The sequence below is a fragment of the Nicotiana tomentosiformis genome, chromosome 3 (genome assembly GCF_000390325.3).
Source record: "Nicotiana tomentosiformis chromosome 3, ASM39032v3, whole genome shotgun sequence".
Lineage (NCBI taxonomy): Eukaryota > Viridiplantae > Streptophyta > Magnoliopsida > Solanales > Solanaceae > Nicotiana > Nicotiana tomentosiformis.
The window spans coordinates 117,174,226-117,246,314 of NC_090814.1; the positions used below are offsets into that span (position 1 = coordinate 117,174,226).

Sequence of the window (72,089 nt, forward strand, 5' to 3'; positions counted from 1 at the left end):
ATGCACTTGTGACACCGAGTTTTGGGGTTTCCTTCAAGTTATTCATTATTGAGGTTCGTGTAATTATTTTTATTCACTCTGTAAATTCTATTTTATACCGTTAAATTAAGGAAAATTATGATTTTCAAAATACTAAAATAAATAATTAAATCTGTGAATCACCGTTGGCTTGCCTGACGGCGGTGTTTGGCACCATCACAACGTTTAGCGGATTTTGGGTCGTGACATCTTGGTATCAGAGCATTAGGTTCACTTGGGTCTTACGAGTCATGATCAAGTTTAGTAGAGTCTTGCGGATCGGTACGGAGACGTCTGTACGTATCTTTGAGAGGCTGCAGGGCTGTTATGAGCACTTCCCTTCTTGATTTCCTCATCGTGCGGTTTGATTCCATTGAGTCTTGCGCCTTTATTTTCTTCCTACTCAATCTTATGTGACGTGAAGAGCTTGTCATTAATTGGACGTCCAGGAGTTGTATTGGTACTGCAGACGTGGTGCAGGATATTTATCCTTGCATGTTCGCGTAGGCTATTATTGTCGCTTTGCGGAAGGGTGTTCTATTGCTTCAATTCAATATCTGTATTTCCTATGGTTTTGAGGCTATGCATAGGTTGATGTGATGTTCATGAGTTGTTACCGCACCGTGTTGGGGTAATGGTAGAGTGCTTATTTATGGATCACGGCAATGAATGACTTGATAGGAGGATTTCTCAGTGCATGATTTAGACGTACAACATTTAATTTGAGCAGAGGAAAGGCAATCAGACTATGGGTGTTCGGGATTTGGTTGATGGAGTAACGAGGCTTGAGATGTTCGAGCGTGGTGGAATTTTTCATTGTGATGCGGTGTCATCGTCCTTTTTTGAACGCATTACAGTTTGCCAGTGTTATGGTCTCCTTTGATTTTGCCTTCGGGTAGGGTGTTGTGAAATGGTGCCTGAGGGACGGTTGTCAGAGATAGTGGTGTGCAGCAGTTCAGAATCGAATTGGTATTTCTAATGTTGATGGATTGAGAAGGACGATCTTCAAAGAGGCTTAGAGTCGGTAACATTTTATTGGTTCAGGTGCTACTGAAATGCATTTTGAATGGATGCAACATTTGGACAACAAAGTATGAGGGAAGACATGGCGGGAAGTGTTTCGCGGTGGTTGACGTACTAGCAGGTCAAGTATGAGAAGCAGAGGTTGAGAAGTTGCTTAAAGGAGATGGTTTAACCGAAGTAAGCGTAGCAGATTAGCATATGGATTCTGTGGTAGGATAGTCGCGTGCCTTGAGAAAGTGTAAAACGGTTTAGGAATCGTGAGGGGAAGGTGATTTGGCCTACGAATTTTATTTGAATTGACGGTTAATGTACGAAGAAAGATTGAATCTGGTAGAAATGAGTTGTTTGAAATGAAGAGGGGTGTAAAGATCTGATTATCGTTTCAGGTGCAATATGACTTAAGTTCGGAAGGTATTGTTGAATTTTTGGTTGATGTCGATAGGGAATGAGCAAAATTATACCTTTGGTGTGCGAGCATGAGCTTAGGAGAATTTACTGATTTCATGGTAGTTGTAACCAGTGCAGCGTCATTGGAAGATGTTGGTAAGGAATTCCACAGGTGGGCTATCTCCTGTGAGCAGATTAGCGGTGGCGTGATGTTGATTAAGTTTTTGCGAGGAATATTACTTGCTACCCGGTAAGAGGTTGAGTGTGTGACTGTGACTGGTGATTCAAGATGTTCATGAAAAGCTTAACAAAAGACTTCGAGAAGTCTAGTGGGTTAACGGTGCGAGATCATGGTAATTGAGAAGGAAGAATCATTGTGGGATTTGCATTATGTGATGGTAACTTAAAGCTAAGTGGGGGAGCCCCACCGTCTATGATTGGATCACGTGGTTATCTGCTTGTGCGGTTTCTGGTTATCGACGCGTTGGTGGATTATTTATGACTAAGAAAAGAAAATATCATGAGTAATTCGAGCAAGGAACTTCATGAATATGTACTATACTTTGCCATATCAATTCAGGTGCAAGATTTGGGAAGACTCGGAGTTTATGCTTCTTGTGGGTGGAATGTACAAGGAAAAGAAATCAGTCAGTGCATTCTTTAAGAGGGTGTTCATATGCTAGCATAGCATCGAAGTTTAGTTATATTTGGGATCAGGTCAGAGCGGGTGACTCTATACAACGGTCCTAGTGGGTTCAAGAATTAAAGTACAGTGCCTAAGAATTTCGGGTCCGTTGAGTCGTTATGGATCGAGTTTTCACAGTGGTTTACGAACGGGACTTGGAATGTTCTATGTTATCATCGGGTATGCGGTGCAGTATTGGAGGAAAGGAAGAAATAGCTTTGGATTTGCGGAAGGTCTTGCAAAATGGGTGGACCAGTTGGAGATGTTATGGTGCGCGTAAGGAGAATATGAGATGATTCATAGGTATTGAGAGGATGTGGTCTAGCGATTTGGGTCACTCGGGATGAGTGCGGATCGGGTTCATTATGTTTTGAATAGAGCCATTATTATTTCTAAGGCAAGTCCAGAGTAAATTCAAAGAAGTTGGGTCGGTTAGTAATGGTTGAATCAGCATGATTGTGGCAATGATCATTTCCTTCGGCGTGTGAAGCTATACATGTGGTTTGTGGTTGTACGTGCGGGCTTGACATCCACCATAACTTGATTGATTTGGGAGGTATTTGATTTGAATGGCCTTGTTGTGTAAATGGATTCTGGAAAAGCCATGGCGGTTTGGATCACAACTTGAGGTTTGTATTTTCTGCGGCCTGGGAATTCAGTTGTGTGTTGCATGGGCTCTTCAGAAATGAGCTAAGTGAAAGGTTTCTAGCCGATGAAGTATTATTCTATTGGTAGTTCAGGGGTTATGATAAATTCGTGTATTCTCACGTAGCGGCATGATAGATTCAGTGAGCAGCATGGGAATTTGAAAGTTGAGGACCAAGGTTGCAGTTCGGTGTTGACAAGAATGTCACGAGCTCGGATGAGCCGGGAAGAATTAGATGTTCAGAGTAAGCTAACATTATCCTAGTGTTGCTTGGGAATGGTGTTCTGTGGTAGGAGCACTGTGTATTGATTTGCGGATTCTTGATCTGCTTTACAGAATTAGTACGGTTGGTGGTATGGATGTGCGCACTTGGCTACCTGGGCGGAAGGTCGTTAGAGCGTACCCCACGGGGAAATTGTATGAGTCTGACATGCTAGTCACTTGATAGTTAAAGATTGAAACCAAGTACGAAGATTTTTGGTGCTATCGTTAGTGTGAGAGTTTATGCCTGGAAGGCGTTATATTCCTTGGGTTGTGGACTGTGGGAGTTTGTTCCGGATTGAGACGGCTTGATTATTCGCACGTGTGTTGAGGTCTCGTGTAGATTGTGGTGTCATATGAGCAGGATGGCTCTCGAGATCCAGGTCACTTATCGCACCTTAGTCGTTCTTGGGTTTTGTGGCGTATTGCGCTCCTAGACCATCTTGGCCAATTCCGCATCTTCGGCCTATCCTCCGCATCTGTGACCTCGCAGGTATGGAATATTCCTAGCACCTGCGCTCTCAGGCCATCTTGGCCAATTCCGTATCTGCGGCCCATCCTCTGCATCTGCGTGACTGCACTTGCAGTCGCTCCCTCTACAAGTGCGATGACACCAGATTTTAGCAGCAACAACAACTCTCCAAGTCCAAGTTCCAAATTCGTTTTCAATCCAATAACCCGAGGCCACGGGGACCCCATCCAACCATACCAACAAGTCCTAAAGCATGATACGAACTAAGTCGATGCCTCAAACCTTGTCAAATAACACCAAAACTATGAATCGACGATCAAAACCTCTCATTCAACTTTCAAACATTCAAACATTGCCGAACGCGTTCGAATTACATTTAAACTACTCTGAATGACACCAAAATTTGCGTACAAGTCATAAATCACTATATGGACCTATTCCCAGGAAACGAATCCCAAAAAAACCTTAACAATACCAAATTCTACTCCAAACCAAATTTAAAGATCTAGAAACCTTCCATGAACCAACTTTCCACATTAAGCACCGAAATGCTCTCAAATCACCCGAAACCCGATCCGTTCACACGCCTAAGTCCAAAATCATCATACGAACCAAACGGAACCTTCAAATCCTAGTTCCTAGGTTGTTTACTAGCAATGTTGACTCAAGTAAAACTTGGCCACCTTAGGCCACTATTAAGGAACTAAGTGTTTTGATTTCAACCCGAACCCTTCCAAACCTAAACCAACCATCCCCGCAAGTCATATAACATAAAAGCACATACAGGGAGTCTTAATTAGGGGAACATGGATCTAGAAAGCAAAATGACTGGTCGGGTCATTACATTCTCTACCTCTTAAACAAAAGTTCGTCCTCGAACGGGTCTAGAATCATACCTAGAGTGCTGAATAAGTATGGATATCTGCTCCTCATGTCCTCCTCGACCTACCAAGTCGCTTCCTTGACTGGTTGACCCCTCTACTAGACCTTTACCATTGAAATCTTCTTGGACCCCAACTGGCGAACCTGCCTGTCAACAATGGCAATTAGCTCCTCCTCATAACCCAGACTCTCATCTAGCTACACTGTGTTGTAATCTAATGCGTGCGACCTGTCGACATGGTACCTCTAGAGCATAGACACATGGAAGACCGGATGAACTCCCGATAGGCTGGGAGGCAAAGCAAGCTCATAAGCAACCTCCCCAACTCACTTCAGCACCAAAAATGGGCCAATAAACCTTGGGCTCAGCTTGCCCCTCTTCCCGAACCTCATGATACCCTTCATCAGTGAGACTTTCAAGAGAACCATCTCGCCCACCATAAATGATAAATCATGCGCTTTCTGATCCGCGTAACTCTTCTGTCTGGACTGTGCTGTGCAAAACTGTTCCTGAATCAACTTTACCTTCTCCAAGGCATCCTTCACTAAATCAGTGCCATATAACTTATCCTCGCCGGGCTCAACCATCCGATGGGCGAACAACATTGCCGATAATATAAAGCCTCAAATGGGGCCATCTCGATGTTGGACTGATAACTATTGTTGTAAGCAAACTCGGCCAAGGGCAAGAATCTATCCCACTGCCCTCCGAAGTCAATGATACATGCTCTGAGCATATCCTCTAGGAGTTGTCCGCTCTGATTGTCCGTCGGTCTGCAGATGAAAGGTTGTGATAAGCTCTAATAGGGTCCCCAACTCGCTATGTACTTCTCTCCAAAAATGCAAAGTGAACTGAGGACCTCTATCTGATATGATGGAAATAGGCACACCATACAACCTTACAATATCCTGAATGTAAATCAGGGCCAACCTCTCTTATGAGTAAGTAATCACCACCAGAATGAAGTGTGCCGACTTGGTCAGCCTATCGATAATGACCCAAGCGGCATCAAACTTCCTCAACTTCTACGGAAACCCAACTACGAAGACCTTAGTGATGCACTCCCACTTCCACTTCGGTATAACCATCTGCTGGAGTGGGCCACCTGGCCTCTGGTGCTCATACTTGACTTGTTGGAAATTCAAAAATCTCACTACATACTCAACTATGTCCCTCTTCATCTGCCGCCACCAATAATGTTGTCTCAGATCGCGATACATCTTCATCGCATCTGGATGAATAGAATACCGAGAACTGTGCACCTCCTCTAGAATTTTCTAGCTCAAGCCATCAACTTTAGGAACACATAGGCGACCCTGGAGTCGCAGAACACCATCCTCACCAATAGTAACCTCCTTGACACCACCCTATAGTACCGTCTCTCTGAGAACCAACAAGTGCGGATCATCATACTGACAAGCTTTGATTCGCTTAAGTAATAAAGACTGAGCCACAACACATGCAAGAACTCGATTAGGCTCTGAAATATCCAACCTCACAAGTTTATTAGCTAGGGACTGAATGTCCAAAGCCAAGGGTCTCTCTTTTGCCGAAATGAATGCCAAACTACCCATACTCTCGGCCTTTCTACTCAAGGCATCCGCAACCACATTCGCCTTGCCCAGATGGTAAAGGATGGTAATATCATAGTCTTTCAGTAACTCAAGCCACTTGTGGTGCCTCAAATTAAGTTCCCTATGCTTAAACAAATATTTCCAGCTGCGATGATCGATGTAAACCTCATAGGACATCCCGTAGAGATAATGCCTCCAAATTTTGAGAGCATAACTATCTCGGCCAACTCCAAATCATGCACGGGGTAATTCTTCTCGTGGGGTCTCAGTTGACGTGAAACATATGCAATAACTTGCCCCTCCTGCATCAATACACAACCCGAGCCAACGCGCGAAGTGTCACAATACACGTTATACATCCCTGAACCGGAGAGCAATACTAACACGGGTGTTATAGTTAAAGCGGTCTTGAGCTTCTAAAAGCTCGCCTCGAAATCATCGGACCATCTAAACGGAGCACCCTTCCGGGTCAATCTAGTCAAAGGCGCTGCAATAGACGAGAAGCCCTCTACGAACCGACGATAATACCCTGCTAACCCCAAGAAACTCCTGATCTCGGTCGCTGTGGTAGGACGAGGCCAATACTGGACTACCTCAATCTTCCTGGGATCCACCTTAATACCCTCACCTGATACGACATGCCCCAAGAAAGCCACAAAATCCAACCAGAACTCGCATTTGGAGAACTTAGCATAAAGTTTCTACTCCCACAAGGTTTGAAGCACTAACCTCAAATATTGCTCGTGCTCCTCCATACTACGCGAATAGTTTAATATGTCATCAATAAGGCCAATGACGAATGCGTGAAGATACTGCCTGAACACCCGATTCATCAAACCAATAAACGTCGTCGCGGTGTTAGTCAAGCCAAAGAACATCACTAAGAACTCATAGTGGCCATATCTAGTCCGGAAAGCCATCTTCGGAATATCTAAAGCACAAATCTTTAACTGATGATACCCAGATTTCAAGTCATCTTGGAAAACACCCTGACACCTAGAAACTGGTCAAACAAATCATCAATGTGCGGCAACGGGTACTTATTCTTGATGGTGACTTTGTTCAACTGCTATAATCAATGAACATCCGCATACTCCCATCCTTTTTCTTCACAAACAACACTGGTGCGCCCCAAGGCGACACACTGGGTCTAATGAACCCCTCCTTAAGAAATTCCTAAAACTGCTCATTTAACTCTTTCAGCTCCTTAGGAACCATACGATAAGGCGAAGTAAAAATAGGTTGGGTGCCTGGCACCAAATCAATGCCGAAATCGATATCCCGATCCAGCGGTATGCCTGGTAGATCAACAGGAAATACATCAGAAAACTCTCGTACCACCGGCACTGAATGTAATGCGGGAGTCTCTGCAGTAGTATCCCGAACAAAGGCCAAGTAGGCCAAACAATACTTCTTGACCATATGTCGAGCCTTCAAGAAAGAAATAACCCATCTAGAAGTACCGTAGATGAACCCCTCTACTCTAATCTGGGCAGCTCAGGCATCGCCAAGGTAACAGTCTAGCATGACAATCAAGGATGGCATGATACGGGGACAACCAGTCCATGACCAAGATAACCTCAAAGTCAACCATATCAAGCAATAGAAGATTTGCTTTGGTCTTATATCCACAGAAGGACTCCACACAGGATTGGTAGACCCGATCCACAATAACAGAATCACCCACTAATGTGGACACATATACAAGAACACCCAAGGACTCGCGAGGTACATCCAGGTAAGGAGAAAATAGAGAAGAAACATAGGAGTAAGTAGACCTTGGATCAAATAATACTGAGGCATCCCTACGGAAAAATGAAATAGTACATGTGATCACTACATCGAAGATGATTGCCTCTGGCTTGGCGGGGATAACATAGAATCTAGATGAAGTGCCACCTGACTGGCCTCCACCTCTAGGGCGACCCCTACCCACCTGCCCTCCTCCTCTATCCGGGCAGGCAGGCGGTGTGGTAGATGGTGCGGTAATCATAGGTCGATGGTCATGCTGCTCGGCCTTTCCCCAAAGTCTGGGACAAAAGCTCTTCACGTTGCCAAACTCCCCACACTTGAAACAACCCCTTGGAGCAGTGGACTGTTGACTTGAAGCCTGACCCTGATGTGCTGAATACCCAATGGAAGAACCCTAAATAGCTGGCGGGTGGTAAGTACTCTGTGGCACTGAAGTAGGGTCGTGCTGGAGCACTTTGAGCAGGTGGTGGTGCTGACTACATGGGCGTGCTAGACTGACCCCTCATGAACTGACCTCTGCCCATAGGTGGGGTTCCACTGAATCCTCTAAACTATTGGGGCCGCTTATCCCTCGGTGCAAACTCTCCATTGCGGCTGTAAATACGCTCGATCCTCCGAGCTATATCTACAACCCGATGAAAGGGAGTCCCTATCTATGCCTCACGGGCCATACATACCTGAATCTCAGGGAGCAAACCTGCAATGAACCTCCGCACCCTCTCTACGTCTGTGGGGAGTATAATAGCTGTATAGTGAGACAAGTCAGTAAATCCTGCCTCATAGTCTGTCATATGGCCCTGTCGAAGTCGCTCAAACTGACCTCGAAACTCCTCTCTCTCCGAAGGTGGTATGTACTTCTCCAAGAACAGGTGTGTAAACTGATCCCAAGTCAATGGAGGTGAACCTGTTGGCCTGCTAAGAAGGTAAGACTGGCACCATCTGCGGGCCTTGCCCTCAAACTAAAAGGTGGTGAAGTCCACCCCGTTGGACTCCAATATCCCCATTTTTCGTAGCCTATCCTTGCACCGACCAATGAAGTTTCGGGGTCCTCTAAACGCTCACCCCCAAAGTTAGGGCAGCGAAGTCTAGTCCATCTGTCCAGCCACTTCTATTGATCAATGGTCACGACTAGTACAAGCCCTGACACAGTTGCTACAACTAGTACTGAGGTCTAATAAATGGCAGCGATGTGACCTAGAGCCTGAGCGGTAGGGGTCTGTACTCCCCTACTGCGATGTAGCTAGGTCCGCTAGAAATAAACCAGCTTGCATCATAGAGTCCATGAACCGCAGTATACGGCCCATGACCTCCTGGAATCTCGGTGCAGTCATGAAATCTTGCTAGGGCTGGCTCAGCTGCAAGCGCCTCATCCTACTCCTCAATAATAGGATCCTTCACTGGATCCACTGGTGGTACAACAGGAACAACTCTAGGATGTTCGAGTCCTCTGACAGGAGCTGGAGCCCTCCCTCGGCCTCAATAAATGGGGAAGCAACTCTTATATCGCCTAGTACACCCATCGCGCACGTCCTCACCATCTGTGAGAGATCAATAGAAATATAATTAGCACAATATCAACTGCACGATAGGATATGAAGAAAGAGAAGTTTCCTAATACCCTATAGCCTCTCAAAGATAACTACGGATATCTCTGCACCGATCCACAAGACTCTACTAGGGATGTTCATGACTTGTGAGACCTATGTGAAGCTAATGCTCTGATACCAAGTTGTCACGACCCAAAATCTATAATAGGTCGTGATGGCACCTAACGCCGCCGTTAGGCAAAGCCCCCAAGTGAGACTATGGTTTAATTACCCCTTTTTAACAGTTAAAACACAAGTTACTTTTTAGAAGAATGAGATAAGTAAGAACTCATGCAACCTTACATACACTTTTCTCAACAAATTACTAGTGTGATAAGTACATCTACTATAATGACAGTAATAATAAGTACAATTGCACGTATCTGCTAAAAGCCCCCAAAACCCGATACCACAAGACATGAGCAATCTACAGAATATACAAAACTAATACAACTATTGTCTGAAAGGTAATAGACAAAAATAATAAACAAGGTAGAGGGAGACTCCGGTGCTACGGATCATAGCAAGGCCAGCAGCTCACCACTAAGTCGTCGTAGAAGATCAACTACATGCTCGCGTGACCACTGGTAGTACCTGTCTCAGTACCTACTGATAAGTAGGAATTTGACTACTTATTAGAGCCCTTTAGCTTTCGTTTTAGTCCAAAAGCATTTAATTGTGTTCCCGAAAACTGATGAAATATGCTTAATTGCTGGAATATTGGAAGATCAGCTCCCAAGATGAAATCTAACTCAAGAAGGAGTAATCTAAACTCAAGTACAAAAACATGCACAAAAAGCTGAGAAGTGTGGACCACAGAATATCATTTGTGGCCCCAGGTTGTGAAGAAAAATCCATCAGAGATTGGTGCAAAGTGCGGTCCGCACATGAATTGTGCGGCCGCAGAAGCTGGTTCAGAGCAAAAGTTCAGAGAACCTGCATCTCAAAGTGCGGACCGCATAATTATTCTGTGGCCACAGAAGAAGAGCCACGCGCCTGCACTCACATTTGTACGGACCGCAGAAGAGCAAGGTGCGGCCGCACTCAAAATTGTGCGGACCGTAGAAAGAAATCAGTGCGGCCGCAGATCTGAATTATGCGGCCGCAGATTTCCACTCCTGTCAAGTTGAAAAAAAGTGCGGACCGCACATGGAATTGTGCCATCGCAAAACCTACGAAAGGGCATTTTTGTCCGAAAATTCCAGCTTTGTATAAATAGAAGAGTTTCACTTTTTAGGTTAACTTTTGACATCAGATGCTATAGTAGACGGTTTCTTTAACTGTTTTTAGTAGTTTTTGCTATTTTGAGCTTTTTGAATATTGATATCATCATTTTAATTATCAATATGGATTTAATTATTATTTCTTCTTCTTTTTCTTCCAATTTAAGCATGAGTAGCTAGATTTTCACTAGGTTTGTGACCCAACCCTAATGTGTAAACTTAATGGGTGTTTGATTTATTAATTGTTTATGGTTGGGTGTTTATTATTTAGCCTTATTCTTGCTTTTATTTGTAGAATTAATGGTTGCAAACATTAGTTCATGCCTATTTGACTTGGTCTCTACTTGAGAAAGAGAGACTTAGTCTAGGAAAACTTGGCTAATAAGAAATTGGGTCAATCGAGAGATTGATAAGCCCAATTAAAGGGTTGAACCTAGAGATAGTAAAACCCAACTTGAGCTTTATATCAACCATTTTGTTCAATACCCATTTGAACTTCAGAAAGTCAAATTGGGCAAAATCACTCGCTGACTGAGAGGTATTGAGTGGTTAACTGAGTGTTGATAACTATAATATACCCCGACCAATAAAACAAGCTTTAAAGATTACAACCCATTAGGCAAACACCTAGGTGAAGGTCATAGCCCTGGGCCTTTTATATCATTTGAAAAACAACAAACACAACTTCCTAGTTTCCTTCTTTGAATCGCAATAGTAGTTTAATTTAGATTTTCAAACAAAACCAAATATTGCGGAAGTGCAAATTTAGATTTTCAAATTCACATACTACGATATATACTACTAACTCCCATACATATAGCTCCCTGTGAAATTCGACCCCGACTCTTATTAGGTACTATTATTGCATCGACCATTTTTATAACCTCGAATTAAGGAGTAAAATTGGACGAGATCAATTTTTTGTGCCATTGTCGGGGACCTAAAAACGGTGTTAGCTACATATTTAGGTGTGTTTTTGGGATATCTTCTTTCCCTTTCTTGTTACTAACGTGTGAGAAATTATAGGTGCAACATCATAGCAAACAATGATCTCGGAAATATAGCTTTGGGGGATGTGGACGTTGAGGACGATCAAATGGATGAGGTCACTCTTGAATCTTAAACCAATAGACGAGGTCGAATGCCTTAAGATAATGTTCCCGCTCCAACCCCACCTCCACCATGAGCGGCTCCACATCGGGTGTTGCCGAATGAAGGGTATGCAAGTGCTATAGTCCCTCCCCATATTAGGGTGGGCAACTTCCAAATAACCAACGTGATGCTCACTTTGCTCATGCAACGAGGGTTCTTCATCGGTGCACCGGGTCAAAATGCATATAAACACTTGAAGGGGTTCGTAGATACGTGTTGGGGGAGTAAACAAACTAATGACTCCAAGGATGCTTTTAAGCTAAGGCTTTTTCCTTTCTCTCTATGGGGGAAAGTTTTAGATTGGTTGGAACAGTTGCCAAATCATTACATTCATACTTGGGATGAACTAGCGGAGAAATTTATCTCTAAGTACTTCTCTCCCGAGCACATGGCTATTCTTAGGGATGAAATTATAGCATTCAAGAAAGATCCCAATGAACCACTACACGAGATATGGGAAAGATATAGAACAATGGTGAAAGAGTGCCCCAACAATGATATGACGAAGAACATGATTCAACAAACTTTCTATCGGGGGATCAATACGACCAACCAATGTGTAGTGAATCAACTTGCTGGTGGGAACTTCATGACTGCCTTATGTGGAGGCATGTGATATTTTGGATGAGATGACGGATACTTCATCAGCGTGGCAATCTAGAGCCAATGTTACACAAGGTGACCCCAATGTGATTCATCTTAATAAAGAGTTACATGATCATGGACAAGCCATAGCCGAGTTGACTACCAACATGAACCAATTGGCAAAGGTTCAACTTCAACAAGTGCAAAACCCGAGGCAAGTTAATTCTATGGATGGAGTCAATATTATGGTGAACAAGCAAAGAACAAGAAGTCCACAAGTGCAATAAAGAGTGGACAATTTTGTGCAAGATGATAGTGGATTTGATCAAGGTGATTCTTACTATGATCAAGAATAAGAGGTCCAATATGTAAACAATTTTCAAGGGCAAAGAAACAACTTCCAAGTCCCCAGTCAACAACAATGGAGACCTTCAAACAATCAAGGCAATTGGAATTCTCAAAATCAAGGTAATTGGAGTGGAAGCAACAACCAAGGGAATTGGCATAACAATAATAACCAAGTTAATTGGGGAGGCAACAACCAAGGCGGATGGAACAACAATCAAGGAAATTGGGGGTCGGGTTTTCAAAGGCCCCCGATGTTTTAACAACCGAGCAACCCACCCTCTTATCCTTCTCATGCTCCCAGTTCATCTAACAATTAAAAATGGGCCGTATTGAGAACATGTTCAAACAAATGATGGACAAGAATGCTGATTCTGATGCCCAACTTGCTTCACACAACACATCGTTCCGCAATCTAGAGGTGCAAATGGGTCAAATCTCTCAAGCATTAAATTCTCATCCTAAGGGGGCACTACCAATTGATACGGCGGTGAACTCAAAGGGTGGGAATAATACGGGTCATGCCATGGCCGTTACTACAAGAAGTGGAAGAGGTGGAATGCACCTACCTCATGTCACATGAAACTTGTAGATGATGAGCAAGTGGTGGAAGAAGAGGAGATCCCGAACAATGTTATGCAAGCAAATGATGAAGTGCAGTTGATATTGATGACACGGTGTAAGAGATGCAAGAGGAAGTGAACCCGTCTAGGGAGCATGTGATTAACATACCGGAACCGGTAGGGCAAAAGGCTAAGGAACCATTGTATATTCCACCTCCTCCCTATCCTCAAAGTCTTGCCAAGAAAAATGGCAAGAATCAATTCAAAAAGTTCATTGATATGATAAAAAGTCTCTTGATAAACGTGTTGTTAGCTGAAGCCTTAGAGTAAATGCCCGGTTATGCCAAGTTTATGAAAGACTTGGTGACAAAGAAGCAATCGATGAATTTTGAAACTATCAAAGTCACTCACCAAGTGAGTGCAATTGTGCATTTGATGGCTCCTAAGTTGGAAGATCCCGATGCTTTCACAATCCCTTGCACCATTGGAAGTACCGAGTTTGCCAAAGTTGTTTGTGATCTTAGGGCGAGTATCAATTTGATGCCCTGTTTGGTTTTCAAGACCTTGGGAATTGGTAAACCAACATCTATGAGATTATATATGGCCGATCGTACAATGAAGAGGTAGTTGGGGGTGATTGAAGATGTATTGGTTCGTGTCGATAAGTTCATTCTCCCGACGGATTTTATTATTCTTGATTGTGAAGTGGACTATGAGGTGCCTATCATTCTTGGAAGACCATTCCTTGCTACGGGGAAGGATCTTGTTAATGTGGAAGCCGGAGAACTCACTTTCCGGGTGGGTGATGAAAAGGTAGTGTTCCACATGTGCAAATCTATGAGGCAACCGAATAGCAATGAAGTTTGTTCTTTCGTGGACTTGGTGACCGATGTGATTACTGATGATACAAGTGCCACGATTAATGTGGGTGATATGTTGTAGACCTTCTTGCTCAATTTTGATGATGATGAGATAGATGGCTTCATGGAATGTGTTAATTCTTTGCAAGGAATGGGGTCGTACAACTATGCACCCCGAAAACTTTCCTTGGATCTTGAGAATAGGAAAACTCCTCCTACAAAGCCTTCAATTGAAGAGCCTCCTATCTTGGTGTTAAAGCCATTGCCTCCACATCTCAGGTATGAATTCCTTGGCCCTTGTTATACTTTACCGATTATTCTTTCCTCTTGTTTGACTAACGTGCAAGTTGACTCTACATTGGCGGTGCTCCACAAGAGGAAGAAAGTTATTGGGTGGACTTTGGCAGATATTCGGGGAATAAGCCCCGCATTTTTCATGCACAAGATTAACTTGGAGGAAGAGGCCAAGACCTCTATTGAACATCAAAGGAGACTCAATGAAGCCATGCAAGACATGGTCAAAAAGGAGATCATAAAGTGGTTAGATGTTGGGGTTGTCTATCCCATTTTCGACAGTTCGTGGACTTCTTCTGTGCAATGTGTTCCGAAGAAGGGAGGCCTAACTGTGGTCACCAATGACAAGAACGAGTTGATTCACACAAGAACGGTGACGGGGTGGAGAGTGTGTATGGACTATCGAAAGTTAAACAAAGTCATAAGGAAAGACCATTTTCCACTCCCCTTCCTTGACCAAAACTTTGTTAGGTTAGCCGGTTGTGCTTTCTACTGCTTTCTAGATGGATATTCGGGATACAACTAAATCCTTATTGCCCCGAAAGATCAAGAGAAAATAACTTTCACTTGTCCCTATGGAACTTTCTCTTTCAAGCGGATGCCATTTGGCTTATGCAATGCAGCGGCAACTTTTCAACGGTGTATGATGGAGATCTTTACGGAAATGGTAGAAGACTACCTTGAAGTCTTCATGGATGACTTTTCGGTAGTAGGGGATTCTTTTGATGATTGCTTGGCTAATTTGGATAAAGTATTGGCAAGGTGTGAAGAAACAAACTTGGTGTTGAATTGGGAGAAATGCCATTTCATGGTCGAGGAGGGCATTGTCCTTAGCCACAAAACTTCAAATAAGGGCATTGAGGTCGACAAGGCAAAGATAGAGGTGATTCCTAAACTTCTACCTTCAATATCAATGAAGGGCGTGAGAAGTTTCTTGGGTCATACGGGGTTCTACTGGCACTTCATAAATGATTTTTTCAAAGTGGTGAACCCCTTGTGCAAGATTTTAGAGAAAGATGCTAAATTTCACTTCAATGATGATTGCATGAGAGCCTTTGAATTGCTAAAGTTCAAGTTGACAACTACTCATATTATCACCGCTCCTAATTGGAGTATTCCTTTTGAGCTCATGTGTGACGCTAGTGATTTAGCGGTTGGAGAAGTTTTGGGGCAATGTATCAACAAGATTTTTCATCCAGTCTACTATGCTAGTAAGACCCTGAATGATGCCCAAGTCAATTACACTGTTACCGAAAAAAAGCTCCTTGCCATTGTGTTTTCTATTGAGAAGTTCTGCCCGTACTTGATGGGTGCAAAGGTTATTGTTCATACGAATCATGAGGCACTTCATTATCTTATGAGCAAGAAATATTCAAAAGCTAGGTTGATGAGATGGGTGCTATTGTTGCAAGAGTTTGATATTGACATTCAAGATCGGAAAGGGAGTCAAAATCAAGTGGCGGACCACTTGTCTCGTTTGGAGGAGAAGGGGAGGCCGCATGATGGCCTTGAAATTAATGACTCCTACCCCGATGAGTAAATCTTGGCTATTTCAATGAAGGAAGTGCAATGGTTCGCCGATCTAGCAAACTTCCTTGTGTGTGGAATCATCCCGGATGAGTTCTCTTCAAATCAAAAGAAGAAGCTCAAACGGGATTGTCAAGATTATTATTGGGATGAGCCTTACCTCTTCCGGATTTGCACGGATGGGGTAATTAGACAATGTGTACTAGATGAAGAGCAAAATGTTATTCTTGAGGCTTGCCATTCTTCGCCTTATGGTGATCACCATGGTGAAGCAAGAACGGCGGCTAAAGTGCTAAGTTGTGGTTTATATTGGCTCACTCTCTACAAAGATGCAAGTGATATGGTGAAAAGATGTGACGAATGCCAACGGGCCGGTGGAATCTCAAAGAAGAATGAAATGCCTCTCACTACCATTTTGGAGATCGATATCGTTGATGTGTGGGGTATTGACTTCATGGGTCCTTTTGTGAGTTCTTGTGGAAACACCTACATCTTGGTTGCGGTTGATTATGTGTCTAAATGGGTTGAGGACGTTTCTCTACCCAACAATGAAGGGACGAGTGTGGTGACATTCTTGAAAAAGATTATTTTCACACGATTTGGTACACTGCGGGCTATCATAAGCGATGGGGGGTCGTATTTTTGCAACAAGGATTTTGACACATTGCTTAGCAAGTATGGTGTCACTCATAAATTTACGACTCTCTATCATTTGCAAGCTAGCGGTCAAGTGGAAGTCTCCAACCGGGAGATAAAGAGTATCTTGTCCAAAACAGTGAATGCTAACCGGACAGATTGGTCAAAGAAGGTTGATGATGCACTATGGGCTTATCGGACTGCTTTCAAAACTCCTATCGGGATGTCTCCATAACGGTTGGTGTTTGGCAAAGCTTGTCATCTTCCGGTGGAACTTGAGCACAAAGCCATGTGGGTTTAAAGAAGTTGAATCTTGATTGGGATGCAGCCGCCAACTTGCGGGTTGCACATTTGAATGAATTGGATAAGTTCTGGTACCATGCATATGCAAGTTCGTCCTTGTACAAAGAGAGAATGAAGTACCTTCATGAAAAATACATCTAAAATAAGCAGTTCAAGGTGGGCGGTCTTGTTTTGTTATTCAACTCACGATTGAAGATGTTTCCCGGAAAGCTGAAATCCAAATGGAGTGGTCCCTTTGAAATTGTGGGTGTGACACCTTTTGGTGTATTGGACTTGAAGAACAAAAATGATGAGGTATTCCGAGCCAATGGTCACCGGGTGAAACATTATTTGGGACAAGATGATGATGGCCACGTGGTGGTAGTTATTCATTTAAAGTGATGGTAATCTACATCGTGCCGCGACGTTAAATCAGGCGCTTCTTGGGAGACAACCCATGTTTTTCTTTTCTTTTTCTTTTCTTATTTTATAGATCGGTGTTATTTTATGCTAACTGGATTTGAAGTGTTTTGCCCGAATGAGTGTGCTTTACAGGAACTGTGCTCAGAAAAATTGGCTAAGTGTGGAAAAAGTTCGGACCGCACAATTTTGAATGCTACAGTATAAGGCAACTGCGGCCACACAATTCTTGTGCGGACCGCACAAATTAAGATGGGAAATTGCAAACTATCTGAAGTTTGGTCTGTCAGAGAAATGGCCAATCTGTGGCCGCACATCGAATTATATGGTCCACAGTCCAAATCTGATGTAGCACCAAAAATTATGCGGACCGCAGATCAACATAGGCTACTGAGCCTTCTGGTAATAGAGTGCGGACTGCAGAAGGAATTTTGCGGCCACACTCCTTCTTTGTTTTTCAAAGTTTGCCTGCTAGTATAAACAGTAGCCTTGGGCTACTGTACAAGGTTTTCCCTCTATGAGCACTCTAAACTCTAACACTTTGAAATCATTTGTTCAATCATCTGCCACACTCCACCCATATCTGTGATCATTTAGTTGCACTCCTTCATATCTGGTATGTTTAATTTCTCATAGAATTTTTCAATTTTCTTAGTTTAATTTACAATTTTTTCTTCCAAGTAGTCTTAGGCCATTTGTCAATAGATTTCAATTTCAATACCATGTGAGGGTTAATCTGTAATGGTTCAACTCCTAATTACTTTATGGTGACTGGATAAATTTATTTACATGCTTAATTATTAATACCATGTTGAATCTATGCAAAACTTGAAAACCCTAGAAGCCTAATCATTTTGATTTTGAAATCTGTGGGCGCACAAGAAATTGTGCGGTCCGCAGAAGTTGTAATCTAGGGTCTTTGGTTAATTAAATTCTGCGGCCGCACTTGAAATTGTGCGGACCGTAGAAATTCCATCGCGGTCGCAGAAAAGCGTGTGTGGCCGCAGATCAGGCCAATCTCTATCATCAGAGAGTTGGCACTTTTGGAAAGTCTAATGTGCGGTCGCACTCAGAAATGTGCGGACCGCACTTCAAATCTACGGTCGCACTCAAAATTGTGTGGACCGCAGTTCCATCTCTGCGGTCACACTTCCACATTATGTGGTCCGCACAACCCAGTCTGCGGCCGCACTTCCCCACACGACACTCATGTTCTGAAATGTGATATACTGTCTGTGTATAATTGAATTACAACTGACTTCTGTTGTTGCTTGTTACAGAAAATGGTTAGATCTCGTGGCCGTGGTGACATATCAAAGGGAAGGGGTAAACCTTCCAGAGGTAGAAGTAAAAGAACTTTACCCCTTGCCCTCCAAAGGATAATCAGCAAGAAAGCTATAGCAGGCCGAGGAAGACAACCCGAGCCCTTCGAATCTAGTTCATATTCCCCATCTCGGGAAACATCGAAGGGCGACTCAGTGCAAGAGCAGCCTGCTATTCAATCACAACCACAACAGCCACAGGGAAGGAACCAACTTATAGACGAACCTTACTCCTGACATAGCACATGCGAGGGTTCGGAGAGTGTAGGTCAGGCTTCAAAGCCCTCTGCTACACCTGTCCCTGAGGAACCAGCAGCTGCTGTTGATGATATTCCAGACGATGGTTGAAGGGGTGATGCTACGGTTTTCGTCCTTGAGAGGTCGAAGAAGAAAGAGATCTGGGAGGACCGTTTTATGAGCCTAAATGCCTTCACGAGCTTTCGTGAGTGGTGGCCGGTGAGATCGCTCACTCTTGAGTGATAATTCCAAATCAAAGATCTTGACAAGTACAATCTAGAAGTGTTGAGGCCATTTCGATAGAGAAAAGGATGGATGTGGTTCACCCAGTCAGTTGTGGATGCCAAAGAGTATTTGGTACAGGAGTTCTATGCCAATGTGGCACACATAAAGAAAGGGACCAAACTTACAAAAGTGAGAAATCTGAAGGTGCGGTTCGACCAGCACACACTAAACTCCTACTTGGAGTTTGAGGATGTTGAGCCAGCACAGTATTTGGAGAAGCTGGCGATGGATGATGCAGCTCGCCCATGGCTAGCTGAGCTTCTTGAAGCCCCGGGGCCACCACCACCATGGATCACTGCAAGGGTTCCTATTCAGTGGAACACCTTAAATTTTGAGGCTAAAGGATGGCAGACCTTCGTATGCAACGGACTAGACCCGTGCCAGAATGAGACAAGCTTACCTATTCCACAGGCAGTTCTAGTCGCCTCTATTATGGCTGGGTACCCGATCAATATGGGTGTCATGATATCGGCCAACATGTCAGTGGTCACCAGGCAGGCTGATACTTCCTACCCATATCCCAACACCATCACTGAGTACCTTACGGATGCACGGGTAGAGCCCATGGATTATGACACGAAGGTTCGGGCGAAGAAGCCCTTCTCTTGGTATTCTCTGATGGATGTACACAACCCGAAGAGAATGGGTCAACCGACTACCACTGTAGGCCAGTCTGATGAGCCATCAGTGGTAGGTATAGAGACAGCTAATATGCCATCTACTTCAGCCGAGATTTCTACCAGTGCAGCTACTATGCCTCCACCTTCAGCCTCAGTGCCTTCCAGCTCGACTTTAAAGCCGGTACCTATGCCCTCTACTCCACTTACTATGCTGCGAGGCTCCCAGACACTGGGGAACCTCAAACACTGGATGCAAACAGCTACTGCAAAGTTGACTGACATATCCAGTCATGTTGCAGCACATTTATCCTCTCCAGTACCACAGATTTCCCCCACAGTTGATGACACTTTGAAGAAACTCTTGGAAAATCAAAACACGGTCATGAATACTTTAGTGCAGCATGGGGCTGTGATTGAAGAGTTGGGCAAAGAGGTAAATAAAATGAGAAAGCGGCAGGTATTTAAGAAGTCAGTGGACGAGCTTCGGAGCCAGGTTACAAAGCTTGCAACAGCCGGAGACATTCCATTTGACATGTTAATAGACCTGCACCACCCAAGCCCAACTCTTACAGCACCAGTTGGCCAGTCTGAGGAGCCAGACACTGCTGGTGACACTACTGAGGCAGTACGTCAGATGTTCACCAACCCAACCGCTCCCGGACTTGAGGATGATGAGATCCAATTGGATGAGGTTGTGGTCGGTGCCACTGCTGGGGACACAGAGATGGGCACAGGGCCGTAGGGAGTTTTCTTCACTCTCACCCTTCGTTGACTCTTATTTTGTAAAGCATTAGGGAAAATTTATTCGGGGGGTGGAGTTTCTTTGACATTTTGATGATTTTTATTCTGTATTTTAATAACTATGACACATTTGGCTTGTAATTAACTTATTACTATTTTCTTATTCTTTACCATTATGTATATATTCTCTTTATTCCCTTATTAGGTATATTCGTTTAGCTTTCAATAGTTTTTTTTATAGCTTCTTTATCTTTTTGTTTGAATTCCTTTTGACTTAGTAGCTTCTTTTGGATTTGCTTTTTGAATTAGTATCTTCTTTTTGATTTAATAGATTCTTTTTATGTTTTAGTGGATAATAAGCCTTTGGTTTTCTTCATTCCACGGTTCTTTCCAAAGGTGTTTTGTCTGAATCGGGTAACTCTTCCCAACGATGGATGGCATAACAACCTTCTTAAGGTATTGAGTCTGTTTTTGGTGTTTAGGTAAGAATAGTAGTAATAATGAATAAAAAGACCTAATTGAGTCATGCTCGAAGAGTCAAACATGCTTCACTTGGTACCAACACACTTAACTACATGCTTATGGTTAAAAATAAGGTTTTTGGAAAGAAATAGCTCTAGTTAATGACCTTTTGACTCTTGTGTTGACTTAGGCAATCATCGAGTGGTTTAGTCGAACCATAATGATTTTTAATCTTGAATATGGTCATTATGGGACCTCGCTTCTATCCTCTTTAACAATTTAGCTACATGAGAGGTGAGATGTTGTTGTTGCAAGTCCAAGTACCCGTGCGAATGGTCTAGAACTTGCCCCGAATGTGTTTCTAGGCGAAAGTTTAAGTTTTTCTTGGCTTGAGAAGTGATTGTAGGCTCTACTTGACCCGCTTGAAATTTTCCATTCCCCACCAATGTTGTTATTCCTAGTCAACCCATTTGAGCCTAAAACCTTTCTCATTTTATAATCATGTTACAAGCCTTTACCCGTTTTGTCGCGACCCTCTCTTGGCATCCAAGCTTTCCTTAACACTCTTGTGAAACAATTGGCTAAAAATGTAAGTTTGGGGGAGAGACGAGGAGTTTTAAAATAAAGGTATCAAGGCACAAAAGAGAAAAGAAATGAAGAGAAGGAAGAGCAAGAAAAAGAAAAATGCAAAAAGAAAGTAAATAAGTTGAAAAGTTGAAGGGATTCAAAGAAAAGTAATGATGCAAAGCATGGAGAAAGCAAAGAAGGAGAAAATGAATATCACGACCAAGGAAGAGTGATGTTAAGTCTCTCTAGTTCCCCTAAGGAAAAGAAAATGCCTCAAAGAGTTGGCAAAGCATGAGCCGATAAAAGAAAATGGAGTGCTTGAGGAAAGATGAACCCATTCTATCATAGCATATCCAACCTTAGTCCAAAAGCCTTCATTGAATTTCGAAAAAGGCCTACGTGATTTCAAGCCGAGTGAGCTTACATTAGTGGTGATTTACACGAGGGGCAAGCCTATGGTATTTAGAGCCGTACTTGCAACATTCCTTTGAGAGAGATGAGTGAACCTTTCGCAAATCTTTGGATTGAATGCTATATTCTTAAGTGAGATAGGCAACCAGAGAGTAGAGAAGGAGGAGTTTGGGATCCACAATAACCTACATGAAAGAGTGGGCTTCTTTGGTGAATAAAGTCAACTCTTGATGCTTCAGTGTCATACTAGAACTATTTGTGCTTAAAAATTTAACTTGTTGCCTTGTTGATAATTTATAAGTGGTGTAGGTAATTGTTGGTCCCAATTGATGTGTGAATGACTCACCTTTTATTAGCCGGAATAACTCTTAACTTGTAGAGGTGGGAATTACTTTATTTGCTTGAAGACAAGCAAAAGCTTAAGTTTGGGGGAGTTGATAAGCAGGGATTTTGACTACTTATTAACGCCCTTTAGCTTTCGTTTTAGTCCAAAAGCATTTAATTGTGTTCCTGAAAACTAATAAAATGTACTTAATTGCAGGAATATTGGAAGATGAGCTCCCAAGATAAAAATCCAACTCAATAAGGAGTAATCTGAACTCAAGAAAAAACAAGCAAAAAAGCTCAAAAGTGCGGACCGCAGAATATCATTTGTGACCGCAGGTTATGAAGAAAAATCCATCAGAGATTGGTGCAAAGTGCAGTCCGCCCATGAATTATGCGGCCACAGAAGATGGGTTGGAGCAAAAGTTCAGAGAACGTGCATCTCAAAGTGCGGACCGCACAATTATTGTGCGGTCGCAGAAGAAGAGCAAGGTGCGGCCGCACTCAGAATTGTGCGAACCGCAGAAAGAAAGCAGTGTGGCTGCAGATCAGAATTATGCGGTCGTAGATTTCCACTCCTGTCAAGCTGAAGAAAAGTGCGGACCGCACATGGAATTGTGCGGACGCAGAACCTCCGAAAGGGTATTTTTGTCCGAAAATTCAAGCTCTGTATAAATAGAAGAGTTTCACGTTTTAAGGTTAACTTTTGACATCACATACGCTACAGTAGACGGTTTCTTTTACTCTTTTTAGTGGTTTTTGCTATTTTGAACTTTTTGAATATTGATTTCATCATTTTAATTATCAATATGGATTTAATTATTATTTCTTCTTCTTTTTCTTCCAATTTAATCATAAGTAGCTAGATTTTCACTAGGTTTGTGACCCAGCCCTAATGTGTAAACTTAATGGGTGTTTGATTTATTACTTATTTATGGTTAGGTATTTATTATTTTTAGCCTTGTTCTTGATTTTATTTGTAGAATTAATGGTGCAAATATTAGTTCATGCCTATTTGACTTGGTCTCTACTTGAGAAAGAGAGACTTAGTCTAGAAAAACTTGGCTAACAAGAAATTGGGTCAATCGAGAGGTTGATAAATCCAATTAAAGGGTTGAACCTAGAGATAGTAAAAACCAACTTGATATTTGTATCAACCGTTTTGTTCAATACTCATTTGGACTTGAGAAAGCCAAATTGGGCAAAATCACTACCTGACCGAGAGGTATTAAGTGGGTAACCGAGTGTTGATAGCTATAATATACCCCGACCAATAAAACAAGTTTTAAAGTTTACTACCCATTAGGTAAACACCTAGGTGAAGGTCATATCCCTAGGCCTTTTATATCATTTGAAAAACAACAAACACAATTTCCTAGTTTCCTTCTTTGAATTGCAATCGTAGTTTAATTTAGATTTTCAAACAAAACCAAATATTGCGGAAGTGCAAATTTAGATATTCAAATTCACACACTAAGATATATGCTACTAACTCCCATACATACAGCTCCCTATAGAATTCGACCCCGACTCGTGTTGGGTACTATTATTGCATCGACCATTTTTCATAACCTCGAATTAAGGAGTGAAATTGGACGAGAACACCTACACATCAGTGCAGAAGTGTAGCATGAGTACGGAAAATAATGCGTACCCAGTAGGTATCTAGTCTAACCTCAAAGAAGTAGTGACGAGGGGTCGATTTGACACTTACTAGAGGTCAAATAATAAATGAAATACATAAAAGTAGACCTGGTGAGTGTAAAACAAGTAGCAATGAAGCAAATAATAGTAACTATAGTAATTCCACAAATGAGTCTATCTCAAATCCTTAAACATGTCATAATCGGCCTTGAATGCGCTAACTCATTAGTTACCAAAACAAATCTAGTTTCAAATTATTAAGCACGAAGCTGCCAAGACAAACGGGCAGATCGCATAAGAGTAGTGTTACCAGCCTGCCAATGCGAACAGTCTGATCCCATAACAGTAATTCATTTCACTGCCGAGGCGAACGGCCTGATCCTATAAGAGTAGAGAACTTTACCACGCTCACGGAAATACATGCGAGACGAGAAGACATGAATCCATCGTTTATTAAATATTTCCCAATTATGCTAAAGTAAGAGACTATGCTGATGTCTTTAATTAAAATTCTCAATCTCAGTCCTAAGCAAGATAATTAATACACATGATAGGCATAAAAAAGCACAATTAAAGGCATTATGTGTGTAATGACCTGGCCGGTCGTTTTGAAAGTAATAGCCCTGATCCCCTATTTACTGTTTCCCCCGCATCTATTTCTGCTATTGTGACTTGTCGGGAGGCTTCGTTTTGGTTTTTGGAGTGTTCCCGGACACTTAGTCCCGAAAATGGGAGCTTAAGCCTAAGGATTTGGACCGTAGTCGAAACTATGTGAAGACGACTTTGGAATGGAATTTTGTCAGTTTCGTTAGATCCGTTAGGTGATTTTGGACTGAAGGGCGTGTCCGAATTGTGTTTTGGAGATCCGTAGCTCATTTAGGCTTGAAATGGCGAAAGTCAATTTTTTGGAGTTTTGGGCCGGTAGAGGAATTTTTGATATCGGGGTCGTTTTCCAATTCCGGAAGTTGGAGTAGGTCCATAATGTTGAATATGACTTGTGTGCAAAATTTAGGGTCAATCAGACGTGGTTTGGTTGGTTTCAGCGTCGGTTGTCGACTTTGAAAGTTTCAAGTTCTTTAAGTTTGAATCGGAGGATGATTTGTGATTTTAGCGTTAGTTGATATGATTTGAGGGCTCGACTTAGGTCGTATGATATTTTATGATTGTTTGGTATTTTTAGTCGAGGTCCCAGGGGCCTCGGGTAAGTTTCGGGTGCTTAACGGGTGAAAGCTTGGACTTAGAAGAATTTTGAAGTTGCTAGTTGTGGTGTTTTCGCACCTGCGGTGGGAAATCCGCAGGTGCAGCCTCGCAGAAGCGAGGCTGGGATCGCAGGTCTGTTTAGACCGGGGAGTCAGTGATCGCAGACACGATGAGTGAGCAACAGGAGCGGAGCCGCATCTGCGGAAGGGCAGTCGCAGATGCGGAGATGAGAAGGACCCAAGGTTCCGCAGAAGCGGACAATTGAGCGCAGAAGCGCATCCGCAAGTGCGGGCTCTGGAGTTTTATGAAAACTCACAGGTGCGGCGTCCTAGCCGCAGAAGCAGTACCGCAGGTGCGGTTCTGGGCTCGCAGAAGCGAGTTCGCTGGGCAGAAAATAGAGAGTTTCGAGGGCTTGAGTCATTTCTCCATTTTTGGACTTGGGAGCTTGGAAATTGGCAATTCTTTGAGGGATTTTCAGAGAGAGCTTTGGGGTAACGATTCCTAACTCGTTTTTGGTTGTATTTCATTAATTTATGGTTGTTTTCTCCATTTAATTTCGGTTTTGGATTGAAAAGTTGGGGAAAATGGGGGGAAACTTCCCTAAACCAAATTCTGAGTTTTGATTGGGATTTAGACATCGGATTTGGTGAATTTTGGTACGAGTGAACTCATGAGTGAACGGGCTTTCGTATTTTATGACTTTTACCTGATTCCGAGAAGTGGGCCCCACATGCGATTTTTGAGTTAATTTCAAAATTTTTGTTAAAATGTTGATTTAGTTAATTAGATGAGTCTATTATTGTTGTATTTATGATACGTAATTGCTTTTGGCTAGATTTGGGCCATTCAGAGGTGGATATTCATGGGAAAGGCATTGTGACCGATTAATTGAGCTTGACTCGAGGTAAGTGGCTTGCCTAACTTTGTGTGGGGGAAATCCCCTTAAGATTTGGAACTACTGTGATATGTGAGCGTCGTGTACGTGAGGTGACGAGTACGTACACGGGCTAGTTGTGGTAAAACCCAATTTTCTTACTGAGCAACAGCATGTTTTTCCTGTTATTTTTAGTTATACCATTTTAATGAGTACTAATCTATTTTCATTCTTAATTGAGTTATTCCAATATGTGTAGCTATCATGTTTAGTCTAATACAACATGTCTATGTGTCTTAATTGTTTATGTGAATTATGTGCAGCATGCTTAGTGAATTTTCTGCTTCTTCCCTGACTGGTACTTAGTCTAAATCGTAAGAATTTTATGATGTAGTTGTATTTCTATCATTTGCGCTGCATATTTACTTTGGGACTATGGAATGGTATTCTGGGAGATCCCCATGTACTGCATATTTACTTTGGGACTATGGAATGGTATTCCGGGAGATCCCCTCGTACTGCATATTTACTTTGGGACTACGGAACGGTATTTTGGGAGATCCCCCTGTACTACATATTTACTTTGGGACTACGGAACGGTATTCCGGGAGATTCCCCTGTCTTGCATATTTACTTTGGGATTACGGAACAGTATTCCGGGAGATCCCCCTGTACATTAACATTTGGGACTACGAGACGGTATCTCGGGAGATCCCTTGTTGTGTTTCTCTGTATTGAGTCATTACCTTCTATGATTTCATTGTTGTTAAATTTCAGCATTTATTTTATTGCGGTATTACACTCTATATTGTTTTTATTATATATTTACCAGTAGGGCCCTGACCTGACCTCGTCACTACTCGACCGAGGTTAGGCTTGGCACTTACTGGGTACCGATTGTGGTGCACTCATGCTACTCTCTGCACATGTTTTCCGTGTGCAGATCCAGGTGCACCTTATCAGCCGCACTATCAGTGAGCTGGGACAGCCTTAGAGACTTTAAGGTATATGTGCCACGTCCGCAGACCTCGGAGTCCCGTTCTACTCTTTCTCATGTCCATTATCTTCTGTATTTTTCCTTGTTAGATTCTGATATATAGAGACACTAGATCTTTCCTTCTGTAGTTTATGATTCACGATATTCCGGGTTTTGGGATTTGTTGTGTATTTTTGAATAGTTGGTTAAATTTATATTTTTATTTCATTATTCCGGAAAATGTTAGGCTTACCTAGTTGTAGAGACTAGGTGTCGTCACGACGTCACATAGAGGGAAAATTGGGACGTGACAAGTTGGTATCAGAGCTCTAGGTTCGTAGGTGTCATGAGTCACAAGCCGGTTTATTAGAGTCTCGCGGATCGGTACGGAGACGTTTGTACTTATCTTCGAAAGGCTATGGAACTGTTAGGAAACTTTCACTACTTTGATTCCTTGTCGTGCGAAAAATTTGTTGACTTCAAAGATTCTAAACTTTTGTATTCTATTCTCTCACAGATTGTGAGGACACGTACAAGCGGATCTGATGAACAGGTACACGCACCCCCTGCTAGAGCCGCGAGAGGTCAGGGATGGGGTAGAGGCCGAGGACGCCCACGTGGTTCAACCAGAGCACCCACACGAGCTACTACAGAGGAGCCCACAGTAGCTCCAGCTGGAGGGCATACACCTGAGGTACCTGTTTCTGCACCAACCCTCCAGGAGACTCTAGCCCAGTTTCTGAGCATGTTCAGCACCTTAGATCAGGATGATTGATTGCACTTGCTCCTGCCATATCTCAGGCCGGGGAACGAGCACAGACTCCCGTCACCGGTACTCCAGAGCAGCGGGATCAGGACGATCAGGACTGCCATATTTCATTAATCTATGGTTGTTTTCTCCATTTAATTTCGGTTTTGGATTGAAAAGTTGGGGAAAATGGGGGAAAACTTCCCTAAACGAAATTCTGAGTTTTGATTGGGATTTAGACATCAGATTTGGTGAATTTTGATACGAGTGAACTCGTGAGTGAACGACCTTTCGTATTTTACGAACCCGATTCCAAGAAGTGGGCCCACGGGCAATTTTTGAGTTAATTTCGGAAGTTTTGTTAAAATATTGATTTTGTTAATTAGATGAGTCTATTATTGTTGTATTTATGATACGTAATTACTTTTAGCTAGATTTGGGCCATTCGGAGCCCGATATTCGTGGGAAAGGCATTGTGACCGATTAATTGAGCTTGACTCGAGGTAAGTGGCTTGCCTAACTTTGTGTAGGGAAAATTCTCTTAAGATTTGGAACTATTGTGATATGTCAGCGCCGTGTACGTGAGGTGACGAGTACGTACACGGGCTAGTTGTGGTGAAACCTGATTTTCTTACTGAGCAGCGACATGTTTTTTGTGTTATTTTGAGTTATACCATTTTAATGAGTACTAATCTATTTTCATTCTTAATTGAGTTATTCCAATATGTGTAGGTATCATGTTTAGTCTAATACAACATGTCTACGTATCTTAATTGTTTATGTGCATTATGTGCAGCTTGCTTAGTGAATTTCCTGCTTCTTCACTAACTGGTACTTAGTCTAAATCGTAAGAATTTCGTGATGTAGTTGTATTTCTATCGTTTACGCTGCATATTTACTTTGGGAGTACGGAACGGTATTCCGGGAGATCCCATGTACTGCATATTTACTTTGGGACTACGGAACGGTATTCCGGGAGTTCCCCATGTCTTGCATATTTACTTTGGGACTACGGAATGGTATTCCGGGAGATCCCCCTGCACATTTACGTTTGGGACTACGAGACGGTATCACGGGAGATCCCTTGTTGTGTTTCTGTGTACTGAGCTGTTACCTACTATGATTTTATTGTTGTTAAATTTCAGCCTTTATTTTATTACGGTATTACACTTTATATTATTTTTATTATATATTTACCAGTAGGGCCCTGACCTAACCTCATAACTACTCGACCGAGGTTAGGCTTGGCACTTACTGGGTACTGATTGTGGTGTACTCATGCTACTCTCTGCACATGTTTTTCGTGTGCAGATCCAAGTACACCTTATCAACCGCACTATCAGTGAGCTGGGATAGCCTTGGAGACTTCAAGGTATATCTGTCACGTCCGCAGACCTCGGAGTCCCCTTCTACTCTTTCTCATGTCCATTATCTTCTGTATTTTTCCTTGTTAGATTCTGATATATAGAGACACTAGATTTTTTCTTTTGTAGTTTGTGATTCATGATGTTCCGGATTTTGGGATTTGTTGTGTATTTTTGAATAGTTGGTTAAATTTATATTTTTATTTTATTATTCCGCAAAATGTTAGGCTTACCTAGTTGTAGAGACTAGGTGTCGTCACGACGTCACACGAAGGGGAAATTGGGCCGTGACAATGTGAATCTGTGTCTACACGGACATGTCATGAATATAGCTACGTACGAACTCTCGTCATCTCGTACATGCGTAGCTCCCCACAACAAGTAGCACACAACAATTAATACACCTAAAGGATAAGTTCCCTCTTACAAAGTTAGGCAAGAGATTTACCTCGGTTCCAAGTCGTCAATCCGTCTCTTCAACCTCACGTGTTATAATTACCCCACCTAATTTGGAAGATTTTTAAAATACACCCCCGGGCATATGTGCCTGGATTCCGAAAGTTTTTGAATATAAATGTTACCCATGATCTCACGAGCTCAAATATATAATTTATTCTCAATTACATAATCTATTTTGTGGTCAAATCTTATTTTTACCAAAACCCTAGGTTCCAACAAAATCCCACAATTGTTTTCCCTTAATTTCATGCTAAATATACTCATAATCCATGTATTTGACTCAAGAATTGATAGGGATCACTTACCCTTTGATGTTGATAAAAGTTCCCCCCACAAAATGCTCTCAAAATCGCCCAAGACCAAGTAGAAAAATGAGAGAAAAGGGACCAAGTCCCATATAAAAATCAATTCTGCCCAGCGATCTCTGCTTTTGCGGACCAACAGTCGCTTCTGCGGCTCCGCACTTGCGGAAAATCTAGCGCATGTGCGCCTTTAACTTAAGCCAACAGTCTCCACTTTTGCGATCCAAAAGGCGTACTTGCGCTTTCGCTTCTGCGGCCACAAGGCGCACCTGTGCTCCCAGTCCATCTTGGCCAATTCCGCATCTACGACCTCACATGTGCGGAATATTCCTCTCACCTGCGCTCCTAGGACATATTGGCCAATTCCGCATCTGCGGCCCATCCCTTGCATCTGCGTGACCGCACCTACAGCCTTTCCCTCTGCAGGTGTGGTGACACCAAACTTCAGTAGCAACAACAACTCTCCAAGTCCAAGTTCCAAATCTGTTTTCACTCTGATTCTCATCCGAGGCCCCCAGGACCCCATTCAAACATATCAACAAGTCCTAAAATACAATACGAACTATGTCGAGGTCTTAAACCTTGTCAAACAACACCAAAACTATGAGTCGATGGTCAAAACTTTTCATTCAACTTTCAAACATTCAAACTTGGCTGAATGTGTCCGAATTTCACTTAATCTACTCAGAATGACACTAAAATTTGCGTACAAGTCATAAATCACCATACGGACCTATTTCTAGGCTTGAAATCCCAAACAAATCTCGATAACACCAAAGTCTACTCTAAACTACATTTAAAGAACTAGAAACCTTCCATGAACTAACTTTCTACATTAAGCGCTGAAATACTCCCGGATCACTTGAAACTCGATCCGTACACACGCCCAAGTCCAAAATTATCACACGAACCTATTGGAACTTTAAATCCCGGTTCCGAGGTTATTTACTTAAAATATTGACCCGAGTCAAACTTGGCCACCTTAGGGCACTATTAAGGAACTAAGTATTCCGATTTCAACCCGAACCCTTACAAACCTCATGAATACAGTAGCAAAAATCGCCTAAAATACAGGAGAGTCCAGCTGTATGTGACTGTATGTTGCTATATTCGTGCTATGTATTCATGAATACAGTAATGACAATCAACTTAAAATAGGTCTGTCCAACTGTCTAATGACGGAAAGAGGATCAATTAGCGTGATACACTCATAATATAACTCAACAAAATCAATTCTAACACGCCTCATTATCAACCCAATTAATTAGCATATTTTTTCAGATGCTAGACACAAAAACAGAGCATTATATATCCAGCTTCAACATAACACAATCTATAGAGCTTCAGAGATTCAGTCAATTTTTTTTTCCTGAGATAGTTTGAGGTTTTGATTCAACCGTCATTGATAGAAATTTTTTCTGCTCGGCATTGATACAGGTATTTACAGAATATTTAATAACTTGATTTACTAGATGGCAAGCTTAACAGTGCTAATTTATTATTCTGGGATGAAGCACTATCTACACGTGTGACTGTAAGATTTTGTTAGTTTGCTATAATTACTTGCATTGACAAAATAAAGATATAGTCATACATCACGTACTTATGCCGGATGAATACATGAATACAACCTGTATTAAAATCATGCATTCAATCGGTATAATTTATATGTTATTTGAAATTATGGTGTAATGTATAAGAAAGTTACGATGTGATAGATTAATACATATATGAATATAGCCTGTAATATAAATATTTATTGAAAGCATGTATTCATGCATACGATATGTAATCAACCTACTGCATGTATCCATGCATACGATGTGTACTCCATGTATTCATGGACAAACAATATTTTTTTACATATGTCCAAAACTGATGTTTCTCAGTTTAATGTAGGTTGTACCATCGACTAAATACTTGCACATGGTGAATGATGAATGAAGGTATTACAATGTTTGCCTCCAAAAGAAAATTTGTAGTTGTGGGATGTTCCAAGTGGACGAGCTACCATACCTACTTGCTTGGGCTGTCTTGAAAAGCAAATTTCTAGTACCGGATGATTATTGCTCGGACTATTACAAATCAAAGTCTGTTGTAATGACATACGAGTTCCCCATGTATCATTTCCCTGACCAAAATGAATGGAATATACCAGCACATATATTAGAGGAAGTTGTCTTACTACCCAAATGGAAGAGACCTCCTGGAAGACCAAAAAAGAAGCGCGATAAGACATTAAGTGAATTGCTTCAGAAGAAGAGTCAACATACGTGTAGTATATGTGCGCAGGGTGGACATAATAAGCGTACTTGTAGAAATGCCCCACGTAAGAATTAGTTGATATTCTGATTTTAATTCCTCCAATCCCTGTTTTTGGATGTGTTTAAGATTTTCTATTACTTATTGGTTTCTAGATGTATTTGATTGTTCCTAGATGAATTTTTTAAAGGTAGATGACTAAATACGTTACTGTTAAGTTTTCTGATACCTTATAAAATGATGTGTATACATATATATATATATATATATATATATATATATATATATATATATATATATATATATATGTATAACATGACATGTATATATATTGTAAGTGGTTAAATACATTGTTATAATTCAATTCAAAATACATTTGAATATAGAATATAACCATGTACATGACTAAAGATATTACTGTTAAGTTTTCTGATACCTTAAAAATGATGTATATATATATATATATATATATATATATATATATATGTATGTATATGTATAACACGACATGTATATATACTATATGTGACTAAATACATTGTTATAATTCAATTCAAAATACATTTGAATACATAATACAGCTATGTACATGATTACACAAATATAGAAATATAGCATAATACATACATGACATGTGTATATACTGTAAGTGGTTCCTGTACATTCAGTGTATTTCAACAAAGTTTTTACTATACTTCAAACATAGATAAATACAACTAAATATGAATTGATTACAGAAAGAACTAAAAAAATTCATGTATTCAGAATAACTAAAATACTGTGAATACAATCACATCTAATTACATTATTTTCAGCACTTTTAAAAAAACAGTAAAGTTAAAATAGATTCTTGAATCATGAGAATTTGAATATAGAAGTATATAAAAAAATGAATGTATTCATAATAACAGTTGTTGTAGCCTCAAAAACGCATTCATGTATTCAAAACAAAGGTTGTGTAAAACCATGAATAATTCAGTAATAAGCTGAAAATACAATCTGCAAAACAGAAAACTATTTTATAACTATCCTCACAGATGTATCCGATTTTATGATTAGCCTAACAATATTTGTCGGTGCTTCATTGTCACTTATCGCATTGGTATCTAACTTCCGCATAGCATAGTTCTAAATGAGTGCACTATATCTTACCGGAGTAAATTAGGATCAAAGGCTATTTGTGGGACCAATCCACAAGTGCTCAAATACTCTGCATATGTTGCGACATACAACCCACAATCCTTGCAAAAAAGTAGATTGATAACAATCAAATACAACATATATATATATATATATATATATATATATATATATATATATATATATATATATATATATATATATATATATATATATATATATATATATGTATATGAATGATACAAGAATAAAAAAAGGGATTGAATGCATACATGTTCCAAGATCGTTGTTGAGGCACATTTGAAACAAACACAACATCAAAAGCATCAGTTTGTGCCTTGTCATTGTATGCATACAAAATACAGTACATACAAAACAGTAAATACATAAATACATAACTCAGTCATGAATATATCTAAATACATTGATTATGACAAAAATACAACCTTGAGTTATGGCAATAATGACAAAACGATTGGTGTATTTAAAATTATTATTTTATGAACTCAAATACATAAAAATACATCTAAATACAAAAAAAAAAATCGTTGTACAAACTAAAATCAGTGTAAGTAGACTCAAATATATATAAATACATCTAAAATACCTTGTCCTTCCGTATTTTCGAGCTACTTCCTTTAGCGACCTCTTTTCCCTTGCTCCCAGAAGCAACATCGATAAGTTTTCTTCTCTTTTACACAGTATAGAAACGTGAGGAACATCAGGAATTAATGATTTTTTCGAAGATTTCTCATCTTGACCTTGTTTCATAGGGTCATTGCGTATTTTTGTTCGCCTCTCGACTTCCATGGTTGTTGATGAACCTGCAAATACAAGTTCCTCTTGAGTGATTCGTAAATCGAAAGATGGCCCATCAAAATTTAGTGTTTTAATGGGTATACCTCGTGTAACCCTCTTCAGAATTATTGAATCAGCCATTGAAGACGAAGTTTGAAGTTTTTTGCTGAAAACCTAACAATGGTAAAAATTTAAAAAAAAAGTGAAGAGAAAAAGAAGAAGCGTGAACCAGCCAAAAAAATTAACAATTACCACGAATATTTGGAGCAAAAACGTTGAATGTGAGAAAGAATCATGTTGTGAGAGAGAATTATGCTTTAACAATTATCTCAGTCTTGTTGTGAGAGAGAAAGAGATAGTGGAGAGAGAAAGTAAAAGTATTTTACTGAGATTTTGAGAGAGAATAACTGAAAGAAAGAGAGAGAAAAATATAAATAGCGTATTTAACTCCTTAATAGTAGTGTATACCGTAAATACCTATTTTGCTATAAAATATAGGCAGAATAGCATAGGAGACACTTGTACTTGTTCCGATTTGACATTCCGGTCCCTGTATTCCTTAAAGTTTCATCCAAACACTTGAACTCGATCAAAACTAGTATTTTAAACACCTCTGTTGTGTGTGTTGTTCACTCTCCCTGATATGGATGACACATCCGAGTCACCTAGATAAGTAATATCCATATCATAATTTACTTTTACAAAAAAATTATGGTTTATAAATTACAAAAATAAAAATAAAAATAGGAATCCCGCATCTTTTCTCCTCTCTCTCCACATTCCTAACTCTCTCTTTCACCCATCACCACCATTTCCAACCTTGAAAGCTCACAAATTCTCACATGGTGACAAGCTACTTTTTTTCACCCTTCAAAGTTTCTTTCTCTATTTTACCTCCTCTTTCTACTCCATTCTTCCCGAAAACGTCAAAACTCCCAAATCTATCCAATGTAAACAATCCAAATATGGCGATGATGGTGGAAGAGTAGAAGGAGGTAGTGGCGGTGATGGTAGAAGAGTAGAGGGAGGTAGTGGATGTGAGCTTTTTTCCTTAATTTTGCACTCTGTATATACTTTAGATTGTTGCAGCAGATAATTATATTTTCTAAATATACCCATAATCTTGGTTTTTCAAGTTTGGATTTAGGGGTTCAAGCTTTCTACTCTATATCGTTTGTCAAACATTATAACCTCTCTCTGTAGACAAATCATTTGCTCGCTATCTATTGAGCATTTTGTTGATATTCAAAAAGCAAAAAAAAAATCCATTTTTTCCACTTCAAGATTACTCAAAAAGAAAGGCCAAGCTCATTTTCCTCTTTGATTTTTAAGCACATCACGTTCTTTTGTTTCTCTGTATTATTTAGCGGTGGAACGTGAGAAGGGGGCGGTGCCGGAGCCAAATTGGAAGAGGCTCGTGGGTTGAAAGATGATATGAGTTGTTATACTTTTTGTTTCTGTCTCTTTTTAATTTTTTTGTCTATTTTTTTTAATTTAACCACCATTTCACGCTCACTAGGCGCGTGCATACCAAACATTTTGTCCACCTCAGTTATATTTATACTACATAAGCTTGGTCAATAGTCAGAAGCGTTTAAAATACTAGTTTTGATCAAGTTCAAGTATTTGAATGAAACTTTATGGAATACAGGGACCGAAATGTCAAAATCGGAACAAGTACAAGTGTATCTGCCTAAAATATAAAAGATAACTATAGAAAATAACATTTTAAAATAATTTTGATTTATAATAAATAGGATGTATACATTTGTTATAAGAGGTAAAATTTCCTATTACAAATTATTTAAAGTTGTTCTCATTTCACCTATTAGACCATAATTATCATTATGGTTAATTTGAAGTCTAAAATTGCCCTTCTTTCACATATTTTACCATAATTGCCCTTAAGAAGGGAGATTGGCGAGGAGAAGTTTCATAATATACCCGTTCGTAAAGTGTTTTTATGATATACCTAATATTTAAAATACATTTAATATCCCAAAAATATTACGCTCTATAGCTCCAATTCCTGGGAAATATTATGAAACATACCATAAGAGGAGAAATTTTATTTTGAGTGAGACTCAAGTCACTCAACCAACAAAACTTGTATGAGGCTCTCTGACAAGTGAAAAAGTGGGACCCACATGGCAGGCTCTCTCTCTTATCTCTCTTGCACTATGCGTTTCCCATTTCACCATCTCTTTCTAATCTTTTTATCCATTTTACTGAATGGCAAAACAAAAAACTAGTAACTTTAATTCTCTCTTTCTCACTTCTGAGTTTCTTCTCCTCTATCTTCTTAAAATATTTTCAAAAAGAAACTGAAGAGTTGGATTTTAGGGGGTTTTTCGTGTATGCTTGTGTAATTCAAGAGTTCAAAAAGAAAAATGACTAAAAATTTCTTTTTCCCTAAATTTTCGAAGAGAAAAACTGATGGGTTTAATATTTTGGTGGGAGAATCAATAATTTTTTAGATAACTATGCTTTTCGGTTCCTCTGTAATAATCTGATCAATAGTTTGGTTGAAGTTTATTAATCTGGCATGTTACTTGTGTGCAGTGATAAAACTCAACGTCACATTTATTTGTTTATTTTGGTATTGCTGCTTGGGTACAACTTCTAATATCTTTAACCTTTTCTTTTGTGATGATATGAGATTCTAGTTTTGAATTTTATGTGTACTACTTTTTGCGATGTTTGAAAATTGAAGTGTAATACTCTTCTTTTTTTTTTAGCCGTGTCGAGTCAAACCATGTAATCTAATTTGAAACGGAGGAGTAGTATTTTGTTGTTTGAGTTGAATTGAAACCATTGGACAAGGAGAGGGATGAAAGAGGAGAGATGATGCATTTTTTGCCCTTTAATAGTCATATTTGAGTCAAATAATTTAAAGAGATGATGCATTTTAGAAAGAAGAAAAAGGAGAAAGATACTGAGAGAGAAAGAGGAGCATACGTAGGTAATCTTGAGTTCACTTTTCAGTAAAATTGGGTAAGAAGATGAGAAAGGGATGGTGAAATGGGAGTGCAAGAGAGAGAAAAGAGGAGTCTGTCATGTGGGACCTTCTATTCCACTTGTCTAATACAAGTTTTGTTGGTTGAGTTAGCTCAAAATAAAATTTCTCCCACAAGAGGGATTTATAGTTGGATTTTGTCCCAAAATAAGAGGGACTCATTTCTCAAGAACATAGAAGGAGGGGTTATTAGATCTAAGAATGGGACAAAGGAGGAGAAGAAAAAGAAAGACAAGGAAGAAAAGGACATTAGGTAGTAGTACATCTTTGATACCGAATTGGTCAGAACTTCAATATGATGTGCTAGTTCACGTTGCTAGGCGTTTGAATTTGATCGAAGATTACCTTAATTTCGCCGCTGTCTGCAAACCCTGGCGACTTGCGGCCACCAAGGAAAATTTTAACAGTGACCTGCCTAGGGTTCCATGGCTTATGTTAGCTGAGGAAGAAGGAAGCGACGTTAGTTCATGTAGAAAGTTCTTCAACCTCTGCAATGACTTGATTTTCAAGACAACGATACCACAAGCCAGCGGAAAAAGATGTTTGGAGTCTATGGGATGGCTTATCACTGTGGGAATAGACGGTGAAATTAGTCTGCTACATCCTTTTTCCGGTGTTCAGATTGAACTGCCCCATCAAAATACCACTGAAGATTATACCCGCAACAAGACTCAATATATATGGAACTTTATTCACAAGGCAGTTTTGTCCACTAGTCCTTCTAAAACATCAGATTATCTTCTTATGGTCATTGAGGGAGAAAATAAGTACCTCAGTTTTTGGAGGCCAGGAGACTTGAAATGGACCAGGATTAGAAGAGAAAACTATGAGCCTCATTCTCGTGATCAACATTGCGATGTGGTTTACTTTGATGGCAAATTTTATGCAGTTGATATGCAAGGCAATGTGCTACTTCGCAATGTTACTGACCCAACTGAGGCTCAAAGAGTAGCTCAGTTACCTTCATCACTGGATATCTATCAAATGGGATATCACATGGGAGCTGAATACTACATATTAGAATCACTAGGATCATTACTTGTAGTTGTGCGACATGGTGGTTTGTGTCTGTCCAGGTTTCCATTCACACCTGTCTATGAGGATGAAGTTTATGATGAGGAGGAGGTCCCCGAATTCGATGGGCAGCTCATTTTTCACACAAATTTTTTTCGAGTTTACGAGGTTGATTTAGCTGCTGGTAAATTGACGGAGACCAAACAAATAGGGGACATGGCCCTCTTTTTGGGTGCTAATGCATCTCTGTCAGTCCAAGCTTCTCAATTTCCTGGAGTTAAGCCCAATTGTATTTATTTTACTGATGATTTTTATGAACAATACAGTGACTATGAAGAAGGGGGCGGCTTGGACATGGGTATTTTCGACATAGCATATGGCACCTTTAAGGGTCACTATAAGTGTCTTTCCCTAAATCGTTTTACTCCACCGATGTGGGTTACACCAACTCTGTGTTGATTTAGATTCTGTAATCACGGTTCCCTGGTGTCAGAATTAGTAAATTTGCGATGGTACATCCAACTGAAGATGTTTAGTCAGAGTTCTTAATTTGAAGTCAAGTTTGCGGTTTAGTCCTTTAGTTTACTTACATGGATTTTAATCTTAGGTCTGTTCTAGGAGGGAATTTTATGTATCTAGAATTGGTTACTGGATTGATTGGGTTTGTTAGATAGCTCTAGACCCTGTTTCCATTTAGATGTATCGTTTCCATTTTGGGAAGGCAGACTTAAATGAAAAACTCATGTGAACGTTTTGCTTATATTCTCCTCTCTTTTCCCTCATGCTTTCTGCAACTCTTATATTCCTTGCTTTACTCATACAGTGCATATGATGAATTTATGATTCCTGTTTTCATTGTCATAAACATCTAATTGGAATTAGGATTATTGGTTGCTTTCAGATTATGAACTTGGAGAGTGTTCATTTTCTTTTTGGCTCTTCCTTTTTTCTTGTGCTTTTAGAAGTTATTTGCTTGGATTTATAGTAAAGTTGGAAGTAAAGCTTCTAATAATTACTGAAGGAGGCCCTAATTTGAGTTGAAATTGATTAGTGGAAAGAAATATATATGGAAGAGAGGGTTGAAGTATTCTTCAGCTGGGTCATAGTAACCATGGTCAAAGACTCAATTGAGAGCAGTAGGAAATATAAAAGCGAGGCAATTAGTGTTCATGCCGTGCTTACTGTCCTAATCTATTTATGCTGTTTGAAACGCAGCCAAGAAGGATAAGTGGCTTAGTGTTTAAGTTTCATGCTTGAGGTCTTTTGGTTGATGCTGCTCTACATGAGAATTTGGTTTTTCAGTGTGGGGATGACAACCTAGGTGGATTTAATTCAAGCTGACCTAGCTCTTTCAATGGACACTCGAACTTGTTATTATCCCGAAAAGGCTCCAGGAATAAAACAATCTAAAGTGAAATGGCATGTGCTGTGTAACTGCATCTAATTTTACTCATAGTTCTTCAAGGTGAGAAACTGCCTCACAGAAGGCACATTCTTGCTTCTGTTATGTATCTAATGTTCCCATTCGTAATAGTTTTTTCAAGTACATGCTGGTCCTTGAGGCATTTGCTACATGGCTGCTCTAAGGCATATGTATTATCTGTTCTCTCACTGTTCCTTGCAAAGTTGCGATGTGAAATGTAGAATAGAATCTTCTTAAATATAACTTTCTTAGTGCTGGTATAAATCCTCTGTGGTACCTGTGAATTTATTTGCTGTCAAAACTTGGTTTTGGGAAAGTTTCTCCCTAGTTCAGGGTGCGTTAGTAAATGATAAGTTCAATTACATTTAGTTTCCGAACTGCTCATTGTAGCTTTCTGAATGTGGCAGCATTGGCCTGTAAATAGGATATCGGCCCTTGCTACTATGACCATTTAGTAATTGCCTTTTCAGCTCGGATTGAAGCAGCTTTACTTGGTGTCAAGATGGGGCTAGTATATCTTAGTTGGAAAGACAGTGGCTCTTCTGCTACATTCGTTGAGTTGAAAATTTTGTTAGCAATTTTGTCCATAATTCAGGATACTGTGACCAATTAGTGGTAGTTGCGATATTAAAGTGTTATAGACTATGTTGCTCGGACTTTCCAAAATTGTTGTCACACCCGTGTCGGATCTTTAAAAAATGCACTACTTTTGGAGGATCCGACACGCACCCTACAATATTTTTAGAGCGTCATAGCAACATAGGTTATAGATAGTTTACTTTCTGGAACGTGGGAATATGTTGGAAAGAAATGTCAGTTTCCCGATTAATATTGTGCTGGACTTTCCAGGAAGCGTTTGTCTTGAATAGCCATAGAAAGTGAAGTTTCCAGTTTTGCTTTCATTTTCTCTTAAAAAAAGTTCGTAACCCCACTGATTTCATGTCTTAAGCTGGCTGATCTTTAAAATTGATTTGTGCTGTTCAAGAGCAGGTATTTATACCCCGATTCATATTTGGGACTCTCCTTGTATGGTTATTATCATGTAGAGCTGTTGAAATGCTACTGTATTTTTTTGGCATCAAGGGGTGTTAGTTTTCCTCTAAATTGGCTGATCTCTTTGTTTTACTATCAATGGCGCTTTATTCCCTTAACAGCATGTTTAGGGGGAGACTAAGGCTTGTACTGATGGATTTATAATCTTCTCTTAGCAGGTTGTTATGGGTTAATGGTTGGCATTAGTAGCTGTTTTTTATTTTTTTTGATAACTGAGAATTCTCCATAGGTTAGTGGCGCACAGTTCGAATTGAAACTTGTTGGATAGTGGTGTCACTCCTACACCCGTGTCCAAATGATTACGGAACTTTTGTTTGTGGCAAGGTTTGAACCCGTGATGTGCCCCTAACCCCCACCTCACTCGTTGTGGTACTAGCAGCATTTGAGCTGTGTTGATTATAACTCTTTCTTTTGGCATTCTTCGTATCTCTTCTCCATATCATGATCTCTAATGGGAGGGGTACATGTAAGATATCATTTTCAGCCCCCACATTCCGCAGTCCGATCATGGTTGGATTGGTTGTGTTGCTCCTAAATCTCAATACTGCTGGCCTGCTTGGTACTTGATCGATGATTTTTACCGTCTCCCTAGAGCTGCAATTTGGTCAAGAAGCTATAGCATCTTACAAGTAATAATTGCTGTCCATGCAAGTGCATCCTTGGCCAGCTTTTCATTTTCTTTATTCGGTGTAATTACCATATTTTATGCCTTTACATCGTGTACTTATTACCTATAAACTACCACTTCACTTGTTAGGTTTTTTGGCAATTTTAATGCCAGTTGAAGGTATCTGCTAATACTTGAAGAAGCTTCATATTACAGATTGAGATGTGGCTCTATGAATTTCATACTTAAACCTGTGATATGAACATCGATAAATCTTGTTGATGCAGGAGAAAATGCTTTTATGAATTGGCAAGCTCAAAATCTTTTACAATATTTTGTGTGTTTCAGTGTTACTTTAGTCAAGAATTGGCAAGCTCATGTTTAATGTTTAGTTGGATTTTGTTTTGCGAGCGTGAAATTCCAATGGATCAAAGTGTTTTTCGCAGCTTAAATATCCAAAAGCAAATAACAAACAACCCAGTAAAATCTCACAAGTGGGGTCTGGAGATAGTAGAGTGTATGTAGACCTTACCCCTACCCCGGAGGAATAGAGAGACTGTTTTCGGGAGACCCTCGGCTCAAAAAGACAAACAGAGACAATAGATCCGTATCACCAACAATAACCAGAGAGATAATATCAACATCATAAGAGACAGCAAATATATGAAAATACAATAAAAACCGGTAATAACTATACAGTACTATGAAAACGAAAAAGTAGTGAGAGCACAACATAAACCACTAGCAGTCCAAGACAAAACACTATCAGACTAGCCCCACCTCAGGTATAAAGTAGAAAAACGCTCGACTACCCTCTAACCTTCAACCTTAATGCTCGACCCCCACATCTTCCTATCAAGAGTCATGTCCTTGGAGATCTGAAGTCGTGCCATGACCTGCCTGATCATCTTGCCCCAATACTTCTTCGGCCGCCCTCTACTCTTCTCATACCTACCAAAGCCAATCGCTCACACCTCCTAACCGAGGCATCTAGGTTTCTCATCTGCACGTACCCGAACCATCTGAACCCCGCTTCCCTCTTCTTGTCGTTCATGGGAACCACGCCCACCTTCTCCCTAATATCCTCATTCCTAATCTTATCCAGCCTAGTGTGACCACTCATCCATCTCAACATCCTCATTTTTGCTACTTTCATCTTCTGGGATATGTAACTTCTTGACTGGCCAACACTCAACCCCAAACAACATGACCGGTCTAACCACCACTCTATAGAACTTACCTTTAAGTTTTGGTGGCACATTCTTGTCACATAGGACTCCAGATGCTAACCTCCATTTCATCCGCCTCTGTCACGACCCAAACCGATGGACTTTGACGAGTGCCGGAGTTCTACCTACCGAACACCCCTAAGCATATGTCTAAGATATAAACATCAAATAAGTGTAGGTCATGCATAACATCTGCCCCTAAACTGTTGATTCATGTGAATAACATACACAAGGAGACATACTCAAAAGACATATATACATATACATGCGGAATACAGTAGGGCGAGCCGACAAGACCACATACTATCCAACTATAGATGACTGTCAGAAGACCTCTAATAGAGTGTAAAACTGTATAAAGAGCGTGACTGGGCCTCGTCATACCCTTATATTTATACAAAAGTATCGCACCAAAATCCAATAGCAACTCCAGATCAAATGGAGCACACCAACTCTCGCTGAGCTAAGATCCTAAGGAGAGGGACCGTCAGCCTGTTTACTTGTACCTGCGGGCATGAAACACAGGCCCCCAAGCAATAGGGGCGTCAATACGAATAATGTACCGAATATGTAAGGCATAAAAATCAATATATAAAAGGCATGAAAGAAACATGGAGTAAAGAACTCAACCTGTAAGTCTGAATAATGTCATGCGTATGCGTATAAATGTCATATCATGCATAGGTATATGCGTACATAACATCATCAAGCCCCTGAGGGCATCCCATCATATAATCTCAGCCTCTGTGGGAGAAATCATAAACATATACCAGCTGATCAGGTGGTGGTGCGTATATAACGTCATAGCCTTTCCCCCATACCCCATATACATATACTATATGCGTATATAACGCTATCTGGTCATGGGTCAATATACATATATAAATTATTGCAGTGCATAATTAAATAAGTCAATAAGATCTCTCGGAATGTCATGAGACCCATGAACAGACGATATGATAGTAGGACATATGGGGAATCAAGAACATAGGTAACCCTAGTACTTCTAGGAATAGAATCATTCGTGAAAGTAGCGTGCTTGCTCGTTTCGTTGTATCATATGGATCATGCCAAAAGGAAAGAACGGATAGCCTTAACATACCTGTATGATCTCTTCCTTATTACTTAACCAAGTTCAACACAACTTCTTGCATCTACAACAAGTGAAATGATATTGTCGTTAACATATAATGTCGTACCATCGTATTTGGCTAGTCGTATGGCTTAAGAAAAATCGGACAGCAACTCCCCTATTTTTAATACATCCCAAAGACCACTAAGGGTCATCAACATCCCAACAACAACAACTATAACCAATAATAGCAACAACAATAATATAATCCAATATGAGTTTCTCCGATTATCTTAACAATTATATTGACCGGCAAGCTCGTTTTTACTCATAACAAGATATAAATTGAATCCAGCTCTTATTCCATAAATTAGTTTACAACCTTCAGAACATCATACTTATATGTACTATATTATTTCTAGTTCAAAACATCTACAAAATGCCTTCCAAAACAGTCTCATACGTCTGGCACCTTAATTTTTATCGTTAATTACTTATTTTTCATCTTTTCTTCGTCAATCAACTTAATTAACACCTAGAAAGCTTAACAACAGCAGCCACAACATTATCAAATTATTTCTCACAATTTTCAGCCACCACAAATCATATATTTAGCCACAAAACAGTCCAACCAAAAAGACAACCATATCCCATGTTCTTTCAAGTGCTATCTTATGGTTTTTCACTCAAACAACACAACCAATACAAGATTAACTTAGGCACAATCAAGAAAATGTTATACATACCTTGGACAACAGCTACAACTCGAAACACTATCTCAACTTAGCTCACGATAGCCCTCAATCATACCACAACATCATAGAAGCATTCTCCTGTAGTCTTTAATACCTTTGATGATGATTTGGGTTGATTTCCCTTGAGTTTGGTTCTTGGGATCTTGGAATATGTTAGGGAGGGTTTTAGAGAGCTTTTGGATGAAATTTGGTTGAGAAATGACCCGAAATGAGGCTGAAACATCTTTTAAAAGACGTAAGGTCGATGGTCGTCTCAAGTGGGTCCCAACTGAGCTGCCTGCGCAGTCTCGCAAAAATGTGAATATCTCTCTACTCCGATATCGTATTGACAAACGGTTTAATACGTTGGAAATTAGACTTGTAGATCTTCAATTTGGTATATAATATGTCCTAAAAACACCTCATATATCATACTAAATATATTGCTCAAAAAGCTTCGTTACAAGATAAATCCTTAGTCGGTTTTTCCGCAACTTTAATCCGATTTTCCCCAAACTTTATATTTTCTATCCAAACATCGTATATAGCCATATTATGACTTTAAAATCATTTAAATCATGATTAACAAGTCTCATATTCATTACGTCACTTTGGAACGCACAGGGTGTAACAACCTCATCCCTACATGGTACGTGACATGCTCGTCGATCTCTCCATCCCCCTAGATAATTGACCCAAGGTAATTGAAACTTTCTTTCTTGGGGATGATTTGTGAGTCAATCCTCACATTCATGTGCGCTTACCCCATTACGTTGCTAAACTTCACCCTAGGTATTCTGTCTTAGTCCTACTCAACTTGAAACCTTTAGACATAAGGGCCTGTCTCCAAACCTCCAATCTTTCGTTAACGCCGCCTCGTGTCTCATCAATCAGAACTATACCATCAGCGAATAATATACACCATGACACTTACCCTTGAATATGGTGTGTTAGTGCGTCCATCGCCAGGGCAAATAAGAACGGACTGAGCGCAGATCCTTGGTGTAACCCCATAACAACTGAAAAATACTCTGAGTCCTCCCACAGTCCTAACCTGAGTCTTAGATCTATCATATATGTCCTTTATCACCCTAATGCAAGCTAACGACGCATCTTTCACCTCCAGGCATCTCCAAAGAACCTCACTTGGGACCTTATCATACGTTTTCTCTAGGTCAATAAACACCATGTGCAAATCCATCTTCCTATCCCTATACTATTCCACCAACCTCTTTATAAGGTGGATTGATTCCGTAGTAGAGCGATCCAGCATGAACCCGAACTAGTTGCCTGATATAGACACCGCCCTCCTCACCCTCTCTTCCACCATCCCCTCCCAAACTTTTACGGTATGACGTAGTAACTTGATACCCTTGTAGTTGTTACAATTCTGGATATCACCTTTATTCTTGTATAGGGGAATAATCGTACTCCACCTCCACTTATATGGCATCCTCTTCGTCCTAAAAATAATATTAAATAGCCTAGTCAGCTACTCCAAACCTGCTCTACCCATATACCACCAAAATTCTACCGGAATTTCCTCTGGCCTGGTCACTTTGCCCCTACTCATCTTACGCATAGCTCTCACGACCTCCTCAACCTTAAGACGCATACAGTACCTAAAGTTTTGGTGACTCTCGGAGCGCCCCAATTCTCCTATCACAATGTTTCTGTCCTCCTCTTCGTTCAGAAGTTTATGAAAGTAACTCTGCTTAATCTGGTCCACTTCCACCAATACTCAGCCTTCCTCGTCTTTGTTGCACCTCACTTGGTCTAGGTCACGAGCCTTCCTCTCTCTCCTCTTGGCGAGTCAAAATAACTTCTTGTCCCCGCATTTGACCCCAAATTCCTCATATAGACGACTGAACGTTGCATTCTTAGCCTTTGTGACTGCTAACTTCGCCTCCTTCCTAGCTTCCTTATATCTTTCATTATTCGCTCTTTTCTCTTCCTCGTGTGTGCTCTCCACTAACTTTAGGTATGCCGCTTTCTTAGCTTCTATTTTTCTTGGACCACGTCATTCCACCACCAGTAGCCTCGGTGCCCGCCAGAGTAATCCTTCGCGACCCCTAACACCTATCTCACCGCTTCCCTGATACAGTACGTTGTTGTTGTCCACATAACGCTAGCGTCCCCACTACTCCTCTAGGCTCCCATAGCCATCAACCTCCCCTCCAAAAGCATCTCTTAAATGCCTTCTCTCTGACCTTCCAATGTATCAAAGTTTTTTTTCATAACTTAAATATCCAAAAGCATATCTCTTATATGCTTTCTCTCTAGCCTCAAAAAAATTGCACCAAAAATTAGAAATAGTCAAATATAATATAACATAAAGTGCAAAACTATACCTCCAAACGCGAGTTCTTGTTCAAAAAAATTCTCCATAATTATCGTTCAATCTGACACCCAAAGTTTGTTAAATATTTGATGATACAAAAAATATTTATTTTTAACAAACTTAAAAACCAACATTATTCAAGAGTATATTTAAAAAGTTATTTTAAACTTACCTCCAACTAAAAGAGCCATTTTTCTCATTATCTCAATATATCAAACCGATAACTTTTTCTTAACTATTAGTCAAAAGAAGCTTTCCTGGACTATTTGGTAAGTACATATTTTAGGAAGTACGAACGTAGAAAGGGTGTCAGGAGGTCACGATGGAATTTTACAATACTATTTAGGAACCAGGAGGAACATTTTACGATATTCCCGAAAATAAAACATTTAATGAATGATAAAAGAAATATCAGCAAAGATCCCTTTCTAACAATAGGTTTTTAGATTTTCAGTAGGTATGAATTATACAATTCTACACATACGCAAGCATATTTAGTCCCAGTTACCATCACTCTAGGTGGCAAATATAGTTGACCAAATATTGGTGTCCATCATCGTCGCGATCCCTTTTATGTCCAATAAAGAAAAATCAATTGGAAATCATCGTAATTGAAAATCCAGGACATGAACAAGATATCATAACCCAATAAGGATTTCGGATAACACATCACATGACCTAGCACCAGCAAACATTGAATGGTCCTACCACTCGCTTATTGTCCACTGCAATGAATGAGGACCAAATCCCTTCCAAATTCATCAAACAAGATTGGTGGATTGTGCGTTTTAATAGAAAACCAACACTGCATTTGTTTGACAATTAAAAACCAACACTTCATTCCACTTGATATTTTCTCCTTATGAAACCACAGCGGAGACCACTAAACTCAGCCCATTAATATCAGCAACAAGCACAATATCCGATGTTATTCAGAGTTAATTTCTTTTTTCTCCCCAGCTACAAACAAATTAAACAAAACAAAACAAATAAAGAAGACACTTAACATAATATAAGTAGCATAAAACAGGTACAGCAAGGCATGACGAGTTTCTGGTCTGTACAAAACAAAAGGACCATACATCATACTCAACTAAGTACCTTATCTCACCTTATAATAATAATATATAGAATTATAAACTCCAATTTGCCTTTTTCTATGTTATTACTTCATTTTTCTAGCTTTTTAATTATTATTATTACTCTAAAAAAGATTCTTGTATGTCATGCCACACTGATAATGCTCTCTCCATTATTGAAATTTGACATCACTTGAAATGCTGAGTGCCTAGTAGATGATGACTGGCTTTGATCTAGTGACAGGGACAATGTCAACGACAATGAAGATGCCTCCATTGCTGAGCTCTGATTCAAGTTAAGGTCAGCTATTCTTGACAAATTAGCCAGTGGAAGAACAGGAATCGGCCGGTGGAATATAGATGAACTCTTACTAACTTGATCTCCTTGGCCATAAGTTACTGGCAAAGGTGTCACCTGAAATGCATTTATTTTGGAATTTTCTACAGGAGGCAATGGTGTTGGTGCCAGAACTTGGTGTTCTTGCAGATTTTTCTTTTCTTCTATCGGCATTACAGATACCTGTTTGTCATAGAAGTAAAGATTAGGAACTAAACTCTAACACCAAAGATTCCTTCTATTTTCATCAAATATTTAAAAGACTGAGCAACTTTATTGGTACTGATAGATGAAATTTGCGATTTGAGTAAAATACCGAGTCAGTAGTGATATCAAAGAGGCTAGAACGGCGGCGGCGACGATTGAGGTTAGTTCGCCGGAGGAAGTATTTCTGAGCATGACTAGCGACCTGTGTAGGTGTTCGAGTCTTGACGAAATTTCTAGAGATACCTCTCCAGTCTCCTTTTCCCACTTTTTGTAATCCCAAAAGGAATAGCTTGTGCTCTTCCTCCGTCCATGGAACTCCTAAAATGAAATCCAAAAGATAAGCCCACCAGAGACTAGACAGCAAGTTCACCACAACTATTTCAACGGTCGATACAGAAATAAAACAATCTCGTACAACAGAAGCTTGATAATTGTGTAAAGAGACAGAGCAAATAGCACTAGAAATCGAGATTTGTGAAGAGACTAAAACGACAGATGATGTGTTAACACGTTGACTTATATAAGACAATTCTAGGCAATAAAATTGAAACAAATAAGAAAAAGGAGAAAACAGTTTTCAACAAATTGTGAAGTACAGTACATAAAGATAAGCAGTAAAAAAGAGCGACTTTCGATGATTAGGCAAAGAGCAAAAACAGAACAAGATGATCACAGAGATCTAACCTCGCTTACGCTCACGACCACTGCCGGAGTGGTGAGGAACAGCGTCATCAGCGGAAGCGTAGCCCTCGTCAGCCACTTTAGAAGACTCATTGTTATTTCCGCCGTTGGTATTGTTGTTGATGTTCTCGTTAGCATAGCCATTAGGCAGCTCGTACTGAGATAGATTGTTCAAACTCACACTCTTCCTCATGGGGTCCACCTTCACTCTCACACCAAACAACATGATTTCTCCTCCGCCGCCATACGCGGCGTCCGGCGACGACTCGCCGGCGCTCGTGAAAGAGTTGTGGCCGTTGGTTCCAGACTGCGAGCTGCTGCGCGACATCATCCTCCTTGCAGAATCAACGAATCAATTGAGAAAATGGAGAACACTATACATATAAGGTTAATGTATGTATATATATATGTAGATAGAAGGCACCAGGGTAGGGGAAGGAAAAGGGGGGTGAGGTTTAGGTGAGTGGGGCGAATGAAGAGGAACAGAGGGGTGTGGAGATAAGAAAATATATAGAGTGTGGGAGACAGAGTGTAGCTTTATGATTTGAGAGAACAACGTGGCCTCCATTTGACGGACGGTTTATCCGTTTCTTCTCTCTCACCTTTGTCTCTTTTCATTGATCGATAAATTTTTGTGTTATTTACTTTCATCTTATTTTAAAAATCAAAGTATAACATCACCATTATTTCTATCTCTAGCTTTGTGCATTTTTTCTATTTATTTTATCGACGATTATTTTTTTCAGTTAGTTACCTATAATTTAAATAATATCATATTTAAAATCTAATTGAGACTTTGAATTCTATAATAATGAGATAACAATCCTAGTTTTTATTGACAAAACCCTCGGTGAAATACGAAATTGAATTGATCCATGCTTAATATTAAAAATTTTGGTAACCAACTCTATGAAGAAATCATAAAGTGAAAGCTAATCAGTTGTGACAAAAAGAATAATTCAATCATAACATGCACTGATAATATGACTTTTGTTTGGTGTAAGTATCACAATTTTTTTTTCCTCCGTAAGTTTATTAAGTAGATAAACTTTTTGAATTTGATGTATTTGATGAGCCATATGAAATGACACATAAATTACTTCTAAAAAGTATAGTCATTACATGTTACCTTTTTACACATGACAACTTGAAAATTACACAATGTACCTCTAATGTGAGGAACTTTAACATCTCTTTCTGACATAAATTGCATAATTTTAAACTCTAGGTCCTTGAAATGACCCATATTTCACAAATCTTTGCAAAAGTTAAACTTCCATACATTAAATAATAGAATTTAGGATGAACATATTCTAAAAGAAACTAAATGAAGATCTGATCTCCATTCATACCCATAAAGGCTTTATTTTTGCAGTGTCCGTTGGAGTTTCCTGAACCAAAAAATTATGAATGGATAGTATCTTTAACAAAGTAAAAACCAAGACGATACACAAAGAAAGACGAAAATATAAAAAATCATATCGAATCCACTCTAATTTTGTCATCTTTGCAAATTTCACTGACTCATCACTTCCATCATGAATTGCTAAAACCACTAACCCATAAGGACAAAACCTACAAAAGATATTTTCATTTTTCTTCTGGAATTTGATGGCTCGTGAAAGTAGTCATCTGCTAGAACTCTTATTTCAGATTTAGAACTTCTATTACCAAGACGAACTTCAAAATTTTTATACAAAAGAATTTCTCATTTCATGTTGAACGAATATAACTGTAATCAAAATCCGTTTCTTTATCTATTTGCACCGCAGATTCTTCTCATCCATCTCACGTGAAAAGGTAAAGGTAAAATAAACAACTTAATACATATAAGTAAAAATTACTTACGCCTAAAGATAAAAAACATATTTTCGCATCTTGAGGCATCTTTCTTTTCTTTTAGATACTCGAGGAACGAAGATAATTAGATAAATACAATAGCGGTTAAATTTGAGTTTAGGTTGGATGATATATTGGATAATCCTAAAACGTGAATAGAAGTTGTAACTGTCTTTAATTTAAAAAGTATAACTAAAATTTATTTTTAAATTTAAAAAGTTAATGTAAAAAATCTGTAATATCTTTTAGAATGATACTTAGTTAATGTATTAAGGAATTTCAGGGATAAAAAAAGAAGGGGAAGCATATCACATTTTGGGGGGTGGGAGTTCGTGGGATGTGCTCCTTAATTTTAGGTTCTTACGGAGCCATGGGAAGTTTTATTTCTAATGGTAACTTCCTAATTATTACTACCCCTACTTCAAATAATAGATATTTAAATATTTTAATTTAAAATTAAAAATTATTAACTAATTAACTAAGTTTTGTCCTAAAAACTAACACATGACATTCTCCTACGCTGCCACTTGTCATAATCCTCGGCTAGACTTCCTTCCTTTTAATAATATATAGATTCGGGTAAATGATACTACCTCCCTGTTATGTGAATTTTTTCGCTTTCTGAGAGTCAATTGGACTAATTTTTAAAGTTAAGTTGGATTAAATTAACTCGACATTTTAAAAATAAAATTTAAATATACAAAAAATATTATAAGTTATAATTCTTCTCAAGTCAATATGATGAAAATGCATTTCAAAATGTTGGTAAAAATTTATATAGTTTGAATATTAAAAAATGAAAAGGTTCATATAAACTGAAACACAATGAATAATGTATAGTCGTTCTCAAAACGGTAGCCGAAAAATATTTTTTTTGTATATTTTTACATTTTTGTATATTACAAACAAAAAAGTATACAAATTATATATATTTTTACAGCTATCGAATATAAATAGTTTTGGCCGTAGGTTAAAAATGATCTTTAACCTTGAAATTCTCAACATTCCCTTTTCGGGTTTATCTATGTGGATCCGGGTTTTATGACCCGCCCCTCATGATTTAACCCTTCCCATTGTAATTAAATTTTATTAAAATTCTACTTTTGTTAATTATAATTTAGTTTTTGATATAGTTAAATGTAACTTTTAGTGTTTGAAAGAAATACACTTTTTTTTCAATCACCAGGTTACATAATTTTTCTTCCTCAAGTAACTTTTGCCTCATTTTGTTTTCTCTTTTAGGTAAATGTTTATGATTAGTCATGAATGGATTTGTTTTGAAAATGTCAAAGATGCAATTAGATAGGTCCACCTACCAAGCAATAACATTATCTTCAATAAAGTTGGCCTTACTTAAGGTAATAGATATCGTATTAAAACGTAGATTTAGATAAATAATTGAGTATTATCACTTTTAGCCCGCGTCAGAAACTATTTACATTCGTTAATCGAAAAAGTGTATGAATTTTGTATAATTTTTATATATAACATACATAATGCATATATATATATATATATATATATATATATATAATACAAAAAAATATACATTTTTTCGACTATTATTTTGAGATCGGCTATACAAGTATGAGTTTCACTCAATAATTCGCTATTAACATGATTCAATTTCCTGCACAAATACAAATGTTGTACGGTAAGCTTATGATAATGAAAATTATGGGCGCAAGTGGATGGGAAAAGAAATAAAGGATCACGTGAAAAAGAAATACTTAGCCGCTTGATTAACTGACAAATTTGTCTGCTAATCATATTTAATTAAGTCTGATAATTGCAAGATGCCTTAGTATCGTAAATAAAATATCTCTAAAGCTTTAGTACAAATGTACAATACAACTATGAATGGGTATGTCCTTTCTCAATTATTTGATTGAGGAAATTATTTGATCAAGATAGTGTACTTAATCTCGAGCTACCCCATTTATTGCCTTTAATCTTTATTGACACCCACCTTTATCCCCAACCAAACTAGATATTAGCTCATTTCAGCTTTAAATTAACATTAATAATAATATTCCTCCTTTAAATGTTCAACATGAGAATCAAAGCCTTGAGCAACGATAAGCTGTTAGCTTCTTACATTTGAGTTGTTACAATAATATCGAGAAATTCTCTGCTTTTTTATAATAAAAACAAATTGTATGAAGTGTCTCGTACTATTGTTCACCTTTTCTTTCTTCTTTTACATAATTATTAGTTAAAGGAGGATCCAATTAAATTTCTAGTAATTGCAAGGATATAAGCTTTAAACTCATGATATTGCGATTCATATATAAATCACTGATCTTAGAACTGTCACAATAACCAGGTGTTAATCTTTCCGAAAGCTCTTTTTTGTTACATTGTTTTGCATATTATACTTGGCGTTATTCCATAATATTTGACATGCTACGATCTTTTAAAATGTTGATTTGATTTATATATATTATATTGCTAATAGTGGAATAAAATATTAATGCAATGGTTGAAAAGTTTATTCCATATAAGATATCACATCAAAATTTTAAAATTTAAAATGGCCAAATGAATTTAAACTTTTAAAAGCTGTGAAAATTATATAGAATAATATTATTAAATGAATAGTTGCTAACATTTTGAGATGCTATAAAAATATAAAATGTAAAACGGAATCATAATCATTGAAATTGAAAGAAAAAGTATAGTGTAAACGGCATCATATGACAAACAAACTAGTTTGACTTATTTCTTAGGATCTTGGCCATCAAATTGGCATGTGTTGAAATAGAAGAGTAACTTTCAATATATATAAAGTAAATGGACATCTTTAAATTATGAGGGGGCTGCCAAAGATTGATGTAGACCACAAAATGATGAAAGGCTTATAATTACAAGGCCCTACCAAGTACTAACACGATAAGAGGCAATCCACTTATCCTTTTACGTTTTTCCAGTGACAAACGATATTATCAAAGGAAAATGATATAACAGAGAAAAGATTTCCATCAATTTCATTTTCTTTTACTCTTTTTGGATCTAGTATCATTTTTCTTTTTTACTTTAAAGCCATTGTAATTAGCATAGTAAATCTTTTCAGTGAGGCTGTGAGACTACTGAGATGAGCACTATTACTTTTGAAGGAAAGATTCTTATGCCATTAATATTTAATTAGAGTTAGCTGGCCGTTAAAAATTAATGGTTGTAGCACAACTTTAACAATTTTGTATACGGTTAAAATCGGGCTACCCGATTTTACTATTTAACCGAGACCGAAAGATTGCATCCAAGGACGGCTTCGTAACGGAACAGTCTAAATCACGAGGACTAGGTATCGAGTTCAGAATCGAGGTACCTGTCGAGATCGAGGCTAGTAGCGATCGAAGCCAAATGAGACAGACACCGAGTAAGATCGAAGATATCATAATAACAAAAAGGCGAGATATCCGTGACTGGTCGAGGATCACGGCGTAAACCTCGGTGACTGGTCAAGGATCATGGGGTAAATCTCGGAACGGATCAAATCAGTTAATTAGCTAATCATGTGATTTCCTTCTTTAATTAGAATCATACCATAAGTAGGATTCCTCTACTATATAAAGGGAGTTCTAATCATTTGTACGACATGGTTGACAGATATAAAAAGCAATATTATTCTCTTTCTCGTTTATACTATTGTTCATCAGCTTGTTATATTTTAATGGTTCTGGCATCAACCAGTTCGAGGGTATCCAAACTCGAGGGCTGAGTTCCATTCTAACACCGGTTTGCCTTATTTATTGTTAATTTCTATTACCCATCCTCACATATATCAATTGGTATTAGGTGAAATCACGTGTCCTTAGAACCATATTATAAGTTTAATTATTATCCAATTTCAAGGGTAAACAGTTTGGCGCCCCTGTGGGGCTAAGAATAATAGTGGTTGCTTAATATTGATTAAGATAACACACACTACTTTACACTTGTTCTCGTAAGAATTTTTATTTTCACGATAAACATGTCAAACTCACAAGCAGCGCCTGCACATGGTGACAACGGCCTCGGATTTCACGGGGAGAATGACAATACAGTCGCCCCAGGGTTCGAAGTGCCTCAGGCTGACCTTGAGGGAGCACCAATTGCAAATTCCGTCGATGTCAGTTCGTACGTCGCTTTAAATGCAAATTTGGGCGTTGATCCCGAAGGTAGCATATGCAGGGAAGTTCGATCAGGTGGTCGAGGTACACAGGGCACAGGAGATGGTGGAGTTAGCATGCAATTGATATTCGAAACGTTACAGGCCCAACAAGCCGCTATAGCACAACTACAAAATCAGCACCGAACATCGAGTAGGATCGAATCAGAAGTCGTCCACAGGGCCGATCATGGGCCGGAAAGGTTGAACGCTAACGAATCGGGGACTAACCCCACCATTATGAAAATGCTCGAGGAGCTCACTAAACGGATTGAGTCAAAAGAAAAGAAAATCGAGGCAAATGATAAGAAAGTAGAGACATACAACTCCCGGATTGACAAAATACCGGGAGCTCCGCCGATTCTAAAGGGTATGCATTCAAAGAAATTCGTACAGAAGCCTTTCCCTCCAAGTGCGGCTCCGAAACCCATTCCGAAGAAATTTCGAATGCCAGAAATTCCTAAATACAATGGGACCAGCGACTCTAATGAGCATGTCACTTCTTATACATGCGCAATAAAAGGGAATGACTTGGAAGACGATGAGTGTCAATCTATTCTACTGAAGAAATTTGGAGAAACCTTGTCGAAAGGAGCAATGATATGGTACCACAATTTATCGCCTAATTCCATCGATTCCTTCGCTATGCTTGCAGACTACTTCGTAAAGGCACATGCCAGAGCAATAAAGATTGCGACTAGGAAATCGGACCTCTTCAAGGTGAAACAAAAAGAAAATAAAATGATGAGGGAATTCGTATCTCGGTTCCAGATGGAATGCATGGAACTACCACCGGTCACAGACGATTGGACTGTTCAGGCCTTTACTCAAGATTTGAACGAACGAAGTTCGGTGGCATCACGACAGCTAAAGCAGAATTTAATTGAATATCCAGTGGTAACCTTGGCTGATGTACATAATCAGTACCAGTCAAAGATCAGGGTCGAGGATGATCAATTGGTGACCCTTCCGGTTTCGCTTATCCAAATAGGCCCGTCGGCAGAACTCAAAGGGATATCGTCATAGAACCCCGGTCAAGCAGAGATCGGTATCAACCATACAATGAAGATAGTAGAAACAGCGGCCCAGGACCCAATCCCATCCGAAATGATCGAAGGAACGATCGAAGACAGAGTTCTGGAGGGATCATGAGCAAAAGTGGCTTAGATAAACATGCTAATTCCACAGAAGCACCACGATTATTAGAATATAACTTCAGCATCGACGCATCAGGTATTGTGTCAGCCATTGGGAGAATCAAAGATACTAGATGGCCTAGACCCCTACAAACTGATCCATCCCAAAGGAACCCCAATCAAATATGCAAATACCATGGTACACATGGTCATAAAACCGAAGACTGCAGACAACTAAGGGAGGAGGTGGCCCGTCTATTCAACGAGGGTCACTTTCGAGAATTCTTGAGCGACCGAGCTAAAAACCATTTCAGAGACAGGGGTGCAAACAGGAAAAACGAGCAGGAAGAACCACAGCACGTGATTCACATGATCGTTGGTGGGGTCGATATTCCACAAAGGCCCATGTTCAAACACACTAAAGTATCAATCACCAGGGAAAAACAAACTCGAGACTATGTGCTAGAAGGCACTTTATCATTCAATGATGAGGAAGCAGAAGGGATCTCACAACCCCACAATGATGCTTTGGTAATCTCTATCCTTATGAATAAAATTCAGGTTAAATGTGTTTTAATTGATCCAGGAAGTTCAGCCAATATTATTCAATCGAGGGTCGTGGAACAGCTCGGCCTATAAGATCAGATCGTACCCACAGCTCGGGTTCTCAATGGCTTCAACATGGCGAGTGAAACAACTAAAGGTGAAATCATCCTACCAATAAATGTAGCCGGAACTATTCAAGAAATAAAGTTCCATGTGATCGAGGCGATATGAGATACAACGCACTACTCGGAAGACCCTGGATTCACAACATGAGGGCGGTCCCTTCAACCCTTCACCAAATACAGAAGTTCCCAACACCGGATGGAGTAAAAACGGTGCATGGGGAACAACATGCTGCCAAAGAGATGTTCGCGGTCGACGAAGTAATACCGGTATCGGCGCTTTCGTCAACAAAAGGATCGGAGTCCAAAGGAAAGCAGGAAGCTAAATAGCAACCACAACCACTAGCTTCGACTCAATCGGTGAAACAGGGAACGAACGAGGACGATGACTGCTGGATCCCTCGATCCTTCATAATCCCCGAGCATTCCGACGCCACCAAATCGACAATTGAGGAGCTGTAACAAGTCATACTGATCGAGCATCTACCCGATCGAAAGGTATACCTGGGTACGGGGTTAACCCCCGAGCTCAGGGAAAAACTCGTTAAATTTTTTATTAATAATATGGATTATTTTGCTTAGTCCCACCTAGATATGACAGGGATCCTGCCAGAAATCGCTACACATCGACGAAGCTTGGACTCGAAGTTTTGCCCGGTAAAACAAAAGAGAAGGCCCCAGTCCGAGGTAAAACATTCATTCATCAAGGACGAGGTAACAAAACTTATCAAAATAGGATCCATTCGGGAGGTAAAATATCCCGAATGGTTTGCAAACGTAGTCGTAGTCCCTAAAAAGGGAAATAAACTTAGAATGTGCGTAGACTATAAAGATTTAAACAAAGCATGTCCTAAAGACTCTTTTCCTCTGCCAAATATCGATTGCATGATCGATGCCACGGCTAGCCATGAGATCCTTAGTTTTCTCGATGCCTACTCCGGGTACAATCAAATATAAATGAACCTAGATGATTGGGAAAAGACTTCGTTCATCACTAAGTACGGCACCTATTGTTATAATGTAATGTCGTTTGGACTAAAAAATGCTGGTGCAACTTATCAACGCTTAGTAAATCGAATGTTCGAAGAACAAATAGGTAAATCAATTGAGGTTTATATTAACGATATGCTAGCTAATTCCCTGCCAGCAGAGGACCATTTGACACATTTTCAGGAAACCTTCGATATACTAAGGTAATACAACATGAAGCTCAACCCGGAGAAATGTCATTCGGGGTCGGCTCGGGCAAGTTCCTCGGCTTTATGGTATCAAATCGGGGGATAGAAATCAACCCCGATAGGATCAAGGCAATAGAAGACATCACGGTCGTGGACAATGTTAAGTCCGTACAAAGATTAACAGGGCGCATAGCCGCCCTAGGCCGATTCATCCCGAGGTCTTCAGATAGAAGTCACAAGTTCCTCTCACTGCTCAAAAAGAAGAACAATTCTGCATGGACCCCGAAATGCCAACAAGCATTGGAAGAATTAAAGCGGTACCTCTCGAACCCACCACTACTTCATACCCCGAAAGCGGACGAGCGACTCTACTTGTACTTAGCAGTCTTCCTCTTTACTATATTAATCGAACTTTAGGTGAGGCCGAGACCCGGTACCCACACTTAGAAAAATTAGCGCTTGCCCTAATAAGCGCCTCTAGGAAATTAAAACCATATTTTCAGTGTCACCCGATCTGTGTGGTGACTACTTATCCCCTTCGCAATATTTTGTATAAGCCCAAACTTTCTGGCCGATTGGCCAAATGGGCCATCGAGGTTAGTGGGTACGATATCGAGTATCGACCCCGAACGACCATCAAGTCTCAAATCTTAGCGGATTTCGTGGCCGACTTTATGTCAGCCCTCGTACCCGAGATCGAAAAGAAATTATTATTAAAGTCGGATACATCATCGGGGGTGTGGACCCTCTTCATGGACGGCGCTTCGAACGTGACAGGGTCCGGGCTAGGCATCATTTTGAAGCCGTCCACGGGTAATATAATTAAACAAGCTATCAAAACTTCCAAGTTAACCAACAATGAGGCCGAGTATGAGACCATGATTGCAGGTCTCAAGCTAGCTAAAGGTTTGGGAGTAGAGGTCATCGAGGCCAAATGTGACTCCCTGCTTGTGGTAAACCAAGTCAACAGAACCTTCGAGGTTCGATAAGATCGAATGCAGAGGTACTTGGACAAACTACATGTGACTCTACATCTGTTTAAAGAATGGACCCTCCAGCATGTGCCTCAAGAACAAAACAACGAGGTCGACGCCCTTGCAAATTTAGGGTCATCAGTCGAAGACAACGAGATTAGCTCGGGGACTGTCGTACAACTTTCAAGGTCAGTAATCGAAGAAGTCCACGCCAAAATCAACTCCACAAGTCTAACCTAGGATTGGAGGAACAAATATATCGAGTACCTAAAGAATGGGAAGCTTCCATTGGATCCTTAAGAATCGAGGACTCTACGTACGAAGGTTGCACGATTCACATTGGCCGAAGATGGAACACTATATAGAAGGATGTTCGATAGACCATTGGCAATATGTTTGGAACCAGGAGATACCGTCTACGACCTATGAGAAATCCACGAGGGCACCTGTGGAAATTATTCTGGTGCTGAATCATTGGTTTACAAAGACATCAGAGCAGGATACAAAAGAGTTTGTTCGAAAGTGCGACAAATGTCAAAGGTATGCGCCGATGATTCACCTAAATGGAGAGCAACTCCACTCAGTCTTATCCCCATGGCCATTCATAAAATGGGAAATGGATATCGTCGGCCCTCTACCATCGGCCCCAGGTAAAGCTAAATTTATTTTGTTTATGACTGACTATTTCTCTAAGTGGGTTGAAGCACAGGCTTTCGATAAAATTAGAGAGAAAGAAGTCATAGATTTCATCTGGGACCACATTATATGCCGATTCGGGATGCCTACCGAGATCGTATGCGACAATGGAAAGCAATTCATCGGCAACAAAGTGACAAAATTTCTCGAAGATCACAAAATAAAGAGGATCATGTCGACTCCATATCATCCTAGTGGGAACGAACAGGCCGGATCGACAAACAAGACCATCATTCAAAATATAAAGAAAAGATTAAATGAAGCTAAAGGAAAATGGAGAAAAATATTTCCCGAAGTCCTTTGGGCGTGTCGAACAACGTCAAAATCTAGTACGGGGGCAACACCGTTCTCTTTAGTATATGGTGCCGAAGCTCTGATCCAGGTTGAAGTCGGGGAACCTAGCATCAGGTTTCGATATGCAACGGAAGAGTCAAATCATAAGGCTATGAATACAAGCCTCGAATCGCTAGATGAAAAATGGGAAGCCGCCTTCGTTCGGAGGGCCGCATAGAAACAGCGGATCGAAAGGTACTACAATCGAAGATCCAATCTTCGACACTTTAAAATCGGGGACTTGGTTCTGAGGAAGGTCACTCTTAATACTCTAGACCCAAACGAAGGAAAACTTGGCCCGAACTGGGAGGGACCGTATCAGGTCCTCGATATCATCGGAAAGGGATCCTACAAACTTGGCACGATGAACGGCGAACAATTACCAAACAATTGGAATATATCACTCCTCAAACGATATTACTGCTAAGGTATGACCTTCTCCATTTTCATTTATATTTTATACTAACCATTTGCAGGTGTTTAATCGAAGACATCTAATGATTCTTCAAACACAAAGTCCTTAGGTTTGAAAGCACGCATTGCACTCTTTTTCCCTTAGACCGGATTTTGTCCCAAATGGGTTTTTCCGATGAGGTTTTTAATGGAGCAACCATTGTTCGTGCTAACTTAGAGCAATTTAAAAGTATCTGAAGCTTCTTTACAATCAACCTCAAATACTGGGGAGCATCACCCTTGGATAGAAAAATACTTCGTGCCGACAGGGTCTCGATAGGAAAATTTTGTAAGGGTCAAACGATCAAACGAACCATGCCCATGTAGATTACTCGAGCCCTAATGGCAAACATGTACGCATGTTAATCTATTGAAAAAAGTATTTTTCCTTGCCAGATATTTCGTGCCTTAGAGAAATTTTTACTTTACAATGTCATGCTTGTGATATGTTGTGGAAACTGACTTAAGGGTCGGTCACAACTAAAGTTCGAACAATTGACCCCACACTTGGGGACTGCCATCCAAAGAATCGACATAATCGAATTACTAAAAACCTCGAGATCGTAAGACCTCAAAAAATGCAACCCTCGATTTTATAGGCCACGACCACCCCACTCGGGGACTGATACTTCGAACAAGTTCGAAGTATAACAGGGGAACAAGCCCAAAAGGCGAATCCCAAGTTAAAGGCTACGGCCAAATTAACATGGTTCAGAGACGTCCGATTTCCGTTATAAAACAGGCCTTCAAATATTTTCATAAACCGGTTCAAAAGGCTACCCTCGGCTGAATTACTAAGGGTCTCGATAATATCGACCCTCTAAAACCCTAATGGGTACAAAGTCGTTCGAATTCTCGAACAAATTCTTTATTTCATGCTAAGGCACAAATGATTTTATATGACTAAACAATAAACGTTTCAAGCCGAAAAGGGGGAGAAAGCCATTCTTTTTACTATGGTCGTATCGGCCTGATTTAAGAGCCTAAAGGGCCATTTTATTTTTGAGTTCGAGAAATCATCCTCACTCAATTAAAACCTAAGGGTCACCCAACTCCGAGTTCGAGCAAGTACTCACTCGATTATAAAAACTACACTAGTCCGGCTTCGATCAAATTGCCTAAGCCTCAAACTTATGAATAAAATTTTCATAAGGCATGAATGAAACAAAATTTTCACAAGGCAGAAAATGAGATAAAGACAAGTCGGAAAGAGATCTTTTTATATATGAGAATATTTACAAGGTCCGATCAGGATCCTACACTAAAGATCAAAAGTGAAAAATCCTAAGGTTCCTAATTTTAGCCTGGGGTAGCTTCTTCTCCATTGAGGTCCCCCCCGCTCTCGGACCCGCTCTTGCTCTCGGCATCATCATCATCAATGGAGGAGGCCAGTGCTCCAACATCAGCTTTATGCTCTCTAGCCTTTATTATCTCGTCGGTAAGATCAAAACCTCGAGCATGAATCTCCTCGAGGGTTGACCTCCGAGATTGGCATTTGGCGAGTTCAGCAATCCAATGTGCTCGAGTTTGAGCGGTCTCGACTGCCTCTCTCGCTTGGACTTGAGCGGCTACAGCATCAGCCTGGTAGATGGCCACGATCGCATCTGCCTCAGCCTTTGCCTTTTCGGCTTCAGATTTGGCCTTTGCAAATTCGGAAGCCAACCGAGCCCCGAGCTCCTCTATTTTCTTTGCCTGAGCCGAGCTCTTCTCCTTCATGCCTCGAAGCTGACTTTCGTCCGATGACAATTGGGCTCAAGCAGCCTCTTTTTCAGCAGCAAAGTGGTCCATGCTTTCTTTCCACCCCAAGGTCTCCGCCTTCATCATATCGACCTCCTCGCGGAACTGCTCGATCCTCTCGACCTTCTACTGCAGCTATGAGATTAAACATTTTAGCCACTGTTCCCGAATCGAGCCCCTGAGCTTTTAAGATTTTCATTACCTGCTCGATCAGGTCGGTCTGATCTTTATGAGCCGTGGCTAACTCGGCTTGGAGGTCTTTGATCTTTTCTTCTTTTTGCCCACCGAGAAGGTTGAGGGCATTCCTCTCCTCAGTAAGCCTTTGTATGTCGGCCTCGTACCGACTCAGCTCAGCTCGAGACCGATAAAATGCTTCCCGATGAAGCGCTGAGGCCTACGCATAAAGAATAAAAGAAGTTAGACATGAAGAGAAAAATGAACACAAGGGTAATACCAACAAAGGGAGTTAAGGAATACCCGATTCATAGCTTGTTGTGCTTCGTTGAAAAGGCTCGATGCCTCGCCCGAATCCTTCCTCGAGACCTCCAAGTCGCTCAGGCCAGTAGCATCTTCGACCCCAGTAAAGTAATCACGGAAGGGGTTTTCCCTTCCGTGGGTTCCTTCGATGGAGGGGATCTTCAAGGCCCGAGCCTCTTGAATTATCTCCTTAGAAAACGAGGGGAGCAGCAGGGATCCTCCAATTTCTATTGCCCCAACTGGATCACTTGGGGCGTTCTCTCCATCTCGAGAGACCTCGATACCATCCCCTACAGCCGTACCCACCGTTGGCTCATTATGGTGGGAGGCATCTTCAATTATCAATCACTTAGGGACTTCGCCCAAGTCTCTTCCCGAGACCCTCTCATCTCGAGATGGAGTCTCTGCAGCCTTCACCGATTCAATGGACTTTGGGGCCTCGGTGCTCATTCCTACTTGGGCCACCAGTCCGGAGTCGTCTTCTTCCTCTTCTTCATCTTCCTCCCTTAGACGCCGAATATAGTCTTCGGTCAGAAGGATGATGTTCTTCTTCGGTTTACGAGCCTTCTTCTTCTTAGGTACTGAATCCTCGAAGGTTGAGGTCTTTTTCCTCTTTTTCTCCTTCACCGGTTTTGGTGACTGGATCGAAGTCTCCTCCTCACCAGATAAGGGCCTCATGACAGCATCATTGCCAAGGCCTGTATAAAAGGAAATTAAGGAAGAAATACTTTAATAAAATCATCAAAGACGTGGAAAAGGGGCTTACCATGAGTTTTGGCCTCACATCGGCCCTTTGATAAATCGCGCCACGAGCGCTCGGCATACGTAGAGGTCGAGGCTAGGTCCCAAACCCATCTCTTGAGGTTAGGAATTGCACCGGGCATCCAAGCGACCGCTACATCATGGAAAAATATATCGATGTGAAGAAGCAAAGGAGCAAAATAATAAATAGGAGCTAACAATGGGATTATACTTATGCTTCATATTCCATTTCTCGGGATATGGCATCTTCTCGGTCGGGATCAGGTCGGGAGTCCCCACTCGAACGAACCGGCCCATCCAGCCTTGGTCCTTGTCCTCGTCTATGCTCGAGAATAGTACTTTGGTAGCCCGGCTTTAAAGTTTTATCAACCCGCCTCGATAGAGGCGGGGGCTGTACAACCTGATGAGGTGGTTGAGGGTGAAAGGCATCCCCTCGACTTTGCTCACAAAGAATCGGAGCAGAATAACAATTCTCCAAAAGGAAGGATGGACTTGGCCTAGGATTATTTGATATTGACGGCAAAAATCAATGACGACGGGGTCGAGGGGGCCCAGCGTAAAAGGGTAAGTGAAAACACTTAGAAACCCTTCCACATGGGTGGTGATGTCCTCTTCGGGGGTCGGGATCACCACCTCTTTGCCCTCACAGTTGCAGTCTTTCTTTACCTGCTTAAGGTGTCCCTCGGTTATCGAGCATATATACCTCGACACTGGCTCGCATCGATCGGGAATCGATGAGGATTTATCAGTCTTAAAGTCAGAAGTGAGGATGCACCCCCCAGGAACACACTTCTCAGAGCGCGACTCCACCGGTGTTTTGTCTCCGGCTGGCCGCGATGAAGAAGCATTTTCCTTTTGAGGAACAGTTTTTGACGTTTTCGCCAATTGGATTTGAAGTCAAAAATAGATGGAGATGATAAGATTTGGTGTTCTAAGAAAAGGTTAGCAGTGAAAATCGTAAATTTGCAGATAAAGAACTTAAAAGATGTAAAAAACTTTGGAGATTGGAAATTTGAAAGTAAAAGTTCGATATGGTGAAGAGAGGAGCTATTTATAGATTTCGCAACGACGGTTCAAAATTGGCGGTGGCCGACCATCATCTGACGCGCATTTAATGACTTGGTAATTATACAGACGGGACGTTTCGGTCACTTCCGTCGCTTACATCATGAGGATGACGTCATGACAGATCGAGGTAGAGAAATCGAAGGCTCAATTCGTTTCTTGTCATTACACTCCAAAAAATGAGGGGACTATCTGTATACGGTTAAAACCGGGCCCACCTGATTTTACTATTTGACAGATTCCGGGAGATTGCATCCAAGGACGACCTCGTAACGGAACAGACTAAATCACGAGGACTAGGTACCGAGTTCAGAACTGAGGTACCTGTCAAGATCGAGGCTAGTAACGATCGAAACCAAATGAGACAGACATCGAACAAGATCGAAGATAACATAATAACAGAAAGACGAGATATCCGTGATTGGTCGAGGATCACGGCGTAAACCTAGATGACTGGTCGAGGATCATGGCGTAAATCTCGGCACGGAGGAAACGGTTAATTAGCTAATCATGAGATTTCCTTCGGTAATTAAAATCATACCATAAGTTGGATTCCTCTACTATATAAAAGGGGGGTTCTAATCATTTGTACGACACGGTTGACAGATATAAAAAGCAATTCTCTTTCTCGTTTATACTATTGTTCATCAGCTTGTTATACTTTAATGGTTATGGCATCAACCAGTTCGAGGGTATCCAAACTCGAGGGCTAAGTTCCATTCTAACATCAGTTTGCTTTACTTTATTGTTAATTTCTATTACCCATCCTCACATTTATCAATTGGTATTAAGTGAAATCACGTGTCATTAGAACCATATTATAAGTTTAATTGTTATCCAATTTCAAGGTAAACAAACGTCAAAACCTAATTCTTGATTTAACTACTAATCATATTTTATTATCAATCTATTCCTTATCATTTATCCCATTCTATTCCTCATATATGCGACATTACTGCGATCATTACGAGATAATGAGACATTGTTTCCCTATCTAATATTCCCATAACTATTATCTTTTGACCAACTTTTTATTCAACAAAGAGGGAAATATCAAACAAAAAGAGTTTGAAGAATTGTTCTTCTTTTCAGTAATATATTTTAACTAAAAGTGTTTTGACGTGAAGGAGACCTTAGAAAGTATAAAACGCGGTTTCAGCATATTCACCACCCTAATGTTGGGGGGCAGCTGTAGAGATTCATTTTGCTTTTTCATTTTCTTGTGTCAATTTTGAAGCCGTTCATTACGTGGAAATTACAAGCAAGAAATAGGGGGATCAGACTATAGAATGTGGGGAAAGAGTAAGTGGTGAGCCTATCTCTTTACTTTATAATGACTCAAAATAAGATATTTTTCTATTTTAATTTTTAGACGTTAATTTAATTTCACATAATTTTTATTTAATGTGAGCATTTCCAAACTTTTAAGTAGAATTACTATATGTGTGTATATATATATATTATTGATATATAAATTTCTGGTAAGATTAAACAGATTCTTAGCAAAAATTTGAATTAAAGTGAGTGTATCAACAATTTTAAGATCTAAAACTGATTTATATCGCATATATGAATCTTACTCTTCAGTCTATTATGTTTTGCTAAGTTTGCATTGATGTAAAGGGTATTTTGCTACTTGCAAAGATTGCTATAAACCCCTATAACTTGAACCTCCTAATCAGCACAAGCAACAGCTTTTTTATTTTATTTTATTTTACTTCTCTTTTTTGAGGTTCATCTGGTTTTATGGATCTTTACAAACTTGTTTTTTAGTTTTATATCCTTATCTTTTTTTTTTTTTTTTATATATGAGAAATTACTTTTACATATAAGAAATCTAAAAATATCATTTTCTAAATTATAAAATGATAATGCAGGTACAAATAGCACTTTTGCTTTGCTGATTTTTGTTGCATATTATGAGACCTCGTTGTTTTTAGTTTAACAGAAAAGAGCTTCGTTAAATGTACAGAGATCATTTGAATTGATGATCTTGGTTTTCATTCTCGAAAACACAAAAGAGGTCCCAATTAAACAATTAGTATGATCTTTTGGGAGCTCTAAAGGTCATAATATTAGGCTTTCTAGTGAAGCAAACGTGAATCAAGATTCAAGAATGTACGAGGTTTGATTTCCTTTACCTAGGTTTGATTAATTACAACGAGGTACATCCTTAAATATAACCAAGTTGTCAATTAATTATAAGCTCATTGATATCCGCTCATTATGTCTCTGTATTCGTTTAACAAACACTACTTCCAGCCAATAATCTTAAAAAGTGATACGCACTACACTATGAATCACTTTAATTAATAATTATATATCCTCCATTATTTCTTCTTTAATCTCCGAAGAACAGATATGATAGAGAAAGATAACGAAAACTGTGAGATTAATATCAAAATAAATGATCGGTCTCTCCCTACCCCACTTTTTCTTTTAGTAATCTTTTAGTATTCTCTCTTAGATTTTCTCAAAAACGTAAAATTAAATAAACTACAGAAGAAAGTAAGGACTAAGGAGGCAACGGCGCGTGATTTCCTGGATTACTTTCGTGTATTTTCGTCAATGGGATTATCCTCTAAACCTATTGATAGCTTTTGTTTTTAAAGGTTCTTGGTATTATTAATTAATTGAGTTTAAGGCAAGGTTTTCATGTAAATTGTGTGGTAAAAGTAACTCTTTTGTCGCTTTGCCTTTGGGAGGTGATACTAACATTGATACTTCTTTCTTCTCCGTCTTCTACCTAAATTTCCTCCTTTGAAATGTATAATGCATTTTATGCTGGTAATTCAAGAATTCCCACTAATTTTTCGAAAAGATGCTTTCGGAAAGTAGTTTCAAAAAACTATTTTTGGTTCCTTAAGAGATTCGCAAACAAATTTTAACAGGCTGTTGAGTTATCTGATTAAAAGTAAATACAGTAATATAATTATCAATTGACGAAAAGTGTTTTCAAGTGTAACACGGTTAGGCGCCTATTTGAAGCTGGTAATTTAACTTAACCAAATTATAACTTACCCAAACAACTTTTGAAGCTATCTCAAAGTATGAGAAAACGAGGATACGATGATTCTCCAAATTTTTTGGACTTCAAACTGTGAATTTTATATTATTATTCAAATTTTTAGGAGTGTAAACTGTGAAATTTGTATTATTATTCGATCACAGCAGTATCTTTTTTTACCTTTACGAGATTTCATGTATTCTTTCTTTGACACGTACAATCGCACATGATACACTATTACACAATATTCTAACCCTATAAAAGAAAGAGTCATTGTGTACTATTCATATTCATATTTGTATACGGTCGAAATAGATTTCAGCCTTGGCATATCTGATCGAGTTCGAAGGGTGATATATCGAAGTAAGATCCCGAAGGGGGGACGAACTAACCTCGAACCTGAGGAGGTCGGTCTGTGTCGAGATCGATATCATAATCAAACTCAATAAGAATCGAACCATGATGCAGGGTAGACCTATCGTGCTAATAATCCAAAGACCAACCAACATTGACCTGGAATCAATTCAAGGGCTCGAACCAGGATCAGGCTCGAACCAAGATCACAAGTTCGAGCCGAAATCAAGCTCGAACCAAAATCGAGGATTCTAAGCAAGATCGAGCTCGCAGACAAAAGCCGTTGCAATCCCACTAGAGAGAATCTTGGCAGAAATTATGAAAAAGCTGACTTATCATGGGTCTCCCACTGAATGTTTATTTTATTATGCTTGGAGCCGAATCCCTCCTCTATAAAAGGGCTTGGTTATCATTTATGTAGAACAAGTTTTTTGAGACTTACATTGTAACAAAAGTACTATATTCTTCTAAAGTAAAGAATCGCTCTTTCAGTTTCTTAGATTGATTCTATTTGTCGAATCCTAAGGTTCACTGTTCTTGATAACCTTATCTAGATTACATTCTCTCCAATCTACATTTACATTTTATTTATCCTTGCATTTTATATCAAGTTACGCCATATATCCTCGAAATTGAGTATAAATTCAACTCTATCCATTTTTTGGGTAAAGAGTTTGGCGCCCACCGTGGGGCCGAGGATAACAGTGGTCATTTGATACAAATCTGAAAAAAACACGCCATTGTGCTTTGCACTTATTTCCGAAAATATCTTGAATTTAGGGTCAGCTACGAATAACCACCGATCGAATGGCTTCACCGATTGATTGCGAAGCCGGCCTTTAAGATGAAACCAACAACTTGGCACCCCGAGGCTCGAATCGAAGTACCCGAAATTCGAGCCGAATTATCATTTGATGTCAATTCACAAATAGCTTTGGAGGCGAACCAGCGTTCCGAACCGGAAAGAAGCATTCAGGGCGGTACTCGATCTGTAGCCCGAGACACCCAAAATCCAGGGGAAATCGGGGCCAGCTTATGTATGATCTTCGAGATGCTGCAAGCCCAAAAGTAGCGATAGCCCAGCTACAGAGCCAAACTCGCGCACAAAGCAGGCCGGTTTCTAATCCACTTCGAGAAGTCACCCCCAGAACAGAGCCTGCCATAGTGAAATCTAACGAGCAAGAATCGGGGACTACTCCCGGAATTACTAAATTGCTCGAGGAACTCACAAAACGAGTCGAAGCCAATGACAAGAGGATGGAAACGTACAATGCCAGGGTCGACCAAATCCCGGGGTCTCCACCAATGATAAAGGGGCTTGATTCGAAAAAATTCATACAAAAGCCTTTTCCTTCGAGTGCGGCACCAAAGCCAATCCCTAAAAAATTCCGTATGCCCGAAATTTCCAAATATAACAGTACGACCGATCCTAACGAACATGTCACCTCTTACACATGTGCCATAATGGGCAACGATTTGGAAGACGATGAGATCGAATCTGTGCTGTTGAAAAAGTTTGGGGAGACCCTCTCGAAAGGAGCTATGATCTGGTACCACAATTTACCGCCGAATTCCATCGATTCTTTTGCCATGTTAGCAGATTCATTCGTAAAGGCACATGCTGGTGCCATAAAGGTTGCAACGAGGAAATTAGACCTCTTCAAAGTAAAGCAAAGGCAGGGTGAAATGCTGAGGGAATTCGTATCCCGATTTCAAATGGAACGCATGGAATTACCCCCCGGTCACAGACGACTGGGCCGTACAAGACTTCACCCAAGGGTTGAACGAGCTAAGTTCGACAGCATCACATCGGCTGAAACAAAATTTGATCGAGTATCCAACGGTAACTTGGGCAAATGTGCACAACCGATATCAATCGAAAATTAGGGTCGAGGATGATCAGTCGGGAGCCCCGTACGAACCCGTTCATCAGAACAGGACAGTTATTAATCAAAAGCAGATCGACAGAGCACAAAGGTCGAATAGAGAGCGATATCGAACGTACGCCGCATATCAGTGAACAACGGTTCAGCACGCAACGCAGTTCGGAACAATCGAAGGATTGATCGAGGACAAAATTCTCAGGGGCTTATGAGTAAGAGCGGCTTCGATAAATATGTCGATCCTATAGAAGCACCTCGATTATCAGAATATAACTTCAGCGTTGGTGCATTCGCTCTCGTGTCGGCCATGGACGCATCAAAGACACTAAATGGCCTCGACCAATGCAGACTGATCCTGCCCGAAGAAATCCCAATCAAACATGCGAATATCATGGTACCCATGGCCACAGAACGGAAGATTGCAAGCAACTAAGAGAGGAAATAGCTCGCTTATTTAACAAAGGGCACCTTCGGGAGTTTCTGAGTGATATGGCAAAGAGCCATTTTAGAAGTAGGGATTTCAGCAAGCAAAACGAGCAAGAAGAACCGCAGCACGTCATCCACATGATCATCGGCGGCATCGATACCCCTCAGGGACCAATGCTTAAACGCACTAAAACATCGATGGTGAGGGAAAAACGATCTCGGACTCAAGGTTACGCACCCATGGGGACTCTGTCCTTTGATGATGAAGATGCAGAGGGGGTCATCCAACCTCACAATGACGCACTGGTAATATCCGATTGAAGGTATTGGAGCAGCTCGGCCTACAGGATCAGATCGTACCCGTAACTCTGGTCCTAAATGGGTTCAATATGGCATGCGAAACCACCAAAGGTGAGATAGTCCTACCAATAAACGTGGTCGGAACCATCCAAGAAACAAAGTTTCACGTGATCGAAGGCGATATGAGATATAACGCCCTTTTCGGAAGGCCATGGATCCACAACATGAGAGATGTGCCTTCGGCCCTACACCAGGCCCTCAAATTCCCGACGTCGGGAGGTGTCAAAATGGTGTACGGCGAACAACCAGCCGCGAAAGAAATGTTCATCGTCGACGAAGCTAAACCAGTGTCCTCACTTTCGCCGATAAAAGGATCGGGCCCGGAAGGAGAACGGGACACCAAATAGCAATCACAGACATCGGCTTCAACCCAGCCAGACAACCAGAGAATCGAAGAGGATGGTGATCAAATGTTCCCTCAATCTTTCGTGACTCCCGATGACTCCGACGCCACAAAATCGACAATCGAAGAGCTAGAGCAAGTCATATTAATCGAGCACTGGCCCGAGCGAAAGGTATACTTGGGAACGGGGTTGAGCCCTGAACTCAGGAAGAAACTCATTCAATTTCTTATCGATAACATTGATTGCTTTGCCTGGTCCCATTTAGATATAACAGGGATCCCGCCGGACATAACGACGCATCAGCTAAGTTTGGACCCCACGTTCAGACCGGTGAAGCAAAAGAGAAGACCCCAGTCCGATAGAAAGCACGCATTCATAAAGGACGAGGTAACCAAGCTTCTCAAAGTAGGGTTCATTCGGGAGGTGAAATATCCCGAATGGTTAGCTGTATACGGTCGAAATAGATTTCAGCCTTGGCATGTCCAATCGAGTTCAAAGGGTGATGTATCGAAGTAAGATCCCGAAGGGGGGACGAACTAGCCTCGAACCCAAGAAGGTCGGTCCGTGTCGAGATCGATATTATAATCAAACTCGAATAAGAATCGAACCCTGATGCAGGGTAGACCTATCGTGCTGATAATCCAAAGACCAACCAACATTGACCTGGAATCAATTCAAGGGCTCGAACCAAGATCACAAGTTCGAGCCGAAATCAAGCTCGAACCAAAATCGAGGATTCTAAGCAAGATCGAGCTCGCAGACAAAAGCCGTTGCAATCCCACTAGAGAGAATGTTGGCAGAAATTATGGAAAAGCTGACTTATCATGGGTCTTCCACTGAATATTTATTTTATTATGCTTGGAGCCGAATCCCTCCACTATAAAAGGGCTTGGTTATCATTTCTATAGAACAAGTTTTTTGAGACTTACATTGTAACAAAAGTACTATATTCTTCTACAGTAAAGAATCGCTCTTTCAGTTTCTTAAAATGATTCTATTTGTCGAATCCTAAGGTTCACTGTTCTTGATAACCTTATCTAGATTGCATTCTATCCAATCTACATTTACATTTTATTTATCCTTGCATTTTGTATCAAGTTACGCCACATATCCTCGGAACTGCGTATAAATTCAACTCTATCCATTTTTTGGGTTAAGAGTTTGGCGCCCACCGTGGGGCCGAGGATAACAGTGGTCATTTGATACAAATCTGGAAAAAAAACACGCCATTGTGCTTTGCACTTATTTCCGAAAACATCTTGAATTTAGGGTCAGCTACGAATAACCACCGATCGAATGGCTTCACCGATCGATTGCGAAGCCGGCCTTCAAGATGAAACCAACAACTTGGCACCCGAGGCTCGAATCGAAGAACCCGAAATTCGAGCCGAATTACCATTGGGTGTCAATTCACAAATAGCTTTGGAGGCGAACCAGCATTCCGAACCGGAAAGAAGCATTCAGGGCGGTACTCGATCCGTAGCCCGAGACACCCAAAATCCAGGGGAAATCGGGGCCAGCTTACGTATGATCTTCGAGATGCT

At 40.1% G+C, this 72,089-nt stretch overlaps 3 protein-coding genes and 1 long non-coding RNA gene across 6 annotated transcripts; 2 read left to right on the forward strand and 2 right to left on the reverse strand.

Moving 5' to 3' along the window:
• The first annotated feature begins 15,864 nt into the window (after positions 1-15,864).
• On the forward strand, positions 15,865-18,733 carry LOC138908391 (uncharacterized). The gene is made up of 2 exons (XM_070199053.1): positions 15,865-16,401; positions 18,455-18,733. Exons 1-2 carry the CDS (start codon positions 15,865-15,867, stop codon positions 18,731-18,733), a joined length of 816 nt encoding a protein of 271 aa, XP_070055154.1.
• A 12,626-nt stretch (positions 18,734-31,359) lies between these two features.
• On the reverse strand, positions 31,360-34,314 carry LOC138908808 (uncharacterized). Of its 3 annotated transcripts, XR_011415223.1 has the most exons (6): positions 34,163-34,314; positions 34,015-34,084; positions 33,720-33,936; positions 33,385-33,449; positions 33,125-33,213; positions 31,360-31,841 (listed from the first exon to the last, which is right to left on the reverse strand). It is a non-coding gene; the product is annotated as an uncharacterized lncRNA (long non-coding RNA). The 3 variants fall into 3 exon arrangements; XR_011415225.1 differs by lacking the exon at positions 33,385-33,449; XR_011415224.1 differs by lacking the exon at positions 33,385-33,449 and having other exon boundaries at positions 33,125-33,182; positions 34,163-34,312.
• A 2,813-nt stretch (positions 34,315-37,127) lies between these two features.
• Positions 37,128-38,399, forward strand: LOC117276536 (F-box protein At2g26160-like). Its single transcript, XM_070199054.1, has one exon. It carries the CDS (start codon positions 37,128-37,130, stop codon positions 38,397-38,399), a length of 1,272 nt encoding a protein of 423 aa, XP_070055155.1.
• Positions 38,400-47,300: 8,901 nt separating this feature from the next.
• Positions 47,301-49,213, reverse strand: LOC104095000 (transcription factor MYB1R1-like). Its single transcript, XM_009601028.4, has 3 exons — positions 48,707-49,213; positions 48,132-48,340; positions 47,301-47,998 (listed from the first exon to the last, which is right to left on the reverse strand). Exons 1-3 carry the CDS (start codon positions 49,032-49,034, stop codon positions 47,624-47,626), a joined length of 912 nt encoding a protein of 303 aa, XP_009599323.1. The 5' UTR covers positions 49,035-49,213; the 3' UTR covers positions 47,301-47,623.
• Between the last annotated feature and the right edge of the window lie 22,876 nt (positions 49,214-72,089).

Excerpts from the sequence above, each read along its gene's own strand:
- LOC104095000 (XM_009601028.4), bottom strand. The coding sequence starts at position 49,034 with ATGATGTCGCGCAGCAGCTCGCAGTCTGGAACCAACGGCCACAACTCT. Across the intron at positions 48,341-48,706 it reads TGGTCGTGAGCGTAAGCGAG|GAGTTCCATGGACGGAGGAA; the intron begins GTTAGATCTCTG and ends ATTTCATTTTAG. Across the intron at positions 47,999-48,131 it reads TTGATATCACTACTGACTCG|GTATCTGTAATGCCGATAGA; the intron begins GTATTTTACTCA and ends TATGACAAACAG.
- LOC138908391 (XM_070199053.1), top strand. The coding sequence starts at position 15,865 with ATGAAGGAAGTGCAATGGTTCGCCGATCTAGCAAACTTCCTTGTGTGT. Across the intron at positions 16,402-18,454 it reads ACAATGAAGGGACGAGTGTG|AAAATGGTTAGATCTCGTGG; the intron begins GTGACATTCTTG and ends TGCTTGTTACAG.
- LOC117276536 (XM_070199054.1), top strand. The coding sequence starts at position 37,128 with ATGGGACAAAGGAGGAGAAGAAAAAGAAAGACAAGGAAGAAAAGGACA.